This window comes from Gracilinanus agilis, chromosome 1 (genome assembly GCF_016433145.1).
Source record: "Gracilinanus agilis isolate LMUSP501 chromosome 1, AgileGrace, whole genome shotgun sequence".
NCBI classification, from domain to species: Eukaryota; Metazoa; Chordata; class Mammalia; order Didelphimorphia; family Didelphidae; genus Gracilinanus; species Gracilinanus agilis.
This window is the reverse complement of record NC_058130.1, coordinates 350,754,828-350,826,916: the sequence shown is the minus strand read 5'-3', so window position 1 is coordinate 350,826,916 and position 72,089 is coordinate 350,754,828. Positions and strand designations below refer to the sequence as shown.

At 36.1% G+C, this 72,089-nt stretch overlaps 2 protein-coding genes across 3 annotated transcripts in view; one reads left to right on the top strand and one right to left on the bottom strand.

The window, feature by feature from the left end:
* Nucleotides 1-20,674, top strand: part of PPWD1 (peptidylprolyl isomerase domain and WD repeat containing 1) — a 34,706-nt gene extending 14,032 nt beyond the window's left edge. The window contains exons 5-11 of the mRNA XM_044663555.1: nucleotides 2,926-3,373; nucleotides 7,354-7,544; nucleotides 8,430-8,619; nucleotides 11,459-11,640; nucleotides 16,574-16,655; nucleotides 18,860-19,042; nucleotides 20,372-20,674. Coding sequence (XP_044519490.1) covers nucleotides 2,926-3,373; nucleotides 7,354-7,544; nucleotides 8,430-8,619; nucleotides 11,459-11,640; nucleotides 16,574-16,655; nucleotides 18,860-19,042; nucleotides 20,372-20,515 — 1,420 coding nt within the window. The 3' untranslated portion in view covers nucleotides 20,516-20,674. The remainder of the gene's footprint in view (nucleotides 1-2,925; nucleotides 3,374-7,353; nucleotides 7,545-8,429; nucleotides 8,620-11,458; nucleotides 11,641-16,573; nucleotides 16,656-18,859; nucleotides 19,043-20,371) is intronic.
* Nucleotides 20,675-31,714: 11,040 nt separating this feature from the next.
* Nucleotides 31,715-71,804, bottom strand: TRIM23 (tripartite motif containing 23). Of its 2 annotated transcripts, XM_044663569.1 has the most exons (11): nucleotides 71,724-71,804; nucleotides 66,587-66,749; nucleotides 54,961-55,082; nucleotides 50,711-50,989; nucleotides 49,615-49,797; nucleotides 49,161-49,376; nucleotides 44,839-44,973; nucleotides 40,276-40,405; nucleotides 39,520-39,630; nucleotides 32,980-33,104; nucleotides 31,715-31,941 (listed from the first exon to the last, which is right to left on the bottom strand). In XM_044663569.1, exons 1-11 carry the CDS (start codon nucleotides 71,802-71,804, stop codon nucleotides 31,762-31,764), a joined length of 1,725 nt encoding a protein of 574 aa, XP_044519504.1. In that variant the 3' UTR covers nucleotides 31,715-31,761. The 2 variants fall into 2 exon arrangements, with proteins under 2 accessions (XP_044519504.1, XP_044519513.1); XM_044663578.1 differs by lacking the exon at nucleotides 49,615-49,797.
* Nucleotides 71,805-72,089: the final 285 nt, after the last annotated feature.

The window sequence follows — 72,089 nt, the reverse complement described above, 5'->3', positions numbered from 1 at the left end:
TTCCTCTGATTTATCGGATTTCACTGCAGTCCATATTGGAGGCCCATCTTCCAGAGGTCAGGAGTCCCATGGGACAAGAGGCAAGGACCATGTGGCAAGAGGCTTCCAGATGCCAGGAGTCACAAGGCTTCTGACAGCCTCTCAGAATGCACATGCTTCTCGCTTATACAGATAAGCCCCAAGCCTTGTTGATAATTCAGTCAAAGAGTGGGATTGAAGTACAACTTTAAAAGAACAGAGGTTCAGAATAGTGTTAAATTCTCCCAAAAATAAGACAGTTTCTGCTCTGGAGGAACTCACGTACTAATGAAGATAACACATATGGCAGGTTTCATCTTGTATTCAGATGGATAAATCTCATCATCCTTGGGGTGCAGAGATGAAGCAGATAGTAATGTCTCTCTTTTAATGTCATTTTCTCCTATAAAAATCCTATCAGTGCTGAAATATTTGCCAATGACAAGGACTTTAGTGGCATGAATTTCTTTACTGGGTCTTCAGAATCTGTGGCACATACAGGAGTAATTGCCAGGCTCTGTCTCCACAGGAATTGCTTTCCAGGATTATGTCTTAGGACAATTGGCTTAGATGCATTGCTATTCCCAAAGTTCTTAGATTCAGGACCGTTGGTTGTCCCTATCAGAATCTTTGAGGAGATTCTGTTCAGGATGGTGTTGGTGGTTTGACTTGCATGGTATATATTTCATTCTGTTCCTCATAGTGTCTATTTGCTAAATTGGCCTGCATATCTTATATGTGGCAGTTGGTGGGAATGGTTGTCTCCTTCACTAGAGTTGCTTCTCTGGAGGATAGCTGTGAGGTCTATACTGGAAGCATTACTGATAATTTGGAGGGGTAGGGAAGGGTGCTGCCACCAGGACTTTTGTGTCTACCTGGCATTTGGCCAGCATTTGTTTGGTGATGATAAAGGTGGTCTTCACACAAATGCACACAATGAATTCTCCCTTAAATGATGCCTACAAGGACTGGGATGGAAGTAGGTCTGGTGGTTTGGCTATTCCCAAGTCTCTGTTTGAATTTCCTTATCTTTATGTAATTAAATTAATGATTAATGTAAATATTAAATCATTTTTAAAGTTTATTAGAATTACTTGGATAAGTAAAGGCAGAGAGATAGAAAAGCCTATTCTAACTAGCCACATGGCTTCTACAGCAGACACACAAGGACAACGTAGGGGTAGAATTGAGTTCTTTCACAAGCTCTTAGATGAGACTGTGCTGGAGCATATAGGAATAGAAGATGAGGGAATGTTGAGTGACCACTTTATGGATTAAGGATTAGCCTATTGTTTTTTTAACCTCATTTGGGATTTTGGTGTCTTAGACTACGAGGAGACCTGAAATTGTTTTATCTCTAATTCCTAATTCTTATTTTTAAAAGGTGTGAAATGTTATTAAGAATCAGAAAAAAATGTCTAGTCTCCATCTTGCTGGTCACATGTCCCAAAACTCCATTATGTTCTGAAGTAGGGTTCCTTTCTTTTTCTATGTTATGGACCCATTGGCAGTTTGGTAAGTCCTATGGACCCCTCCTCAGAATAATGTTTTTAAATAATTGAAGAAAATACTGAATTTTATTTAGAAGTTAACAAAAACATATTTTTTTCCTTCATCCAAGTTTACAGACCCACTGAAATCTGTCTATAAATACCTTAGTCCCCTGACCCAGGATAAGAACCTTTATTCTAATGGAAATAACTCTGAGGTTTTGCTTCATAAGAAAATTGGAAAAATGAAAAAGAGTATTTCCAGGGTTGGAGAGTCTGTGGAAAGATAGGTTCACTAATATAGTGTTGATGGAACCTTGATTTGGTTCAACCATTCTGAAAAGCAATTTGGAATTTTGGCTCCAAAAAGTGACTAAATGGCCACTCTTTTTAACTCGGAGATCTTATTGATACACATATCTCCTTCCCCACCACCATGTACGTCCTAAGGAGACCATGACAAGAGGAAAGATTTCACATATATATGTATAAACAGCTCTTTTTATAATAGCAAAAAACTAAAAGCAATATTCTTATCAGCTGAAGAGTGACTAAACTAATTGTGGTAATGTTGAGGTGGTGGAATATTATTCCACCATAAGTATTACTCTCAGGAATTCAGAGAATCATGAGCAGATGTATACAAACTGATCCAGAAGGAAGTAATTTTCCATTTACTATCTCTCCCATTAAAATGTAGGCTCCTTCTGAGAGGTGCCTGTTTTGTTCTTTGTCTTTGCAACCACGATGCCTGGCACAGGGTAAGCCCTTAATAACTTGATTGACCAGATGACTTTATAGGTCATAGACTTTTCATTCAGCAACTATGAATCAGAGATTAGAGAACCGCAGGAGGGAATTTATTAGCCATAGGACAGAAGAACTACTGGTTGGCCAGTTGGTCAGCAAAATTGGTAGTAGTTGGCAGCCTAGGAAGGGCATGTGGAAGTATAAACTACCAACTTCAGGCTGTATGAAGTAGGTCATTAGAGTCTTTGAGGAGGTCCAGTGTTTGTCCTGGGAGGAATCTCTGGTAAAAATTTCTAGTCCCCCGACATGGTTTCTCCACACAACCATACCTCTGAGAAGCAGAGTCTAGTTTTTGGAGCCCCACTATCTATTGCTGTCAATTCATCTCCTTCTGATTAGGAAGAGAATAAATGTGAGGCATTTTTTAGCTCCTTTTCATTTCTGCTTATGAAATTACCAGCATTCCAGATTTGTGTTTTCACATATTCCAGATGACACAGTACCAGTATATTCCCCATTTTAGTACAGGATACTGAAACATCATTCTTGCTTTGTCTTCTGAGCCGAGACCAAAGTGGGTCAGTGGTTCATGGCAGTTGCTGAGATAGTAATTATTTTTGGTGTTCACTTATTCTATTTCCTGATTCCCAATTCTTTCCTTTTTCAGCTACTTTCCTGGACAGTGTGAATGGATTTATTGCCCAGGGGATGCCATATCCTCTGTTGCTGCTTCTGAGAAGAGCACAGGAAAAATATTCATCTATGATGGTCGAGGAGATAATAAACCACTTCACATTTTCGATAAACTCCATACATCACCCCTTACTCAAATACGGCTAAATCCAGTTTACAAAGCTGTAGTGTCTTCTGATAAGTCTGGAATGATTGAATATTGGACTGGACCTCCCCATGAATATAAATTCCCAAAAAATGTGAACTGGGAATATAAAACTGATACTGACTTATATGAGTTTGCAAAATGTAAGGCTTATCCTACTAGCATATGTTTCTCACCTGATGGAAAGAAGATAGCTACTATTGGTTCAGACAGAAAAGTTAGGATTTTCAGGTTTTTGACTGGGAAACTCATGAGAGTCTTTGATGAATCGCTAAGTGTAAGTCCATTTAATTTTTATTTTATTTTACAATTGCTAAGTGCAGCTGGCAATGATTCAATCACATTAAAAACCCACTCCTTCCTACTAGCATCTTTGTGATTACACTTCTTAGAAGTGTATTTTTTGTGAGAGGTTTTTAAAAATTTATTTCATTAGTAGATTGTTGTCGTCATTATGGAAACATATCTTTAATTTTCTAATGAAACTGAAAAAACAGAACTGGCTTAATAGAAATCAACACAGCCAGCTTTGATAAAACACATCTATTCCTTACCAATCTTCCACCTATGAGACAATACACCGAAGTACAAGCGTTAAAATAAAAAAAATAAAAATAAAAAAAAAACCACATCTATTCTATAAAGTAATGAATCTCTATTTTTACCTTTTACCTTTTTAGAATTATAAGATTAAGGGCTAAAAAGGTTCATATCAACCCCTCTTATACTAAGGCTAGTAAAAATTAAGTATAAATTGCATTTCTAATTAAACTTGAAGTTTTTCAAATGCAATCAGAACTTTGGGAGTTTAGAATGATCCTTAAAGTACCATTTAATCCAATGGCCTCTTGGTAAATAAGAAAATTAATCTACAGAGTAGATAAACAGCTGATTGACTCACCTGGGTTGTATAGCTACTTTTAGAAAGAACCAAGAATTGGGACCACAGTTCTTCTGCCTCTAAATCTAGATGCCCCTCCTAATATACTCTGTTAGCACTTACCTGACAAGCACTGCCATGTTTATAGATCCATTGCCTTATTGCAATTGCAGGACAAAGTGATTGCCCCAAATTGGGAGAGGTAGTATTATATGGTGAAGCACTGTTTTTCTAATAATATTTTATGATTTATACTGAACCCACCATCTACACTCTTGCCTAATCCCCTTTAGTAGCCATAGAGGTGAATTTGTTAAAAAGGAAATAGGGCTTAGTTGGAGAAGAAAAAGGTTTTTTCAGTTCAAAGTTTAAAAAACCTTTTCCTCCATGCTTTAAACTCTTTGGTCCTCAGAATGTTTGAGGATATTAAGAGTGAGTTTCTTATGGTATTTGTGTTTATAATATGACAATGTCTTCAATGCAGTTTGGGGGATAAATTATTTCCCATATCCCTAATGGGGTTCTTACCAAAAGATTCTCATTCGGGTCACAAATGGAGTATGTGGTTTCTGATATGTGTCTTGCCAAAGTCATCTGTAGATAAACGCTCAAATGAAATGTATAATCTTGGTTTTTTTTTCTCCCTAAAGTAACTTTCCACACTTCTCTTAAGGAAAAAAATGGCCTCTTCCTGCTATTTGTTTCTTTAACTGTCAAGGGCTAAGCAAGTCAGGTATTACTTGAAATCTAATAGTATCAATAATATACATATATATGTATATATATATATACGATTAACAGTTTACATAGAGCAATTTAAAAGTTTCTGAACAATCTGTCCATTATCACATCATCTTCACATTTATCTTGTAAGCTACATACTCTCAGTGTTGTTAGCCCCATTTCAAAGATGAGGAAACTGAGGCCCGGAGCAGTTAAGGAGCTTGCCTATGGTTCTAGGCTCTCCAGCTCTGATTCTGAGGTTACACAGCTTATGAGTCTGAAAGGGTGGGGTTTAAACCTAGGACTTACAGACCTCAGTATGCCAGCTACTTTCCTTCCTTATCTCTGATAACTCGCAAGATTTATAAATTCTCAGTAAGATATTATTCTCAAGGACTTTTATTTTTAATAGGAAAAAAACAATTAAAGTTGATTTTGTATGGTTGTAGTAGATAGAATAATGGACCTAGAGTCAGGAGAGTCTGGCTTTGAATGTTGCCTTCGTTGTATTCTAGCTGGCAAACTACTTGAACTCCTTGAGCCTTGCTGTAAAATGGGTATAATACCACCTGACTCTGAGGGTGAGTTGGAGGATTAAGTAGAATAATGTATGTAAAGCCTTTGTATACCATAAAGTGCTAAGAAAGAAAAAATTCATCTGTGCTGAAAAAATATAGAATAAGATGCCCTTGGTTTTTTTGGAGGGACGAGTTTAACAACTATGTTGGCTATTACAGAATTTGTAATACAGAAGTAAAAATATTACATTTACCGTGTAATGCTTGAAGCCTAGAAAAAGGCACCTAATCGTAGCTACATGCTTAGCTAATTTTGTGGAGCCAAACGTCTATCTCCATGCCTGGCAGCAAGAAACTAAGACTTCCACAACTCCCAAGTGTTCATTGTGTAACACAATTGTTTATATATATTAGCCCTAACCCAAGACTACAAATGAAGTAGGGACAGATTGTTCCTAATCACCCTGACAAACTTAAGTGATAAAAAACATGTACTAAGGTTTCAAGTGCCATTTCTTCTGCCTCCAGGTCACAGACACTAGCCATACAGTTGGGCTGGTTAGCTCTATTTTATAAGCTACCTTAGTCCTCCCTCATACTCCTAGCCCTATGCACATATCCCATTTCAGCTTTGGGAAATTCCCTTTTTTTGCTTCCTACTTCTATTAAAGTGTGAGGAGCAGCTGCCAGAATGGGGTGGGATAAAGAGATGAGGAAAGAACTTTTAAGATTCATATCTGGTTTAAAGTATTCATGTATCAATGAAAAAGACTAACGTCATCAGCTGGTCTGCACCAAGGAAACTAAACCAGTGATGGCGAACCTTTTCGAGACCTTAGAGACCAAGTGTTCAAACTGCAATCCTCAAGCCCCATGTGAGCCCCCAGCCTTTCCCCAGACAGGGGAGGAAGGAAGCATTCCCATTGGGCTTCTGGACAGAGGGGTAGGTCATGTGAGAAATGTCCTCAGGCTCATGTGGAAAGGGACAGGGGAGCAGCTTCTTCTGGCAGGCTCCAGCATGCATACCATAGGTTTGCCCAAACAGTTCTATACCCTCTGCCTTATTTTTCCAGTTGCAATTAAAAACTATTCTTGAAATTAACTCTTGGCAGTGGACTGTCCAGTGATGCACTGATTGGTCAGATAAAAAAAAGTGAGTTGGAGATCGTAGTGTCCTTTGGGAAACTGGTAAAGGGTAGTGTCAGGATATCCATCTTTAACTGCCAAACCAAAATAAAGGACTTTAGGAGCAGTGGTTTAGATGTAACAATTACTTTTGAAACCTAAGGAAAATAAGAACATAACTTAACCAAATTCATAAGAAATAGTTTAGCTTATATTTTAATGAATAGAGTAGTGGACTGGGTTCTGAAATTGATAATTCAAGTTCTACTACTTCTGTCATAGTACCTAATTTTAATATAGCCCATTAAGGCTTAATGGAATACTTTGTCTTTGAGAGGATATATCAGTGGATTAACAATGATCTTATGAAGAGGGTAATCAAGCAATTCATCTATCCATATTGCTGATGAGTTAACAGGGTAGAGAAGTTAAGTAACTTTCTCAGTCATACAGGTAGGGTCAGAAGCAGAATCTAAACTGTTCTTTCTGGACTTCCAAGTCCAGAATTGCTCTTGTCATGCCAAACTGAGTGGCTTTGACATATCTTGTCTGTTCTGAATCAAAAGATCATTTGAGCCAGCTATGCGTCATGATGTTCATATTTTAAACCAAGAGGATTGTACCTGAAAATCTCAAAAGTCCCTTTCAGTCCTGAGTGTATGGTTCTGTGACTATGTATTCCTCTTGCTGAGATAGCATTGGACCTTAAGATCTTTTGTTATTTTAGGGAGGAGAGCAAGTTTTATATTTCATTATGTGAAAATTCAGAAATGGCAATAAATGGGTAAAAAAGTAGATTATTTTCCAAAGTTTTCAAAAAATGAGCATAGTATGATAACTGGTCAATTACATTTACTTTTTATATTGAACCTACCACAGCATATGTTTGCCCTAAAGCTTAGGTTATACTTTATAAGACTCCTAAAAAGGAAACTTCCAGGCTCTGCTACAAGCAGTAAAGACTTCTTTGTTCATTGTTATCCCATCGGAAATGGTGGTTTTGTTTCCTAGATGTTTACTGAGCTACAGCAGATGAGGCAGCAACTACCAGACATGGAATTTGGACGGCGGATGGCTGTGGAACGTGAATTGGAGAAGGTGGATGCTGTAAGGCTAATTAACATAATTTTTGATGAAACTGGACACTTTGTGCTCTATGGAACCATGCTGGGAATTAAAGTCATAAATGTAGAAACAAACCGGTAAGTCTTAATATAAATGTTTCCTTATTAGGTATTTAAAGTAGTTTGACATGAAGAGGGGGCCCGTTCATGCTATCCTTACTCAGGGAAAACAATAGGAGTTTTGCTTGCACAAAGACCAAGTGGATTGGGCCCAAATGCCTAAACTTAACCAAATGTTATGACTTCCTTTTCTGGTATTTCTGTTGTGTATAATCACATGTAAAAATTTTCCATCCACATGTGTAAAAAAGCAATGGTAAGAGGATATGCTTAATATTTTAGACTTTGGCTTTTTAATTTTTTGTTTTTCTTTTTAAAACAAGTTTCAGTCTGTTTTTGGCTTATTGACTTAAATTAAGCTGTAAATAAACTTTTCATGCAATACATTGCCAAAAATCCTAACCACAGAATTCAGTATTATGGCTTGCTAGAAATAAAGTCAGAACTTAAAATGCTTGAAACCATAAGAAGCCTTTTGTGCAAATAGTCAACTTCTTCCTAGTACAGACTAGCCACAATCAGATACAGTCAAATGAATGAAAAGTATGTCTTATGAAAAAAAAATTCCTGCTCTATACATTCCTGCATATAAACTAGTTTATACTGCAATTCTTGGCAACACAAAAACCCTAGAGGGCTACAGGGCGGTTAGAATGGAGGAGAGTAAAAACTACCCACCTGAAAGTCATAATTTTTTGTAAAACGGGAAGAGACAGCTCCTAGGACTTTGAACAAGGATAAAATTTAGTGATTTAGGAGAGTATGAGAGACAAAGAAAAAGAGTTGTTTTACCTTTCATCAGTCATTTTCTATTGCTTGTATATTTCTGCCTCTGTAAGTTCTTATATCACTTAAGAGCACTTTTACTTAAATTTTTTAATAATGTATTTTTATATCTTACAGATGTGTGCGTATTCTTGGCAAACAAGAAAACATTAGAGTCATGCAATTGGCTTTGTTCCAAGGGGTAGCTAAGAAGCATCTCTCTGCAACAACCATAGAGATGAAAGCATCTGAAAACCCTGTTCTTCAGAATATCCAAGCTGACCCAACAATAATTTGTACATCTTTCAAAAAGAATAGGTTTTATATGGTATGCAGTGAGAGATAGACTCAAATCTTGTTTTGTTTTGTTACACACAGTCAAGCAATCTCAAAGCTGGAAGGGACCTAAGAGGTGTAGTCCTAGCCTTACCTGTATAAAAATCTTCACTCCAAGTGGTTCCCCAGCCTACCTTTGAAGACATACAGAGAGAGGGAGATTCCCCATGCCTCCCAAGGCATCCTATTCCTCTTTGGTTCACTCTTGTTGGGAAAATTTTCCTTAGATCAAAGAAATTGATTGATGCAACTTGAAATGTGCATTCTGCAACTTGTACCTTCTGCTACCAGTTCTGGCACTTAGTGACAGCAAAACAAGTCTAATTCCTGTTTTATATCACAGCTTCTTGTCCAAACCAAACATTCCTAGCTCCTTCAACTGATCCTCATGTGGCATGATTGAGATTTTTTTATTGTTCTGATTGCCATCTTTTGGATATTGCCCATTTTACCAATATTCTTCCTAAAATGTGGTGCCCCAGAACTATCCAAGTACTTTAGATATGATTGATTCTAGAGCAAGGTACATTGGGATTATCACTTCTTTTGTTCTGTACTCTGATTGCCACATCAATCACTATTGACTCTTTGAGCTCATCCATTAAAGCCTCCAAGTTATAATTCAGATGAATGGTTGTCTAGGCATTATGCCTTCTCCATCTTTATACCTGTAATACTGACTTTTTAAATTTAAGTGTAAAACTTTTTATCCTTCTTAGATTTCCTCTGGCCAAGCATTGTATTTAGTATTATATTCTTTTAGAATCCTGACTCTCATTGAATACCTTAGCTATTCTTTCCAGCTTGGTGTCATGAAAATTAGATAAGCATGTCATTTACTTTTTTAAATAAACTAATAAAATGTAAATAGCACAGGGCTAAACCTTTGGTGCATTTTGCTAGGCAACTCCTTTCAAGTTTACTCTTGAGGAGCAGTGCAGTAGCACAGTGGATAAAAGTACTAGATCTGGGTTAGGGAGGATGTAGGTTCAGATTTGACCTCAAATGCTTCCTAATGGCATGGCCCCAGGCAAGTCACTTAACCCCATTTGCCTAGCCCTTCTTGTGTCTCAGAGTTGTTACTAAGAAAGTAAAAGTTAAAGAGTTTCCTCTGAACCATTAATTTAATGACTTCTTTGAATCCAGGTATTCAACTGGATCTGAATTATTTAACCGTTCCAACATCATGCCCATTTTTCTCCATCTTTTCAATGAGAGGATAACATGAGCAACTTTGTCAAATACTTAGGCTAAAATCTAGATACACTTTTGACATTATTCCCCCAATCTCTAGCTTAGATTGTAATCTTTGCTATTTCATGACCATATCATCTGTTAGGTTTCATTTATTAACATCTCAAGGTGAACTGGTGCTCTGCTTTTTATTGTTTTGTGTTCTGTGATGGATTCCAAATGAATTCGTATTCTGTATTGGTGACGTCCTTGACTACTGTGTCTGCTTTGTAGTACTTTGTATTTGGTACCAAAATTGGGTTTCTGGGCTCTTTAGTCCTTGTTAAAATATTTCAGTGAAGTTATCTCATTGATATGAATACCTGAGGGAGCAACTTTTCCATGTTCTGTCACCCTTTTTTAGGTCTACCTAGTGAATCACAAGCTTTTCTTAGGTATCAGTTGGCACCCTTGTAGACCATCTGGAATTATTTAGGGTAGAAATATGGAATATGAAAAAATCTTTGTTCAAATAGCTTAAAAATAGCTGTAGAAATCTGTTGTATTCAACATATGCTCAGTTTATATGCTGTCAGAAAATTGGCTAATACTGTTAATGAACCTTTACCACTTCACCCTAAATACTTGGCCATACAGATAAAAGATGATAAAAAGAGCAAAGGATATAGGACAAGCAGAATTCACTTCCCATTCTCCTGGTTCTCTGGTTACCTGCTGTGGGATGAGACAGTTCCATGAAGTTCCTTAATAGTCATTTAATTTTGACCATTTGCCCCCTGGGAATCCACAGAGGAAAAGAAATAAATGGGACTAGGAAACCACCCAAATTCGCACCCTACTTGGCTGCCTCTTGCTTCATCCAGACCAGGTAGGGCTCTACAAGAGAAGTGTCAAATATGAGGTCTGCATGCAGCTGACAACACTTCCTGGGCAGCTTGAAAAAGTAAAATGTAACTGGAAAATATTTTAACAAAATAAGTGAAAAATATAATAAAACATGTTAGTTTTGCTAAGTCAACATGTTGCCCACAGGGATCCTGTATCAGTGATGGGCAAACTTTTTAAAGGGGGCCAAAGGAAAGGAAATGCTCATCTGTCAGTCTGTTTCTGAGGCAACTCTTTTGAAGTTTCATTGTATTGTATCCTACTCATTGTATTTGTCAGATTAGGAATAACGTCCAGAACATTTCAGGGGGCCGCATCTAGCCCGTGGGCCATAGTTTGTGTATCACACTGTTCCATATGGTTTATGGGTCCCTATTTCTTCCTGAGTTTGTCACTACTGTTTTACAGCATGAACTCTAGTGGCAGTAATGGCCATTATGAAGCTAGTGAATAGAAAATTTCTCTCCTTGGAATAGAACCCAGTTAGAACTTTTCCCTTATGTTATGGGAATGTTCTCAGCATAAGAAATGGATGAAGAAGGTCCTTGGATTTAAAGGTTTTTTTGGGTGCTTTCCTAGAATTGCATATTTTGATTAATACAAAGAAGGCAGATATGCATGTTTAATATGAATTGTTTTGTCTGTACTCATAAAATTGGAAGTCTTTGTTCTTAACCATTGGGCAGGTGAAACTAAACTCCCATTGGCATGAAAATATAAAGCTAACAGAAAAAAAAAATATTTTTCTTTAGTTCACCAAACGAGAACCAGAAGATACAAAAAGTGCAGATTCTGATCGAGATGTGTTTAATGAGAAACCATCTAAAGAAGAGGTGATGGCCGCTACACAAGCTGAAGGACCCAAACGAGTTTCTGATAGTGCCATTATCCATACAAGCATGGGAGACATTCACATCAAGCTTTTCCCTGTTGAGTACGTACTAATATGTTTTTTACCAGATAAACTTTTGGGACATTAGTTAATTTGAATTACTCAGATTTTGCTAGGTGGCATTGCTAAGATTATTTGACATAAATGTGCTGTCATCCAGAGCTTAGGAATGTTACTTTACAAAAAAGTTCAGCCCATTGGTATTTGAAAAGATGACTCAGATCAGATTGCTATTTCTGAATTACTGATGTGATCATGTAATGAAATTCACAAGTTCTGTTATCTCAAAACAACTAAGGTTTTGATATGAAGAACTGATAATGCTGGGTTCATTTCATGAAAATTATAATAGTGATTTAAGGAAGAGAAGAGTAAAGCACACAGAATGATTGTATTCATTCAGTGCCTATCTTTTGCAGAACACAGAGCTAGGTGCTACTGGGAAATTCAAAAATGGATAAGGCCCCATCCCAGGCTTTCTGGAGAGATAAAAAACAAAAAAACAAAAAATACAAGATATAGTTCAGTTAGTAACATTTAAAAAATAATGGAATCAAAGGTTATAGAAGTTGAGATAAGGAACAGAAATTACTTTGGCTTTCAGGGCTTGAAAAGAGGAGTCATGGAGAAGGTGGCATTTCAGCGAGTTTTGGGACAAGCAGAAGTTAACAAGAAAGGAAGCAGAAAGCATTCCAAGTATCAGCAGTTGGCTGAAACATGAAGTGCATGCGGTAAAAATAGTGGGGAGGGGACAATTAGAAAAACGGACCCATGAAACATTAGACCTGGAAAGGATCTTAAACATTACTTACCTCAATACCCTGTCATCTAGATGAGGTTTCTAAGTGAAGCTTCAAGTGACCTAGGTCCTGTCTGACCCAGGAGTAGGGCACAAGTCTCTTTATGTGCTTTGTGCCAGTGCTCTTTCCACTATAGTGGGTAGGCTGTATCAGCAGCAGAGCACAAGAGGAGAAAAAATGGCAAAGTGAATATGATCTAGAGGTTGCAGAGTGGTTGGCATCTGGGAACTTCTAGGATGCTAGTGATATTATCATTGGAAACATGGCATTGAACCTATAGACAGAAGACTCATGATTGGACCAGGACCAAGGAATTGAAGTGAGGGTGAGAATGAGGCTCTAACAGTGATGGGATGAGAAATATGAAAAAAAAGGAAAAAGCTCTCACAGTACATTCTGAGTTTGAGATCTTGGAGTCAGAACTGTTTTTATTGAGGATGATGTTCAAGCTGTAGCTGGGGTCATTGGCTAGCATAAGTAGAGTAATGAATCAAGAAGGTCCTTAAACTTGAGAGAATTTCAAGGAAGTTCAAGTTGTTGGAAGGTTCCTTATTCTAGATTTCATTGTTTTCTTTCCAGAATCCAAGAGGACAAAAAATTGAACAAGAGAATCATTTGAGAGGCAGGGTGGCTTAGTGGATAGTGTAGGACTTAAATGGTGGATGATCTGGGTTCAAATCCTATCTCACATACTAACTAGCTATGTGATTCTAGACAAATCTTCACTTTTCACAACTCGATTTCTCCATCTGTAAAATGGGGATAATAATATTATATTATTCTGCCTCTTTGTGAGAAAAGCATTTTGCAAAACTTAAAGCATGATAATGTCATAATGTTTCTGACTTATCTCTGTTTAGATTCCTTCCTTGCACCAAAAAAGTATGCTTTTATTTGAGATGATTTGCACATATAAACTTATGAAGGGAATGAATGGGGAGGAGAGACAGACAACAAAATCCTAGAATACTAGAACTTATAGCTTCAGAGAAGCAATGTAAGATTGAAGGCAGGCTACTTTAAATGACAAGTAGAAGAAAACCGATAGTTTTATCTAAACATTTTGACCCTATTAGAAACCTATTTCTTGGTGAACAGAGTGAATCAAGTCAATAAGTGTTAATTCCATGTTTACTGCACACCTGGCCCTTTGCTAATTAAGGGCTGGATATACCACTGCTCTTATATTTTGGAAGCTAGAGCTATTGTTTGAGGGTGAGCTAAATATTTGAGGAAGTAGTCAAGATGACAGAATAAACTAAGAGATTTTTTAAACGAGATCAAGAGCTATTTATGTATTTACAAATAAAAATGATAATTTTTGCAAAATGCTTGAAGGTTTGAATTAAGATGTAATATGATAAAAACTTTGTTAGATTATATTCTTTTTATTGCAACACCCAAGACAAGATGCAAAACTTTTTGCAAATTTTTTTTGTTTGGACTGAGCTAGAAATATAAAATTTAATCACCGAGGCCACAAAACAGGTAAAACAAAGTATTCGGAGGCAGAAGATCTGGGTTTATCATGACTTTGAGCACATCACCAAGTCATATCTTCACTATAAAATGAGAGTGGAGGGGCAGATTAGACTACTTATCTCTAAAGGTCCTGTATCTATATCTGGGATCTAGATATTTTGATTCAATTTATTTGGATATTAACATTTTCAGAAACTTCAATCAACAATGCCGAAAGCAGTTTTTAAGTCCTGAGATATTGGTATATACCAGTGACAATGAACCTATGGCAAGGATGCCAAAGATGGCACATAGAGCACTCTTTGGGCACTCGGCTGCCATCTCCACTCCCACCCCACCACCCCCAGAGTTCGTTACTAGAAAGACAGAGGGACTCGGGCAGAGCTGCTCCCCTCCCCCTCTCCACCCACCTGACATTATTTTTTCACATCTTCCTCCCTCCCTGCCTAGCAGCCCAATGGAAGTGCACAGGGGGGTGAGGTGGGCAGCTCATAGGCAGCAGAACTGGAGGGAAGCAAAGTGCTCAGGACACTCTCCTCCCCTTCTCTAAACACTCACTGAGGACATTCCTCACCTCACCTGCCCCTCCTCCCAGCAGTCTAAAGGGAGTGCTTTCTCCCTCCCATGTGGTTGATAAGGGGGAGGGAGGGCACAACACTGGGTCTCTGAAGGGGGGGCATGCCCAGCACTCTGTCTCTAAAAGGTTTGCCATAACTGGTATATACCACTTGAACCAGGTAACCATCATCCCATCCCCTCCCTCCCCTTCTCCCTCTCCCTCTCTCTCTATATATAATGTATATGTATACATATGTGTGTGTATACATACATACATACATACATACATACATATATATATTTGGAGGGCCTATGGAATGGGATAAGAATGGAAGAAATCAGGGAATGTTTCCTGAAGGTGTTGCCCCTGAGTAAGCCTTGAAAGAGTCTCAGTCATAGAGTTGAAGCATGGGGATGGCTTAATTGAAGGCACAAATAATGACTAAATCAGGGCACACTAAGCTCTTAAAAGGCCTATGTTTAACTAGAACAAGTAGTATCTGAAGGGAATATTATGAAATAAAGATTGCAAAGGTAGACTGCATAAGTGACAGCTAGGTGACACAGTGGATGAAGAATGAGGCCTGGAGTAGGGAGGACCTGGGTTCAGTTGTGGCCTCAGATACTTCCTAGCTTTATGGCCCAGGGCAAGTCAGTTAATCCTACTTGCCTAGCCCTTGTTATAAGAACAGAAAGTAAGAGTTTTTAAAACACAGAATTTTTTAAAGGTAGAATGCATATAGATTATGTAGAGCATTAAATAAACTATGGATGCTATTGGTAAGGAATTCTATATTAAAACCTAGTGGCAAAAGGAACCATTACATTTTTTTTGAGTGATAGTCAAAACTTGCCTTGGAAAAAAATCTATTTTGGCAGCTGTAGGGATGAACTTAAGTGTACCTGGAAGACAAAAGCAAGGTTCATAAAGGCCTGACCTAGGGTGATGGCAATATGTATAGAGAAACACAAGGGCAAGGACATAAGAACTAATATAGAAGATTCAATAGGATTTGGCAGCTGATTGAATAAGAGGTGAGGGAAGGTCAGAGTTCTTAACCTGAGATCTGTGTATTTCTGTTCCAATATACCTGATTTCCTTTATAATTTCATGTATTTTATTTTATGCATTTAGAATCATTATTTTTGGCAGAGGTCTTATAGGCTTCACCAGATAATCAAAAGGGTCAGTGGTCCAAAAGAGGTGAATATCCTCCAGCCTCTGGTAGCCTCTGAGCCCTGACCTCAAGAATATTTTAATTGTAAAGGTTGAAAAAGACAGAACATTTCATGCCTTTTAAGAGGCAGTTACGCTTTGCACACTGGGTTACAAACATCTGCTCATGCATGCATTTGGTAACACAGTTCTGATAAGAGAAAGAGGACAGTAAAAATTAGCCCTGGATCACTTTCTCAAAAGTTGTCAAGTGATTAAATATCCCCAGATATCTTTCTTCAAATGTGCTTATCAGTTTTTACGAAGTTGAAATTCATAAACCATTTCCCTTTATCTTCAGGTATGTTGTTGTAAAAAGGGGGAAATTGTGAAATGAGATGGTATATTAAGTAATATGATGCTTCTATATTAATCTATAAAATCAATTTACATACACATTAGAAAGCTTTGTAACATTACCTAGTATGCAAATATATCATTTGAGAAATTAGAATTAAGTTGGTTTGTGGTGGTTTTAATTTTTTAAAAAAGGTCAGAAGTTGATTTTGACTTACAGTGCATCTCACAGGAACAATGCCACTGTGAAATAAGAATATATAGTTGGATGGGTATTTTTAAAGGGATTATTCAAACTGGCCTCACCTACTTGATTTTTTAAACATATTCTGAACATGACTTTAGCATCTATAAATGTTAGGAAAATGCATTTCTGGGGATGTTTTAGTCTTTTGTCAGTGTAATAGGAAGCAATTCCTCAACTAGGTTAGGCATAAAGCCTATCTTAAAGGAAAAATATTTTACTTTCCACTCTCCGGGCCTGAGCTTCTTCTAAAATCATTTGTGAAGAGAAAAAAAGTTATGATTTACAGATTTTTGGATGTCAATGAGTTGAAATGTATTTAGGAATAATTCTTTGCATTATTTTAGTATTATTTACATTATACCCATATCTTTTTAGGTGTCCGAAAACAGTGGAAAATTTCTGTGTTCACAGCAGAAATGGTTATTACAATGGGCATACGTTTCACCGTATCATCAAGGTAAAATACATACTTCTCTCAAGATTTGAGGTAAAGGGAATCATTTGCCATTCTTAAGGAGCTTCCAGTTGAATTGAACAAATAATTTGTGGGAAAACCAATAAGGGAAACATTGTCTCAAATAGATAAAAATCTGAGACTCCTCTTTTGACCCCTTTTATGATTCACACCTTTCCTTATTGGAAAACTTTAAGCTCTTAGCAAACCAGAAGTCAAGAGGTTAACATTCTTCCCCTTTGGTCAGAAATGCAGCCAAGGCCAAAACCTTAGTTTAGCAGGGGCATTTGCCCCTGAGAAAAGTATTCTCAGACTTAGCTTGCTGATAATCACACAGCTGAAGGTCCAGCCTGGTTCTTATCTTCACCTTGAAGTTTCTGAGTTTCTGTGTGTTGTTTAAACTCATTGCAATGCCTACAGAGCTGTAAAACTCTCTGTGTGCTTGTGGGTGAAAGGGAGATTGAATTTTCATATATAATAAACTTGTGACTCAATGGCACTTCGGAAAAGCAGCTATGAGTTAACATTCAAGATCGTCTCCCTTGTCCCGTTTCTTATCAACTAAGCTGTCCTTATCAGAAATGATAAATAGATTTTGACAATAATTGACATGTAACTGTTCATCAGCTAGATGATAATTAGACTGCAACACATATAGACTTGTGGTGATTGGTCCAATACATGCTTTTGCCAAAATGCTGGGACAAATATGAGGACACATTAGTTGGGTGCAGTGAGACACTGGAGTACAGAGTTAGACTGTTCCAAAGACAGCCTTCAAGGCTGGTGAGGAACAGCATAACAAAGGCAAAGTCAGGAACAAACAGAACAATCATGTTGAAATGATGGTTCTAGGTAGAGAGGGGCGGGCCATGTGAAAGAGAAGAAACCTCATCTACTAGCACACTTATTCAATTCTTTTCCCTTCCCCCATTTACTTTCTTAAAGCTTATTCACTCCATTTAGACTAATATAGCTCACCAGAAAGAACAGTGGCTTTTGGCATCAGATGACTGGAGATTTAAACTGAAAGAAAAATTCTTTCAGTTTTGCTTCATACTACATGGATGACCTCTGATAAGTCATTGAACCTCAGCTCCTTATCTATAAAATGAGGAACTAGTAAATGTAGACTAGATGGCCCGTAAGATTTCTTTAAAATCTAAATCTACAAACCTATAATGAGGGCATATTTCTGCTTAGTGGAAAATAATTTTATTACTTCCTAAGACATAAATATTTAAAATTGATTATCTAGATGTTTTTAGAAAAGGATTTTCTTGTCTCTGTGTACCTCTTTGGAGCTTATAGTCTCTTGCTCACTTATTTGTATGGATTACAAACTGAGGAGGAAGTGAATTTATAGGTTAACCAGAAACTCAGTCATAGAGGACTATATAGCTATAAAGAACTTGAAGAGATCTAGTCCCCCTTATTGAAGCTTGATAATTTATCATGTTTACAGAAAGCTGAGCTAATTCTAAGTCATTTGACTCTCTCATTTTAGGAAGTCCAATTTTTTTTCACCACACTATGTTGCCAATTGATGTGTTTTATGATATTGTTCATTTTGGTTGGTTTCAGTGTTTGGGAAAAGAAAAATTCTTTCAGATGTCTCAAGGGACAAAGATGTCATGCTATCATGCATCCATCTCCTAAGAAGCTTACAAAACAGAAGAAGTTTCCATTTTTACCTAAAATTAACAACCTTTTGTTTCAACTGCAAGTATGATACTTTGTAGAGAGGCTACAGTGCAGTAGAAAGAACATGGGACTTAGCCCACTGAAGACATTGCTCTAGATCTTGGCTCTAACACATGACTTTGCCAAGCCCAAGTTTCATTATCTGTAAAATAGAGATAACATTTATACTACTAATTCTGAGTTGTTAGGATTGATATAAAATATGTAAATGTACTTTTTAAACCTTAAAATACTTTACTTAAATGTAGATATAGGTTTACCAAGAGACTCCTGGAATTGAATTAGTAGGAAAAAAGGAATATCACCCATAAACTGAGGCATTATTTGACTTCTTTATTAGTCTGTCAAGTGTCTTAATGTATAAAAAAGTGTTAAGAAATTACTTCCGACAGGTGTTGCCATAGAAGGAAAAATTGGGGGAAAAAAAAACTACACAGCTAATTTTATAATGTGCTTATGTGAAATTGGACCTAATAACATACTCCTCTATTTTCCTAATCTAGGGTTTCATGATTCAGACTGGTGATCCAACAGGTACAGGTATGGGAGGTGAAAGCATATGGGGAGGAGAATTTGAAGATGAATTTCATTCAACATTAAGGCATGACAGACCATATACACTTAGTATGGCTAATGCAGGTGCCAATACTAATGGATCCCAATTTTTCATAACAGTAGTGCCAACAGTAAGTATAGTGGCATTAAATGCTGTGTGTGTGTGTTTAGACATGTTTTTTTTTTATTAAGCCAAATAATAAACTAAGAAATAGTTAAGTTGTTTCTATACTATATAGCTACCAAGACAGAAATTGAAGGAATCATAAAGACAAAAAAATATTAAGTGAAATGCAAAGCACTTTAAATATCACATAGGAAGTCCAACAGGGTATAACAAATTTTCAAATAAACAATTTTTAGGTGGCTTTTTAGAATTAATCACTTAAAAGTTGAAAACTTATTTTGACCTATGATGGAACTGGAGTATAGTGTGTTGAATGGAGCATTTTCACTTTGGATATAACACAGTCTTATATATAGCTCCATCCATTTACTTCCCTGCTGGCTGTTTAATCTTATTCCAATTTTTGTATCTTTAAGAGGAGGCAAGAGATACATTTGTCCTAGGGGATGATCTGACAGCTACATAGTAGTGCTTAATTTCTTTTCCAAGATCTTGTGACCTAAGGTAGAAATTAAGTGTTCTTATTTACTAAAGACAAGATGGAAACTGCCATATACAGGTTTTACATAGATTCATATTTTCTAGACCAGTGATGGTGAACCTATGGAATGGGTGTCAGAGATGGCATGCAGAGCACTCTGTGGCACATGGCCATCTTCTCTCCCCTGAGTTCATTACTAGAAAGGCAGAATGACTAAGTGGAGCTGCCCTCTCCCCCTCTCCAGCATGCCTGACAACATTTTTTCACATCCCCAGCACCTCTGCCTAGCAGCCCAATGGGAGTGCTTTCTCCCTCCCCTGTTTGTGTGTGTGTGTTGGGGGAGGGAGGAGCCCCAAGGGCATATCCAGCATGTGGGGGAAGGGGCACAGCACAAGTTCTGGAGTAGGGGGCATAGTACTTGGTCTGGGGGTGGGCAGGGCCCAGCACTCCATCTCTTAAAAGGTTCACCATCACTGTTTTAGACTGTTCTAGCAGCATAAAACTCAAGCTATTTTGAAGTCATCTGCCACTGTCTGCCTTAGAATATTACACAATACCGATTATTTAAAAAAAATTTCCCTCTTTAAAAAACAAATCTAAGAACTATGCATTGACTTTGTCAGATTTTATGTTTAAATTGGGAAACATATGTTTCTCTTAAATAAGTAAACAACTTTTTCCTATTTGATGAGGACTGTGGTAAAGAGAAATGAATTTTATGTTCTTTTTGCCAGATTTAAAAGATGCTTTATTGAGGGGCCTAATGTTACACATATGAAAATCTAGATTACCCTATTTTAAAATGTATGTTTTCTCTATCCTTGCTCCTTCCTCTCTTTCCCTCTGATACAGCCTTGGCTTGACAACAAGCACACAGTATTTGGACGAGTAACAAAAGGAATGGAAGTTGTCCAGAGAATTTCCAATGTCAAAGTCAACCCCAAAACAGATAAACCCTATGAAGATATCAGCATCATTAATATTACTGTCAAGTAAAAAAACAGATTTTCAAGTTCATTTTGAGAATATATGTACATTCAAGGCAGTGAAAGATAAAAATTTTAAAAACTTTAAGACTGAACTATTTTCCAAACTAATCATGTAACTTACGTGTCCAAAAATATTTTTATATTTTATTAAAAGTGATTTAAGATATTGTGCCTTCATTTGTATAGTTTCTATCTAAAATATATAGACAGAGCTTGTCTTTAAATGATACTGAATGATACTAATTAGTACTAGTCATTCTTTTTTCCTTTAAAAATTTTTTCCCCACCCTTCTTCCTACACAGTAGTACATTTTCAATTCTTTCAACTAGAGCTGTTGCACCATGTCCCCCTTTATTTAAACTTATCAAAAGGGGTTTGAGTGAATTTGGTTATAGTGTAAGGGCCTGGCCTTGCAGAATGAAAACAAGGCCCTCAGTTAGCAGAGTGGTCAATAGTCAAAAGGCCATAAGTTTAAAAAAAAAAAAAAACAGGAAATTCCTTATTAAAAGGAGTATAAATTATAGTCCCCTCTTCAGTTTCTTTAGAACATGCTTTGACCAATGATACTGGGCCAACACCAAAATTTGTTTGTAAAGGCAAGAGGTCCTAGGTTCAAATCAGAGAGAGAGAGAGAGTGAGAGGGAGGGAGAGAGAGAGAGAGAGAGAGAGAGACAGAGAGAGACAGAGAGACAGAGAGAGACAGAGAGAGACAGAGAGAGACAGAGACAGAGACAGAGAGAGAGAGAGAGAGAGAGAGAGAGGGAGAGAGATGGAGAGAGGGAGGGAGAACACAAGAGCCACAGGTCTTTAGTTTATATGTAGCCTACGAGGGACACCTTGATTATATCAAACATACCACAATTCTCTAAGAAGCCAGGAAGCAACAGCAATGCTTCTCTTCCTCAGCCCTTTCACCAGCCATCCTTGTGGCAATTGGACCTGGAATCTGCCCCTTGTGGTGACCTCTAGCAGCTCCACCTATTGAAGAGTTCTTGAGGTTCTGAAATGGTTCAGCATCAGAAATGGATATGCATTACCTTCTGGCTTGCTGTCTCCTCTGATTGTTATTATTTTTTCTCTAAATTGAATGCTACCTTTTATACTTCCACCTACACAACTTTTAACAGTTAGGAACTCTCTGACAATCTTATCAATAGAACCCACCTCCAAGATAGCCCAAAGGACCAAATTAAAAGCCCATGTAAAAGTTACCTAACATCTTGTATTAAGGAAAACTAACAGAGACACACACACACACACACACAAACATGAAAAAGTTCATTTGTTAAACGGGCTGAGAATGTTTAAAAGAAACAAAGGGGAATCTGAATCTTCTGTTCATGTGTCTGACTTCATTACCCTATTTGAGGTTTTTCTGGGAAAAGACAGTCTGGTTTGCCATTTCTTGTCCAGCTCATTTTATAGATGAATAAACTGAGGCAAAGAGGGGTAAGTGATTTGCCCTAGTCATGTAGCTAGTGTCTGAGGCCAGATTTGAACTCAGGAGGAAGAGTCACCAATTTCAGGCCTAGCACTCTATCTACTATGCCACCTAACTGCCCCAATTTAAATCTAGACCAAGTCAATTTCTCATAGAAACCTAGGAAGATTTGTATGAACTGGTGAAGATTTGAAGTAACCAGAACTAGGCAATCAATTTATTCAACAACACTGTAAAGACAATGTTGAAAGACAAAAATTCTGATAAATACAATAAATGACCAATCATAAGTCCAGAGGAACTTTTGATAAAACACATGCTACTCACCCTACTCACCTCCAAAGAGATGGGATCAAGATGCAGAATGAGACACATTTTTGGATATGGCCAATACAAGTTATTTGTTTTATTCCACAATGCATATTTGTTCTAAAAGGTTTTTTCTTTTTCAACTGAGGATGGCTTGGGTAGGGGGAAAAAATAAATACTTGGTCATTTTAAAATAAATGAAAAATTCTCCCCAAAGGAGATTAGGTAGAACCAGGAGAAAAATATATATGATAATATCATAAGATTTCTAAAAACGGAAGCTATTTTATCTAAATCTCCAACAAACACTGCCTCCTCTGTCATCCTCACTCTGACTCATCTTGAATGTCTCACTGTCTACTGGTTCCTTCCATGTATATAACCATATCCATTGTCTTCCCCCATTCTCAAAGGAACCCTTATTTGATCCTTCCAACCCTACCATCAAACTTGTATTTCTTGGGTCTTTTGTAGCTAAACTTGAAGAGGCCACTGCCTTCACTTTCTCTTCTCACCTTTGTAAGGCGTTCCATACAATTCAACTTCCAACATTATCATTGAAATTGCTCTCAAGAGTTACTAATGATGTCTTAATTGCCAAATCCTACAACCTTTTCTGGACTGTCCCTTCTCCCTGCCTTCTTTTGCAATTTTGGCACTGCTGATCACTCTCTTCTTTTTTAAAAAAAAACATTTTTAAACCCTTAACTTCTGTGTATTAGCTCCTAGGTGGAAGAGTGGTTAGGGTGGACAATGGGGGTCAAATGACTTGCCCAGGGGCACACAGCTGGGAAGTGTCTGAGGCTGGATTTGAACCTAGGACCTCCCGTCTCTAGGCCTGACTCAATCCGCTGAGCTACCCAGCTGTCCCCGATCACTCTCTTCTTGAAAGATTCTCTCTATATTTTTGGGACACTACTCTCCTGAAAGTTTTCCTATCACATTGCTTCTCTTCAGTCTCCTTTATTGGCTCCTCATCCAGATCAAGCCTTCTAACTGAGGGGATCTCACAGGGTTCTGCCTTCAGCTACCTTCTGTATACTACTTCACTTGATCTCACCAGCTCCCATAGATGTTAACTGCTATCTCTAGGCTGATGAAATGCTAGGTGGCACAGTTGGAAAGTGTCAGGCCTAGAATCAAATTTGTGAGTTAAAATCTAGTCTTAAGACACTAGATGTGTAACCTTGGGAAAATTACTTAGCTTCTTGCCTCAGTCTCATCTGTAAAATGAGCTGGAGAAAGAAATGGCAAACCACTCTAGTATCTGTCAAGAAAACCCCAACTGAGGTCACAAAGTCAGATACAACTGAAATGAATGAACAACATGCTAATGATTCTTGAATTTCCCTCTCTGCCCTATCCTCTCTACTAGCATCCATCCAGTCTCTTATCTGCAATTGCTTTTCAGACATCTTGAACTAGAAGTCCCTCAGATATCTTAAATTTAATATGTCCAAAATGGTACTCCTAACCCCTTAACAATGTTGAGACCAAAAGTCCCTTGGGCTCACAACTTAGGTGTCATCCTCAAATCATTTTCTCCACCCCCCCCCCAACTCCCCACTATCATATCCAATCCTGTGGCTTTATAAGCCCCTTTCTCCTCTGACACTGCCACCAACTCTAGTGCAGTCTTCTTTACTTCATGCCTGGACCACTACAATAGACTGCTGGTGGGTCTGCCTGCCTCAAGTTTCTACTCCACCCCTATCCATCCTCCAGTCACCAGTGGATTTCCTAAAATGAATATCCAACCTTGTCACCTCATTCCCCTATTCAATAAACAATAAAGTCCGGTAACTCCCTATCACCTCCAGAATCAAACACAAAATGCTATCTGTATTCAAAGCCTTTCATAACTTATCCTCTGCCTAACTTTCAATCTTCTTTTATCTTCCTTCCCACCACACACTCTTCAACCTAGTGACATAGGCCTCCTAGCTAATGCACTACTACTAAACAAGCTACTCTCATCTCTTGGCATCAGGCATTTTCTTTTTATATTCTATCCCAGACCTATAATGGTCTCCCCTTTTCTGTTCTGACTATTGACCTCCCTCTTGGCTTCCTTTAAGTCCCAGCTAAGCCCCATCTTCTCCAGGAAGCCTTTGTCAAATCTTAATCTCAAACCTTAATTCTAATGCTTTCCTTCTGATAAGTATTTTGAATTTATACTGCATGTAGCCTATTTATTCATGTATGTTTGCTCTCTCTCTCATTGAATTGTGAGTTCCTTGAGGGCAGATTTGCCTTTTGCCTTTGTTTTCCCAGCTTTTATAGTAGGTGCTTAATGTATCAACTAACTGTATTTGCATTAGTCCTCAAAAAACAGATAACAAAGCTCATTTCCCTTCTCTTTAAAAAAAAGTGAAGGACTATTGGGATGATGTAATGCATACACAGCTGGGCATATTCAATTGTTTTTGTCTGTGGGGAAGAGTTCAATTTCAGGAAGAAAGATATATGTATGTGTGTATGTATAAATTTAAATGATGATTAGAACAAAGGCACCAATAAAATTTGTTTACAGAAATTCAAGCTTCAAGCAATTTTTTCTAATCTATAGGCTACATTTTATAAATTAAACAAGTTCACTTTTTCTACCCTATTCCTACCAAATTATTTCAAAAGTATTATCTTTTAAGAAATGTATTTGAGTTTGAAAATCTTTAGACAAAACCAAATAAGACTAGCACTTCACATTTTTTATTCTGGGTCGGTATTAATATCCTGCCTTGACAGGTCAAAAGTAATGTGTATATTATAGTGAACAAGCTTTATATAGTTACATAAAATTTGGTTTATTGCTCAATGACTATTATCAAGGGCAATAACAGTATAATTCATAATATAAAGCATGGATTTGAAATAAGACTTAAAGAACCACCATTACTAAACATTCAAATAAGTCATTCCCCAAATAACCTTAAAACCTGTTCTTTGACTTCTCCCTCAATCCCTTCAGAGTCCCAGTCCTGTCAACTGTACTTTCATTATGTCTCCCATTCTGCCACCCCAGAATGTGAAATCATGAACTCTTACCTGTGAGACTATTACTATGTAACAGTCTCTTTCCTGGTTTCTCTGCCTTTGCTTTCTCTCCCCTTTTCCAGTCTATCCTTCACAAATACCTGTGCATAGTTAAGCAAAACAAATTCTTCCATCAGCTATGCACATCGTAAAAGGTGTTTCCTCTGCTGTGCACGGGTCTAACCAGTGTTCTGCTCCAAAAAATTTAAGTGGTTATTTATCAACTATGAGTTGGAACTTCCCATACTTGGCATTTAAGGCCCTTGAACATCTGGTTCCAGCCAAACTAGATAATTAGCTGTTTCCCTTCTCATCCTGCTTCCTCTCTCCTTTAGTTCATGAAGGCTGTTCCTCACCCCTCTTCATTGCAGTCTGCAGAAATCCTTCACTTACTTTAAAGCTGAGCTCAGGAACTTCCTCCACAATGAAACATTCCTTCATTCCATGAGCACTCTTCTCATTTTCCTTTAACACTTTGGAGCTCTGCTTTGTGTTTACTTCTTGTATGTGTACATGTCAGATTCACATTATCTAGCATAAGATTTTAAAGAAGATATTTAAACAGTATTTGTTTTGAGGGGCACTACACTTATTCCACCAGTATAGCCTGTGGTTACTCTGCCAGTGATCACAGCAAAATCATTAAACTCTTTAGTCTTATGCCCAAGTGTAACCCACCCCTCCCCTATCCCAACCAATAGTGTACTCTTAATAAATGATCTCTTAAATTTGTTTCCAAATCTATGATTTTATTCATTTCTCAGACTACTGTGATACAGTGGAAAACACACCAGCTATAAAGGTATAAAATCTGGGTCCAAATCTTACCCATCTCTATTATTTCTGTGACCTTGGGAAAGTCGTTGGGCTTCAATTTCCTTATGGGTAAAATGGGGTGGTTATGTTCTCTGACCCCCTCAGGCCTCCCAGCTCTTTATCTTTGTGACTAAAGTGAGTTAGAATTTTGAAAGTGCTATCAGAGTGCCCTCATGCAAAATAAGCCTTTTTATGTATTAACTGAATTTTTCATTTCATGAAAATATAACTATTCAAACACAAATGAGCATAAATAAGATACTATTAATTAGCAAAATAATCCAATTTTGTATCATTCTGACTTAAGACTTCCCACAGTCTTTCCTTATAACTTAAAAGAAAAACTTTTATTCTTTTCACCTTGCTTTTAAAAATGAGAAGGGTAACCACCCTTGGATTCCTTTCTATTTCTCTTCTGTCCTTCCATAGAACAGTTACAAAAGAGAAAAGCAAGTATGCATAGGCCACCTTCTCCTATTGTTATTATCACATCCAACTCATTCTTAATTTTACACACATTAGTATTTTTCTTAGCAAAGCCCATGTTACTAGTTCACAATTTACTTAAAAGTCTGGTAATTGTTTTCTGAAAGAATTTGGACCCTTAATGGAACAAGAATGTTTTAAATGAGAATTTTGAACAAATTTTAAAGCCTGGTTTGACAGTCTTTTATGCTTTTCCTTAAGTTTGTTTTATGTTTGTTCTATATTTGTTCCACATAGAATTTTGTTTTCTTATTGCAAAGCTCCCAAGTGTACACTAAACATTCAAAATTCATTCATTCTAATTTTTTGGTCACACCATAAAGCACTTATATCAATATCCTCCTTTAATACTAGTAAGTTAAATAAGTGACAACACAAACCACTACATTTCTAAACAGTTGTTAGCTATAGTATTCAACAGGCTAAATCACAAAGTTTACATAATAAACTTTAAATTTTCCATGACAATGATCTTAAATATATCCTAGCTAACCTATACTTATGTTGAGACCAATTGAGTATTATTGCCAGGATTTTAAGTTGTTCTGGTATTACATTCCCATTTCCTAAATACAGCTACTGAGTTAAAAACCAAACATCGAAAAGGGGAGTAATGGCTTCCACCTGACAACTAAGAAGAAACACTCCACTGTAGTATCAAACATACTATATAGAGTGTAAATCTTGATGCTGAGTGTTTGGTCAAGTTCTTATTTGTACAAGTTATGGCCAAATTTCAATATCTATATTATAATGGTGTTATCTGTCACGTCTCAATTTATTAGTTTTATAACAAATTCCAATAAAAAAGAAAACATCAACTATTTAAGTTAGGATTAGAGACCTATCAAGAACTTAGCAGGGGGTTTGGAAGCTGTCTAGTCCAACCCCTTCATGTTGGAGATTAAAAAACAGGCCCCAAGAGATTTAATGACTTGGTCACAGGTATAAATTGATAGAGCTGGAATCTGAATAAAGATCCTCTTGACTTTAAATCTAGGTCTCTTTTCATTGGACCATAAGGAGTACTAGTCACTAATACAGTAAAATGCACACAAGGATAAGTATTACTCAGAAAGAATGATTTAAAATAAGCTTATAACCATATATATTAAACAGCTAATGTGTAATAGTTTTTACTAACAGCATTAAAAACATAAACTCATTTTTAGTATCTTATAATGCTTCATATAAATACAGTAAAATCTATTGCAGATGTATATATGTATGTACACATTCATAAGTTAGCTTGATGGTATTAAAAGTACATACAACTACCCTGTATTCAAACTGGTCTTCTAGAGCAGAGGTGTCAAACGACCTGCAAAACTCTCTCAAGTGCTGCCTGAAACAGATTAAAATGTAAATGGGAAACATTTAATAAAACATATAAAAATACAGTATAACACAGATAACGTTAATTTATGGTTTTCTAAGTGAATATGTGGCCAGCAGTTTGACACCGCTGTTCTAGAAGAACAAAAATCCTTACACTTACAAAAACTATAATTATTTAATATACACATGATATTTTGAAGGACAGATAGCAAGGTTAGACCTATGACTTCATCTATACGGAGGGAACATTAAGAGATCAATGATTTACTTTAAACTTTGTGTTAACCTCTTAGTGCTCCAAGTCACAAGTCATAAAATGACTGGTGCATATAACACAACTCATTATGTTTCACAGGCCAGCCCTAAACTCAAGATCTTCTGGTCTCTGAGACTAGCCTATATCTATTATGCTTTTCACAATAAAGATCTGAAATATGATTAATTTTCCTACTATGATGGCTGAACTGGAAAGAAAAGGTCTCCTAACTCCTAGTGTACTTGACAGCAATTTTCACATATATGAAGGATCATATCATATACATATAGGAACATATAATTACTTAGAATCATAGATTGTTAGAGCTGTAAGGCAACACAGACATCCTCTAGTGAAACCCCGTATTTTACATATGAGGAGACTTGAGCCCCAGAGAAATCACATCATTTGCTTAAACTTAAAACAGCAAATTAATGGGAAGCTCAGGATTGAAACTCAAGCCTCCAAAAGTTCTAGGTTTGCATATGTAGATCAGCAACCTACCTATACTATTGCCTATTATTTCTCCCAATATTCTTGTTCAATAAACAATTACATTAAATGACTTGTAAACTGCCAAGTAATTTACATGCTTGTACTAAAATGTTTTGTCAGAAAACTCAGTGTAAAATAATATCCACAGGAGAAAAAAAAAATCAGTCATATTTAAGTTTTTCTCTTCTTGTTCTTGGTGAACTATCATTTTTATGAATTTGGAGTCTAGATATGGGGCATCTGTGAAATTTCAGTTTGTACCACTCCAAAATATAGAATATGTTAATAATTGCCGACTTTTAACAAAATTTCACGGAACACAATTACTTATTAATGCTGTTTCAGGAAATAAATGGGAATTAGTTGCTTTCAAACTGAATAGATATTAAAAAGTTTAAGTATTGATGAGAAACTGTGTGTCCTATAAAGAGTACTGTACTTGTGTTCAAAGGACTGTATAACTAAGGCAAGTCACTGAACCCAGAGTTTCCTCATCTGGAAAACAAGGGAATCGGGATAGACATCCTCTAGGGTTCTTTCCAGCTGTCAATCTAATGATATTATGACCAAAAAAAAAAAAGGGTAGGAGAAGAGAGAGAGAGAGAGAGAGGGACACTCTGTGTGTGTGTGTGTGTGTGTGTGTGTGTGTGTGTGTGTGTGTGTGTGTGTGTAAAGTGTGACTACAAGTGAGGAGACCTGAGTTTTACTCACAGCTCTACAAACATGATCTTCAGCAAGTAATGTAACTTCCCTGGGTTTTAGTTTTATCTGTAAAATATGAGGTTTGGAGTAAATGATTTTTAGACATGGGAATTTTCTGAATCTATGGTCTCAGGCCCTAACCAATACTAAACACAAAATTTCAACTTTTCTGACTCTTAAATATTGCACTTAACTTACTTCCCAAACTACAATAGCTTATTTACCTCATAACTGACAACACAAGGGTGATTTTTAAAAACCACAACATTTAGTGGCAGAATCTTGTCAGGCAATGAAAAACAGCTAAACTATGTTTGTCAAAAGATAATTATGATAAATGAAGTTTAAAATATATCTTTAAAATACAAAAAAACCCACACGCCCAAAAACAGACTAGAATATGTTTTAAGCTTAGAGAAGCACATTCCAAACCAGAAATTATATTCAATAAGATGCTAAGACTCTGAATTACTAAGTTAAAATTGGTTAAACACAATATACAAGTAAAACAATTCATAGAGAATAATAACTTATACAAAGAAAGCTAATAAGAGTATCTAGTAGAGAAAACAGTTCAAAAGCTCACAGGCGAATGCAATATTTTCACAGTTACTGGAATCAGTCAAATATTAAATAATTTACATTTCATAATAATAATACCTTTATACACACCCGCGCGCACACACACGCATACTACAATTATTGCAGAGCATTTACTTTAGGTTGACAAAGTAAAAGGTGAAATACGATTAAATATTATTTACACATTTCCAGAAGTCATTAAAGGCTTCTTCTGAATGATTTTTTAAATAATTAAAACTTTGTTTTTAAGCAAATAAAAATACATTTTACATCAATAAAGAAAAAAACAAATTGCTACTTAAAGTTCACAATTTTATCCTTAAGCCATTCACTTGCAATTCCTATTCATGAGAATTGCACTGAACATATTGGATGGAATAACAATTAAACTTCATCCTAAAGAAACCAGGTAGGGCTCTGAATGTTAAAAAATTGACACAATGACATATCTTTTACATAATAAATCATGCTTACACAATAAGATAATAACTAAAATATGAAAAACTGGAACCAAAAGAAAAATCCACAAACATTTTTAACCTTTTACTCAAAACACTGCATGGTCAAATTGGATGTAAACATTTTAATTTTGTAATTTTCTTTTCTTTTCTCTTTCTACATGCAACATCCCCGATGTTAAATTTTCAAGACCTTTATTGTTAAAACAAGAGAGTTGACCTTATTATACAATGTTATGAGAAATGTACTTATACTGAGAAAATATTTGCTTAAACAAGACATATTTTATAATTTGAACAATTTCCCATACCATAATGGGCTTTTTCCTATTTGAATTTCTAAGTATCTTTTCATCAAAGCCCACACTCTGGTTTCATCTCTAAGTTTCAGTAAGTTTGCTACATTTTTAAATATAGATGTGATAAGAAGCAGCTACATTGAAAGGTGGTACATCAAAGATGCAAATTAGTATTTTGGGTCTAAGGTATATTGAAAGCAGAAAGGACCACCAACACGGGGCACTGGCCTAAAAAGTAGCAAACAAGTTACTGTTTACAGGGTCAGGCCTGGCAATGGAGCTTTCCTAATCACAGATGAAATAGATCATCTGACCTTCACAGCTTATTATATGTACACAAAGTAACCCAAACAAGTGCTCATTTTGCCTGTTTCAGTAAAGCCAGTCCTGGTCTACAGACTATGCAGATAAAATTTTATTAAGTCTCATTGTATTATAAAGTATTATACTGTAGCTTAGGTTTCTGACAAAGAAATAAGTATAAAATACTTTTTATAATTTTAGAGTTTAGTTTTAAGAGTTAGAGATTTTTGCTTCACTGCTGAGCATGAAAAAGTTAGGTTGAAGAGTCTTACATCAGTGAGAAGTGCAGATTGCTTTTGGTCTAATCAAGTCACTCTTCTCTTCAAAAGTGAAACAGTATGAAAATTAACCCAAAAAGTAATTTTAGAGGAATAGTTGTACTTTCCCAATTGCATCACTAAGGTTCAATGTAGGAACTGGACAACATAATGTGTAACTTAACCTTTCTTCCTTTTTGCCAACATACTAGTAGCAAATACACTGAAAACTCCAATGTCTAAATTCACTTAAAAAGATGAGAATTCAAGGTACCCTTATAACCAATTTAACCTACTAAGGAAAACATTTTAGTTAACTCTCAAGGATATAAAAAAAAAGTGAATTCCCAATGGAAGATACAAACATTTTGTTCTGTAAACACAATCCTAGATTAACTGCCATCTTTGAGATGTAGAATTTCTTACAATCTGACATGTGCAAAATAACAGTTAATCACAAACTAAACTGATGTGAATTTAAGCTACATCCAGTACACCTGCAGCCACAAGTTGCCTTGAAAGCCAGTCCAGTCCTTCATAGAGTCCCATCCCGCTTCGTGCATCACAGCCCTGAATATACCAGCTACGACCACAGCAGAGTTTATGGAGACTAAGAAGTTCTGTTATTTCTTCTACCGAAAGTGCTCCTGCAACATCCTGTAAGAAATTTATAAGTGTTCTCATGTTAAATCCATTCATTCAAATAAAATTTTCAAATTATTTTTGATGCAATGCATTACTCATTCCAAATTCTAAATCCAGATTTTGTGAATTGAAAATGAAATAGATTCACCATGGCCCACTATTACAATCAAATGCATTACAAAACAGGAAAAAAATAAACTTTTTTGTCAAAAGTGAGCCAAAAAATATTTATATGAAAAATTTGAAATATAAAACAGTTGAGAATTGAATTCTTAAAGTCATATTCACTAAGCTGGCTGAAATTATAATTGTGATTTACAAATTTATTACAAAGAAATCTAAGTAGATTTTAAAATAATTCAATTTGTAATGGAAATTAATAGCATTTAAATTAAGAAGTTGCTAAATAAAATGATTTATCTCATTAAGTTTCTCTCTCTTTTTTTTAATTCTTACCTTCTGTCTTAGAACCAATAATAATTATTGGTTCTCAGGCAGAAGACTGGTAAGAACTAGACAACTGGGGTTAAACGACTTGACCAGGGTCACACAAGCTAGAAGGTATCTGAGATCAGATTTGAATCAAGGACCTCCCTTTTCCAGGGCGGGCTCTCCATCCATTGAGCCACCTAATTGACTCACCTCATTTGAGTTCTAATTTAAAGGTACACAGTTTCAAAAGGGAGAGAAGAGCCCTTCCAATGCCAAGCATACATGATTTTCACAAGATGCTATGACTGGAAAAAAAAAAAAAAAAGAGTTCTATGGTAACCAACCTACTCATTGGTAAGCTAATCTACTTCCTATGGATGACTGGCAGAGTTTATCAGAATTTGCATTGAGGTGACCAGGCCTTTGAGGGTCCAGAGTCACATGAAAACCAACATAGATACCAGAAGATATTAGAATAAGCAGTTCTTTCTTTGTCCATTGAAAAAATAATTATTTTTAACCCTTCCCAATTACCTTAAGTCACTGAATCCTTAAAGTCAAAGGAAAATGCTAAAAGATGGCAAGAAAAAAGTTTCTAATACCACCTATTCTCCATACCTGTTTATTCGCAAATATCAGGAGCAAAGCATCTCTCAGTTCTTTTTCAGTCAACAACTTTGCAAGTTCACTGTGTGCTTCGTTTATTCTGTCCCTGTGACTGCTATCAATAACAAATACAACAGCTAACAAAAGAAACACAAGAACATTCACTAAATAAATTTAAATATTATTATAAAAAATAACTTTAAATAACAAGTCACATACTTTAGAAGCATATAACTTTATACCTGGGGTCTGAATACCACCCACATTTGCCAGATAAAACATATTTCAGAATGTAGGGAAGCTAAAGATATTATAATTGATAAAACTTTGTGAAAGGCTACACAAGAAATATTTTGTACAATTTATGTAAGCACTTCACTTCAAAAACATTTCAAATTGTTTTAAAATATAAAAAATAAGTCATAATAGTGAATAATATAACCTAGGTTTTGGTACTTGCACTAATCTGTTATTGTAACCTTGGGCAAACTACTTATCCTGGCTTCCTCACACCTCCAAAAATAAATTTGAAAGAGATACTGTTTGCCCTTTGAAAACAAAAGTCTATTTATTCTATTTTAAAATTAATATCTAAACCAATAACAGAACAAAAATTAATTTCTGCCATTCTCTAAGTATGTGTAGTAATAGAATGCCAGCTTCAAAGGCAAGAAAAACTCAGCTCAAACCCTATTCTGACACATCTTGGTTGGGTGAGCCTGAACAAGTTATTTTACTTTATCTTTTTTAAAAATCTTTACTTTCAGTCCTATTAACAATTCTAAGACAGAAGAGCAAGGGCTAGGCAATTGGGGCTGAGTGATTTACCCAAGGACACAACTAGCAAATATGTCTGAAACCATATTTGAACCCAGGTGCTCCCAACTCCAGGCATGCTGTTCAATCCACAGTGCTACCTAGCTGCCCCTAGAGCAAGTCATTTTGACTTCTTTTGTTACTCTAGGAAACTCAGTAAGACGCTAAAGTTGCAGAGAAGTTGATGACTTGAAATGCTGGAGGGAGTTTCTTCACCAAGAAGCTCCAGGATCAATGAAATCACAAGATTTCTCCCTATCCCTCAGATGAAGATCAACAAGAAAAAGTCCTTTATTTATGACACAACTTCTCTCCATTTTCAATACTTTTTCAGAAGTGTGATACGTTTGACTTAGCTTGTGAACACTCAAAATCAGGAAAAAAGTGAATAATAGTAACAGACATAAGTTTTCTAAGAACAAGTTATGGGGCAGCTAGGTAGCTCAGTGGATTGAGAGCCAGGCCTAGAGCTGAAAGGTCCTAGGTTCAAATCTGGCCTCAGACACTTTCTAGCTGTGTGACCCTGGGCAAGTCACTTAACCCCCATTGCCTAGCCTTTACTGCTCTTCTGCCTTGGAACCAATACACAGTATTGATTCTAAGACAGAGGTAAGGGTTTCAAAAGGAAAAAAAACAACTTAAAAAAATAAAAAAAAACAAGTCACATCAAATTAGCCTTCTTTTCCTTTATAAAATTACTAGAGTGGTTCGTTCTCAGAAAACCATAGAACTGAAAAGAACTCTGGAAACCACCCTTAACTTAACAAGAATCTCCACAGAGTACAACATAACCAGTAAAGGGGTCATGGAGCCCTTCATTAGATGCCTCCAGAGAGAGGGAACCCATTATCCTCCCAAGATAGCCCTTTTGGGATTAATGATATCTAACCTACTAAAAGAGAACAAAAATTAGTTTCTATAATTCTCGAAGTTTCCACTTTAGGATCAACTGTACTTTTAAGACAATTTTCCCTTGAAACATATTTCTCTTATTTGCCTCTTTGTACTTACTAACCACTGCTCACTCTTGGTTCTTCACTCTGGGATCAAGTAAAACAAGTGTTATCCCTCTTCCACATAACTTCTCTTCAAACACTTGGACAAAGCTATCAAGAACCTCTAAAACCTCTATTTTCTAAGAAAAGATTCTGAGTTCTTTCTGTCCCTCCTTCTGTCTTCTGTCAATGACTTGCACTCAAAAGAATTCACAATCCCTGTTGCCCTTTCCTGGGCATTCTAAATCTTTTATTGATGTCCTTAGTAAAATATTGTATGTACAACTAGCTTGCAATGGTTAGGATGAGACTAAATCAAGGCAGAATACAGTGGTACTAGACTATGTACTAGTCCCAGAAGCTCTCAATTAGCTCTCAATAATTTAAAGATCAATATTAGTATTTGTTGCTTCCATATTAACCTTTTAATCTACTAAAACTCTTTTTCAGACAAACTAACCATCTCCTCATATCTCATGAAATTTACTGTTCTGAAATCAACTATGTAAGATTTTACATTTCTCATTATGTCAGCTTATCAGTCCAATCCAGTAATCTGTCACATCCTTTTAGGATTCTGATTGTTATCCAATATTGTCAGCTACTTCTCACAGCTGTGTTACTTGTACATTTGAAAAGTCACCATTTAAATTTTTATCCAAATCATTGACAAAATAACTAAATAAATTAAAATTTTAAAAGGGCAAAGTCGAGCACAGATTCCTCAAAGCACTGGATTGAAAAGTTCTCTGACATCTTTGAGTCCAGACACTGAATCTAATCTACTGCAATAGGGGAACATTAGAAAGCTTATTTTGACAGTGAGGGAAGAAATGAAAATAAAGAAAGGATGGGAGACCATATAGGAGGCTATTATAATAATTTAAAAGGGGAGTAAGAAAAGGCTTGAACTAGGATAGTAGCAATAAAAGTGTGAAAAGAGAGATGACCACAACAACAAATAATGAAACATACTTGTTTCCTCTCTCAGCAGAATGATAGGAATATATGGAACCAGAATAATACATATAATGTCAAAACACAGAATCATAGATTGTAAGGGCCCTTAGAGACAAAACAAATCTATCCCCCTCATTGAAAAGTTGAGGAAAATGAGGCTCAGAAAGATTAAGTATCAAACAACTATTAAGTGTCTGGTTGTTTTGGTTTAACCAATTTTCTTTTTTACAGTGGAATTCAATTCTAGGTATATGCTTAAAAATGACTAGAATATAAAAAGAAAAATCATTAATAAATTTTAGTGTTAAAAAAGGTAGATGTAGAAGCCATAGCACATGGCAAAAGAGGAGGAAGGGGATGGAATAGTTAAGAAAGGCTGAGCCAGAGAAATATGAGATATAGGAAAAGTCTTCAATGAAAGGTCAGTTTGGCTTTGGACATGTAAGATTTTACACTTAGCAGAAGATGATATCCAAAACTACTCTTTTGGATGGTTTTTACTTAACTATTTCCTGGGAGTATACTATATACTATAGGCTGCTAGAAAGGAGAGGGTTGTTTGTGTTTAGAGGATTTGCATATGCATTATCAAAACAAAAAAGTATAATATTTGTAGGGAAAAAAGAAGCTATATTATCTACTAAAATTGAAATTTAAAAGGGATAAATGTAAAGTCTTTATACTTATGTTAAAAAAAATTTAACTTCACATTCATGGCCAGATGACAGTCCATCTAAAAAAGATTTGGGTATTTTAGTGAATTAAAAGCTCAATTAATGGGAGATGAAAAGTATGAAAAGACTGCTAAGAATGTTAATGTAATCTTATGATAATACATTAAGAGAGAAAGTGTATTAAAAAAAAAAAGGAGACTGTGATTCCATTGTGCCCAAGTTAAGACATCCTGGAATATTTTGTTCAAGTCTAGACATGATATTTTAGGAAGGATAGAGGAAGAGTAAGTTAGAAAGTATTCGGAGAAAGGCAATCAGAATAGTAAAGAGACTTAAGATGATGACACATGAAGGAATTATAGATGTTTGGCCTCAGGAACAGAAAATCTGAAGAGACACGATGGCTTTCAAGTATTTGAAAAGTCACGAAACAGAAAAGGGATTAAATTTATACTGTTTGGTCCCGGGAGTAATTGGGAGTAGAACAGGAGGAAATACAGAGAGACCAGTTTAGGCTTGATATGAGGAACTGCCTTATATTTAATACATTAATACAAAATACAATACATCATACACGATATTTTCTCACATTTAAAGACAGCCAAAAGTGAGATGGGCCACCTTAGGAACTATTGAGCATCCTATCTTCTAATAAGCAGTCTTCAAGCAAAGCTTAGAGGGGGACTCTCTCTCAATAGAGGTTAGCCTGTTTACTGCCTTTTTCAATGTTAAAGGTACCATGATTTGGAGTGAATGGATCTTTTGTTCGAATGTTACCACTGCTAATTATTACTTTTGTTAGAGATTCATAAGCTTTTTTTGAGTCAGGGATCCCTGTCTAGTTCACAGACCTCAGATTAAGAATCTGTATGAACCTGGATAGGTCTTTTGACCTTTACTGGCTTCATTTTCCTTATCTACAAAATGCCTAGTATTAAAATGATGGATAAAAATAGAGAAATTAAGCAAATCCCTATTCTCAAGAAGCTCACAGTTTAATTAAGGGATACAAGGGATAAGGCAGATGGAAAAGTCCTAAGGGAAGAGTTGTTGGGTGGATGGCAAAGCCCAGGGATCTTCATGTTGTATCATTATGTCAGACAATTGTGCTCAGTCATGGGGAGATAAGGCAGGGCATATGGTAAAAACCTAGAAGACATTAAGATCAGTGGCAGGGCAAACAGTAAATTCTAATGGTCCTCCAACTCAGTTAAAGAAAGGACCAGAAACTTCAATTTTTTTTCAGGACATATAAGTCAGGCAGCCTGGAAATCTTAAGTCCCAGACTACAAGAGGGCAAGCAGGGGGTAAGAGAACCAAGGTGGCAGGTTCTTCTTGGTGCCTAAATGGTCCAGATGGGTACTGGGTGGCCTATAGCAAAAGGAAAGGGTAATTTAAGGAAAAGACTTTCCTATGAGAATCAGCCCACCCAGACCAGATCTAGGTAGCCTAAGCTTTGAGACAAAGAAGAAGGTTGGTAAAGAGAAGGAAAAAAAGGGAGAATACAACATGTAGACAGATATATAAATATGTGTGTAAATGGAATTAGCTCTAGCCCATTCATAGTCAAAACTCTACTTACCGGAGATGATATCATCCCCACCTCCCTTAGTGGGGAGGGGAGATGAATTACCCACACATGACAATAAGTAACAAATCAAGAACAAGGGACTGCCCTTTGGGCAGTCCAAATCAGTGTAGAGGCTGCCATTTGTCCACTTGAATTAGAGGTGGACCCACAGGAAGTGACGAGAGACACTATCTCTTCAAGTATGTTGGTTACTTCCTGTTGGGGCAGTTCCCGATTTGAACTTGGTGCTGAAGGTTCTCAGCTGAGACCTCAGGCTGCTTCCACTCTAAATTGTCACGTGGGTAAGTTAGGCTACCTTGGCGTTTTTCCAAACTCTACCTTAAGTAAGCTCTTGCCTCTCTGATTACTAGGCTTTGTGGCGTGTATTTAGTTTAATTAGCCTTTTAACCTTCTCTCTCCGTCCAGGCCTCTGCAGGCCTGGACTAGCCTATCCCTCTTTTTTATTTCCTTACCTTCTACCGTCCTAATTGTAAATAAACTACCTTAAACCCGATCCTGACTTGGGTTTATTTTAATTATGGAATCAATCTGAATTATTGATTCCTGGCGGCCACACTTTAAATATATATCTTATAAAATACCTAAAATCTCCCTCTTACATATGAAATAGATTTCCTGATCCCCCAGTTGTTAGTTGTGCACACTCCCAACTCCACAGAAGTGATTCTGTATCTAGTTGGTATACAAAACACATAGAAAATAAATACAAAGTAATTTCACAGAGGTGGGATAGAATAGATTAATTATAGAGGAATCAAGAGAGGCCTTTTGTAGGAGATGGCACTTGAAAGGGAGATAATTTTATGCAAAGGTTTTCAGGGGGTAGAGTGAATTCTGTGCATGAGGAAGATCAAGATGAATAGTTTGCCTGGAAGGTAGGGCCTAAAAAATAAGCTGGAATGAGATTATGTAGGGTTTTAAATGCAAAGTAGAGGAGCTTGGGTGTGATCCTAGAGGCAACTGAGGAAAATTTCCTAAATGGGAGAACTAACATGGTTACATCTGTGCTTTTATTCACAAATACAAAATCCTAATTAGTGAACATGTTTATAACTGTTCTATGTTCTTCATATAATTTATAAATTTGTATTTTCAATAAACACACACACACACACACACACACACACACATATACACACCCCAAAATGACATGAAATAAGTGCCCAGGCAAAAAGATCTTGACTTGGTGCTTAAAAAAGAAATCAATAAAAGCACTCTTCACTAAAATTAAAAATATTAGTTTTTTAAAAATGAACAAATCCTAGGTAACATTATGAGTTCAAATATCTATTAATCACTATTTCATACAATATTTCAAATACATGAAGGTGACCATTAAAGTATTTTGTGAATTCACTATTTTTTCATTTAAAATTAAGAGCATTTTCAAAATTTACGTAGCAATCTGAACATGGACTGGAGCATTTTCAAAAAGAGCTAATTTCTACATACAGTCATCTAAAAGAAATCCCAAAACATAGGTGAAATAATGAAGATTGTGGTTATTCCTACCTACCTTGTGTATTGAGATAATAATGCTTCCATAATGGTCTTAGCTTGTGTTTACCTCCTACATCCCAAATAGTAAATTTTAGGTTTTTATATTCTACAGTTTCCACATTAAAACCTGTTGAAAGAAAAACTTTTATTTGTATGTAATACTCATACTACTAATGAACAAAGAAAAGAAACAACACAAGCAACATATGAAAGGCAGGATTCATTTCACTTCAAAATGGATTTCCTTTGAAGACATCTATCTAGTGGCAGGAGCTGCTGTCATGGAATGTGCACTGCTATAGGTTCGACCAGTCTCCATTCTGAGACCACCATTTCAACCTTCAGTCCTCCCCCGTCTCCATTAACAGATCCCTAACCCCTCTCTTCTATCAGCCATCACTTCCAAGGTACTCAAGGATGGAATCTAAAGATAAGAGAACTTCTATTCAGATTAACAGGAGAAACTTGAATCAGTGTGCTTATCCCTCCCTAGAAGCTGAAATGTGTCTATGTAAGTAGTGGTTACTTTTAATGTGCTTTGCCACAGAAAAAATATTAAGCCTTTGAAGTCAGGTTCTAGAGAACTAATATTTCAAACTACATTATGGACTTATATGGTCTGGCCTAGAAACCTTATAAACAATGTGTTCATGTGAAAATGCATTCTGAAGGCCAAACAGTCCATTAAAATACAAATTTTTGAAACATAAGCAATTCCTTCTGTAAATCTAATTATAAAATGTCTACTGGATTAGAAAATACTCATACTTACCAATTGTTGGAATGGGCTGCATGAATTCATCTTGTTTTAACTTAAATAAAATGGTAGTTTTTCCAGCACCGTCTAATCCTAGAGTAACAACTCGAATTTCCATTTTAGGCCCAATGTGGACTCTGTTATCCTATGATTTAAGAGAAAATTTTTTTTTAATTTTTGAAATGATGGCCTAAAATTAATATTTGTATTATAAGGAAATTAATTATCATTAATTTTGAAATCTATTCAGTCATTTGAATATTATTACTCATATCACTCACATGGAAATGACACAAGAAATTAAATGACACCTTAAAATGTCAGCTCTAAAACTATGGGACTATATAAAAATTGCAATTCATTTTAACCTTAATTGTAAAACTTACCTCAATTAGAAAAAGATTGGTCAGAAACAAGTAAAATACATTAAAGCATGAGCTCCTAAATTTGCCTAGAAATTTTTGCTCTATTAATTTTCCATACCATTTGAAAAAATCAAATTCTTGTAGTTAAGGAGTATAAAATTTGTCAAAAGCCACTTGGAGCCTCATTTATGTTTTGTTTTTCATAAAATGGCACAAGTCTTAAATGAAGGAGAAAGGCATAAAGACTTAGATAATGCTACATTCAAACTCCAAATTACTAAAAATTAACATTTTAATGAAGCATTTAAAAATTTAACAAAGCAGAATGCCATACAAAACAACTGGTAGGAAGTCAGGAGGATTTAAGAGCCCTTTGAAAACAGAGAAATCAATGTTTAAAGAGAAGATGCCAAATAATTTGAAAGCACACAAAGTATTTTTATGCAAAACGGACACAAACTACACACAGGACATTAAAAACCACAAAAATAATTGTGAAAACATGCCTGTTCTCTTATTTTCAGCATCTTTAAATGTGCATATAGGTTTTTTTAGACATAAGAAAGCAATTTCTGATGAAATGAGACAGGTAGTTTTCAATGTTCTAAATGAAACTTATTAGAGAACTTTGTACTTAATATATGTACTTCTTGTCTCTCCTCCCCCCATTGGAATATAAACTCCTTGAGAGTAGGGATTCTTTCACTCTCTGTATTTGTATCCCAACATCAAGCACATGGTTTGAAGAAAGGAAAGGTAGGAGAATAGTTAAGACAGTATTGCAATAATCTACAGAAGTAATAGTAACCCAAACTATAGTGAAATTCCAAGGAGGAAATGAAAATATTACATTTCTTTTCTTTTCCTTTTTAAAAAACCCTTACCCCTGGGGGCAGCTGGGTAGTTCAGTGGATTGAGAGCCAGGGCTAGAGATGGGAGGTCCTAGGTTCAAATCTAGCCTCAGACACTTCCTAATTGTGTAACTCTGGGCCTCATTTCCTAGCCCATATCACTCTTCTGCCTTGGAACCAATACACAGTATTGATTCTAAGACAGAAAGTAAGGGTTTTTTTTTGTTTTGTTTTGTTTTTAAACCCTTACCTTCCATCCTGAAGTAAATACTGTATATTGGCTCCAAGGCAGAAGAGTGGTAAGGGGGCTAGGCAATAGGGGTTAAGTGAGAACCAGGCCTAGAGAAGGGAGGTCCTAGGTTCAAATCTGGTCTCAGACACGTCCTAGATGTGTGACCCTGGGCAAGTCACTTAAACCCCACTGCCTAGTGCCCTTACCACTCTTCTGCCTTAGAACCAATAGTATTGATTCTAAGGTAGAAAGTAAGGGTTTAAAAAAAAAAATTATTGGTGGACCTATAAAGTGGTAAGACCATTTTAGAATTATGCAAATAAAGTAACTAAAATGTTGTGATAATTAAATTAAGTCTACACTAAGGTGAGAGCACCTTTCAATTCTGGGAGGTCCTAACCCACGTGTGCTAGAGTGAGTAACCAATCATAATTGAGGCACCGACCCCTACGCTTTCTATGAGAAAGCATTTATTGTGATTGGACACGCAGGCTAAGGGAAGGCACTGGAAGTGACATATATGTGGCCCCTTCCAAAGAGGTGGGGGAGGGAGGCTGCGACTGGTGCAATGAAGGAGACCTGAGGGAGCTTTGCCGGTTCATGACCTAGACTGTTCACGTGGATAAGTTAGGCTGACTCTCCTCTTCCCTTGGCGTTTCTGGAGGTTCTACTCTCAGGGAGGCCTCTCTTGCCTCTTTAGTTGAAAAAGGCCTTGGGGCTAGAAGCCTTGTTTAATTAACCTTTGTGCCCCAACTGCTGGGCCTCTAAATCCTTACCTGGTCCAGACCTGGGCAGAGTTTCTCTCTCTTAATTTCCCTACCTTCAACCTTCCTAATTGTAAATAAATCCACATAAAAGTCAATTTTGACTTAAGATTATTCCTTAATTGGGGAAATTTCCCCTGGTGACCACCTTTTAATATATTGAACCCACAAAACCCCTTTTCCCCTCTTACAATGTCTACAGCACCTTTTAACCAGAGAATCTATTACCACAAGGAAACAATCAATCAGAAGAAAGTCCCCATTTTACTTTGAAATTTTTAAAGCAGCACTTTTTGTGACAGCTAAGAATTGCAAACAAAGTGAATATCCATTTATTGTGAAATGGCTAAACAAATTGCAGTTCCAAGAATGTACTTGAGTATTATTATGCTGACTAGGTATGAAATGAACAGAGAAGTATGTAAAGATCAATAGGAACTGACACAGAGTAAAGTAAACAGAGCCAAAAAAACCAATATACACTGTAACTATAACAATGGAAACTGAAGTTATTACACACCAAAAATCAAAAGTAAATGCAACAAAATTTAAAGATTGTAAGAACAAATTTAATTAAGAAGCTTTTTATCACCTATAATCCTTATTCCTCTACAACAGTTTGATAAGTTGTAACCATGTGACTTAAATAAGATGGAATAGGAATAGTATTAAAAGCTTCACAAAAATGAAAGTGTCTATACACATGTTTACTTTGTCATACACTCCAGAGGTTGAGACATGAGGAAAATGGGCCTCCTAGTTTTGCAGAGTCATAACCAAGTCACCCAAGAAGGGAAATGTAAAAGGGGAGGAAGAGTGGGGAGATGCTTCATTATTGGAATCTATTCTTAAAATCTATTTCATCAACTTGTTCAGGAACCCTGCTCAGAATATACATTCAGAAGCTATGTTCTGAATACCAGACTCTGTTCATAGTGTGATAATGATATTAAATCCACCCTGCCCTTGTTTAGATTTAATCACCAAAGGTGAGAACACCTCCAATTTTGGGAGGTCTGTAACCCAGGTGTGCTAGAGTAGGTGACAAATCAGAATCGAATGACTGCCCCCTAGACAAATTAAGGAGTAGGCACAGGAAGTAACCCATAAATGAATCCTTTAAAAAAAGAAAGTTGAGTGAGTCAGAGGTCTGCTGGAGAAGGTCTTCTGCTGGAGAAGGGCTTCTGGTTCGTGAACAGGATGTGGAGGAGCTCTGGACCTGGGACCCCGAGACCTTGGTGAGACTGCTCTTAATCTCTCTCTTAGAACTATGTGGGTGGTGAGTGAAGAAGGCTAATTCCTTTAACCTCCCAGGAGGTACTAGCCTCCAGGGGGCTCCCTTGATTGGGAGAAGCCCTTGTGGCTAAACCCCTGGTTAACTGACTTTTAGGCTTTGGCTGGGCCTCTGGAGCCCTGCCAGAGTAAAAGCCCAGACTTGAATACAATCTCTTACTCTACCCTCTTCTTATCTCCCTACCTCCACTCTACTATACATTTGTAAATAAACTTCCATAAAAGTCATTTTGACTTGAGGTTATTCCTTAATTGGGGATTTTCCCCTGGTGACCAAAATTTTAATATTCAACCCAAAACCCCCTCCCCCCCCTTACATTAGCCTCTGTGGAATTACTGTCCCTGTACATAAAATCTATGTAATCTGGAAACTGGATATCTCAGATCACACAGAGAGGGCATGAGTGTAGGACTCTGATGTGTACTTTGTGCCCACAAAATAAAAGTCAGATCATGGCATGGGATTTTGGCTCAGTTCTTTTTATTTCTTTCAAGATAAAGCATAACTTGAAGGAATGTGAGAACACTCTTAACTCACTCTTTTCTGGAGGCAAGAGGTCCACAGGTATATAAATTGCACATTTTTGGAACTTTCCACAATACTGACCAATTGTGTTGATTTTTTCTTTTTTGGATCTCTAAAAATACTATTATGAGATAGCTTATATATTCTGGGAGGAAGAAAGAGAAGAGTACTTGAGATAGTTGTGTTAATGTAATGTTAATGTAAGAAATAGAAGTTATTAACAAAAATAATTTAAAAATAAATTATATTGGGAGCAGCTGGGTAGCTCAGTGGATTGAGAACCAGTCCTATAGATGGGAGGTCCTAGGTTCAAATCTGGCCTCAAACACTTCCCAGCTGTGTGACCCTGGGCAATCACTTGACCTCCATTGCCTACCCTTACCACTCTTCTGCCTTGGAACCAATACATAGTATTGATTCCAAGATGGAAGGTAAGGGTTTAAAAAATAAAATAAAATAAATTATATTGATAAAAAGAAACCAGTTTTATCCAAATGTGATCATAAGTAGAGATGCCTAAATATGAGATACACATTGAAAAACCTACCTTGGTAAAAGTGACAGGAATACTAGCATCCAGTTGGATGTGGTCTGCAACTTCAGAAAATTGTTGCTGCTGTTTTTGTAAAGTTTCAAGTAATCTGGTAATTTCTTGTTTTGCCAAGACCACTCTGCAGTCATCCTAAATAGAAAAAGAGGGAAATCACATTTCATAAAGTATTCTTATAAAGGGTGATTTAGTTTGAAAGATGAGATTAAACTGACAGGCAATTATTTTTAAAAAATTTAAATCAATGCCTTTTGCTTTTAAGGCATAATCCTTACTAGAAATATTTATTATAATGGTTCTGGATGACAACTAAAAGGAGACAGCATATTAAAAAAGAGCTGAGTTCAAATAATGGCTCTAATCTTTTCTAATAATACTATCATAATCAAGTCATTTACATCTCTGAGCTTACCTCCTCCCTTCTGTAAAAAAGGGCCAAAAATATTTGCTCTACCCACTTAACAGGGTTGTTATGAAGAAAGAGCTCTATTAACTTTAAAATACTACAAAAGTATAATTACTATTTATATAAATGTTATTTATATACAAAGATAACAAGATGAACTTTCCCCTCCGCCCTTAACAGTAGGGCATTGTTTCAGTTTGCATTTCTAGTCAGATTTGTGTTGATCCAACAAAGGAGTAACACAGAGCTCCAAGTTGGGTTTAACAAAGTTGAGACTCCTAAAGTGATCAGGAACTCAGTGCTGGGCCAAAGCCAACAGTGAGGAAGTCTCCCAGAGAGGCCAGGAACCTGGAATCAGAACTCTGAGAAAAGGCTTGTAGTACAGGGATACAGAAAAATTTATTTCATACCCTTCCAGCCTAAGAATTAGGGCCTAGAGCAGGGGTTGGCAACATATGGCTCTTTATGCAGGAGCCATAAAGTCAATTTTTTTTAGGCACTGTTACAGGAGTGCGCACTATTATAGGAGCCCACACTGTGAGCACTGTACGGCTCTCACAAAATTACATTTTAAAAAATGTGGCGTTGATGGCTTTCACAGCCAAAAAGGTTGTGGCCTAGAGCATGAAACCAGACCAAGCATAGCTTGCCCACAAGACCAGTTAAGAGTCTCAGAAGAAATTATAAGTTATTTTAAAATGTTTAATTACGGATGAAATGAAAAATAGAGAAAAGAATTAGAAAACAAATGAGAGCTATGGAGGAGAAACTTGGAAAGAGAAGAGCTTGTCACAAAACCTTATCCAAGTAACACTGCCTGAAAATTTGAATGGACCAGATACAAGTTAATGATTCCATGAGATCAAACAATTAACCTGAGAAACAAATGTACAAAATGTAAATAAGGATAATTACAAAGGAAAGACTATAAGTAAAATAAAGTACTCTGTTGGCAGTATTTTTTTTAGAGAAAGAAAAAGAGTAACCTGCAACTGTTTCAGACAAACTAAGAAGACTTGTATGAAAACAATATAGTGCAAAGTAAAGTGAGAAACTGCACAATTTATAAACTAATGACAATGTAAAGAAAAAAATAATCTTTGACAGACTTAAGAATTGTTCAATGCAATGACCACCCATGAAACCAGAAAATCTGTGGTGAATCACTCTACACATCTCCTAACAGGAGGCAATGAATTTAAAGTGCAAAACAAGATGTTTATCTTCAAAAATGGCTTCTGAGTGAGGATTTGTTTTGCTTGGTTATGCATATCTAATAAAAGAATCCCCCACCCCCCCACCCCTAAATGAGGAGGTGGGAAGAGGCAAGCAATGGAGTTTCCAAAACAGAGAAAAAATAAAAGTTCCATGTTAAGTTCAGTATATAATGAAAAGCAAAGTTACACAAAATGGAAATTCAGTTTCATATGCAATCTTTTTTTTTTTTTGCCTACGTTTACATTAAGGCTTCATTAATAACCTTGGTTATCTGGAAGCCTGCAGTACACCTATGGTTGCATTCCTCCCTCCTTGATCCAGTAGTCTCTTAAGACTTCCACTTTTTGGGGCAGCTGGGTAGCTCAGTGGATTGAGAGCCAGGCCTAGAGATGGGAGTCCTAGGTTCAAATCTGGCCTCAGACACTTCCCAGCTGTGTGGCCCTGGGCAAGTCACTTGATCCCCATTGCCTACCCATACCACTCTTCTGCCTTGGAGCCAATACACAGTACTGACTCCAAGACCGAAGGTAAGGGTTTTAAAAAAAAAAAAAAAGACTTCCACTTTTTTCTAGGATTTTGGGTTTTTTTTTTGGGGGGGGGAGGAATGGGGGGAGAAGGGGGATGAACCAAGGGGCTAGAGAAAGAGCATACATATATATATGGTTCAGCAGATCTTCACTTACACCTGCAGTTTCAGTAAGTCTTAGTATGTCTTTCCCACACAAATATGGGGGTTCTATTGCATATGGAAATGTTTGTGTTTTAAGATTTTTTTGTAAATAAAAGGTAATCTTTAGGGTATTTTTAACAAGTAGGATCATGAAGCAATAAAAAGGCACAAAAAGGGGTCATAATTATTAACAGAACATAAAGGAAGAGAACTGAAGCTTAGCACCATGGATGTTTTATAAACCTCAAAAGTAAAAAATTTGTCGACGTAGTTTGTGGGACAAAACTATAGAATAGAAAGATGTATAAATGGAGAGATGGTAGATAAAGGAATAAAAGAGAATTGGAGATACCATCAATATGCCCATGGATGAACATTGAAATAATGATGAATCCTATGGGAAAGATGCAGAAAAAAGTGAAATTGGGTCAATGCAAGGTAGAGAAGAGGGAGAATGGAAGAGGACAATCAGAAGCACTACATGGTAAAAAGAGCGTACCTGCAATGGAAGACCTCATGATGGGTTTAATTTGGGGGTGAGGGTGGGGGAGAATCAACACATTGGGATTAATCTTCTCTAGAGTGTTGTGCCTCCATGGAAAACTTTGTGTTCCAAGAAAAGAGATATGTGAGCTCCTAGGGACACCTGTCATTGAGAAGGGGAGAAGGGAATGACAGTGATGAAGACTCAGAGAGGAGCTGTGATGGCCAATGGAAAGCAAATAATTATTGTGGGGAAGGGAAAGAGTGTGGGCACAATTTTGGACATAAGGTGATTTCTGCCATAGGCACTGCTTTCACTTTCAGTTACTTCTCTCACAAATGAACACTTCTAAGAATGAAGCACAACAACAAAAAAAGAAAGATAATATGGCCAAATCTAGGAAGATCAATAACAGTAAATGGTTAAAAGAGCAGGAACTTATATCTGTGACTTCAGATGTGTCAACAACATGGGGAACACAAAAAGATTAAATAATTAAGAACAGGAAAATTCAGAATAGCTAACATATATAGCATGGTACAGTTATTATCTCATTTGATCCTTATAGTCCTGGTAGATAAGTACTATTACTATCTCCATTTTGCTGATGAGGAAACAAGCAAACAGAGGCTAACTGACTTGACCAAAGAGCCATAATTAGTGAGCATCTGGGGCTGGATTTGAACGCGGGTCTTCCTGACTCCAAGTCTGACACTTTTATCCACTATGCTACCTAGCAACCTTAATAAACAGAAAGGTAAAGGAATTAATAAAGAACAAAAAAAGATATCTTTCTTCAGAAAATGGCACCAAAAATGGAAACTAAGAAGCAAAAAAAGTTGGAAATGAAATGAGGAGGGGGATTCTGAATTAACCCCTTAATTGAGGGGGGAAAAAAGAAAAGAAGAAATCGATAACTACAAAAATGTAAGAAAAAATTAAATTAAACCTCAAAATAAAGGGAAAGATTTTTATTTTTGCCACTGTATAAATTTTAAGGTAGTTTCCTCAAAGTAGAGTCAACAATTAGGGAATATCTAAACAAGTAGTGGTACATGATCATTACCAGGACATAGGAAATGACAAAAATAATGAATACAGAGAAGCAAATCTCAAGAGATATGAATTAATTTTAGCAAAGTGAAGTAAGCAGAACCAGGGAAAAAATATACAGAATGACTACAACCGTGAAAACAAAAAGATTAACTTTAAGACAACTGAAATTGAATGCTGAGAAATTAAAACCCTTAAGACTAGCCTTAAAGAAGAGTTATGAGAAGACACCTTTCCCAGCTTCTATGAAGCTAAGGTGACGGAGCTGAGGTGATAAAGGGTGTGAAACATCTGCATCAGACAATTTTGATATATTTTTTATATAATGGTTTTGCTAAACATTTCCCTTCTTTTTTCTATTCTCATAACAAGGGATGATTGGAAAAAGGTGGAGGGAGAAATTGTGAGAAGTGCATGTGATGTAAAAATAAGTTAACAAAATAAGAATTTTTTTAAAGATTACAGACTGACTATATTTAACTACATACCTGTTGCAAAGTCTTTTCACAGTGGAGACAGGCTGTTGAAACCTGCGACAACAAGATGGTCATGTCCTCTTGCTGCTGTCTCAGCCAAATCAGTTTCTCTCGAACATGTGCATCAACAACACTCAGTGCCATTTCTTCTTGACGACACAGAGTTTCGTGTAAATCAGAAAAATAGGCTCGAACACAGGATCGTGCACTCTCTGCAGTACCAGGTACCTAGATGGGAAATTGGATTTTATGCTGTTGAATTTTTTTTAAATAATTTTTCCTTTGAGAAATTTTTAAAGGTGAAAATTTATAACATAGCATCTTATTTTTAGATGGCCTCAATTTATATTAGTCTGATGAATATGACTGTAAATTACATCATATTTTCCTTCTCTGTGATGGTAATTTTCGTAATCCAAAGATACCATTTATCTCCTTCTCTAAGGTAAGAGGGAAAAAATCTTACATGTTCTGTGTGGGCCATTCCAATTCCATCTTCCACAATTTGCTCTCCTCCTTCTATGTGTTGAACAATTGCAACTAATTTTCTGGAATAATCTGAGATTTCTTCAGTAAAAGTTCGAATGCAGTGAGCCATGTCTAAAATCGATGCCCTAATTTGGTCTGCTTCTGGCTCCAATACTGAATGCTATAAAATGCAAAATTAAAAAAAATTTTTTTGAGCTAAAAAGACTCAAAGTATGATTTGTTGCATTAAAAATCCTAATACAAAAAACCCTAATTTTAATAATGAAAATGATCAAAAAGAACAAAGATACAGCTAATGGTCAGAGATTTATAGAATCTAAAAGCTGAAAGGAACTTCAGTTATCAAGTCTAAATCTTCCCTCCCTGAATAAGAATTTCCCAACAAATGGTCATCAATTCTTTGACTGAATAGCTCCCAAAAGATTTCTGTACTTCTACTACTGTCCAAATAATTTTCCTTACACCCAACCAGTATTTCCCTCTGTACAATCTTTCCTAGATTTTCCTCTCTGGACAGCAACAGAATCAATTTGATAATTGTTTCCTATAACAATCTTTTCAAAATTTGAAGATATAATCCATCCCTCTTGCTCCCAATTTTTTCCTATAAATTAGAAACACGAAACTACAGATGTGGTCTGACCAAACCAAAGTATGATGTTACTTTATTGTTAATGTCATCTAATCCTTAAGATTATACATTATGCCTCTTTTAATACAAAGTAAAATTACACTAACTTCATCTAAATAACCAAACCCAGATTCTTGATGGACCTGTCTGAGAAGATGACTATTTTTTGAACCAGGCCATTTACCTAGCTTTAAATGCACAAAGCTCCTCATTTTTGCTAGAAAAATAAAGGTATTTATCAATTTCTCTAATCAAAGTCCAGGAATTAAACTTAGTAATTTGATCTTTCCATTTGCTTTACAAAAGAATGTTATTACTATCAACCAGTTTACCATTTCAATCTTTCTCCTCCCTATTCCCCTCAGGTGCTGATGTATAGACTGGTCAGCTGAACTCACTAATTTACAAAGCCAGAGGAATAATTCTGAAGAAAAATAAATACCTTATGACCTTGGTGTTTTCCATATTCCTTACAGACACAGCACATAAGAGGGCTAGACTGACAAGCTTCTTCTAAGCAAACAAACTCTATAGCATGCACCTGGTGCTGGGAGCACATGGTCTTCTCATGAGGCTTATCTGCCAGAGGTACACGCCTGTGCTTTGCAAGGGTCTTAGTAGAATGGGTATGCTGGGAACACTCGGCACACAAGTGAGTACCACAAACTGTGCAATACATTGATGCAACATGTGTTTCATCTTCATCACAGCGTACAATGCTCTGAAAACCAAAATTATGGCATTAAAACATTAAAATTGGATTCTAGTGATTAAAAACAATATAAAGCAGCACAAAATACAAGTGGTTTTTTAAAACTGTTATTTATAGTGGTTTGGCTCAGTCTATAAACTAAATAACATTCTTCTTTTCTCTATTGACTTGATATTATAAAAATAGTTGCATTTATATAGAGCTGTAAAGTTCTCTACATGAATTATCTCATTTGATCTCTATGACAAAACTTTGAGGCAGGGGTTATTACTCTCTCCATTTCAGAGATGAGGAATCTGAAGACAGAGAGCTGAAGTGTCTTGTCCAGGACTACACAACTAGGAAATGCCTGAACCAAGATTAGAAATCAGGTCTTGCTGCCTTCCCAGTCCACTGACTAAACAACTAAATGACCTAAACTTTCCTAACACAAAATTTCCATAAATAATTGATGTTTTTTTCCAAGATAGAATTGAATAGTATAAGCTAGGTAAAAAAATCATAAAGAATTTAACATATAACAGACTCACCCATATTTTGTCATAGAGATAGGTTGCCAATGTAGAAAAAACTCAAAGTCAATATTGTAACAAAGCAAAAATAAACTTAAAACAATCTGAAATTATGCAATAAAAATCACTAAATTATTCATACCCTTTGCTTATATGGTCTCAATAACAGGCATATACATTCCAAAATTCGAAAAGAGAAAGGCTCCATATATACCAAAATATTTACAGCTATGCTTTTCGTGTTAGGAAGAAACTTACAGAAAAATAAAGGGAGCCCACAGACTGACAAAAAGCTATACAAGTTATGGAACACAATGTAATATTATTATAAGAAACTATAACTATGAGGAATTCTGACATACAAGATCCGAATTAACACAACGTGAAAAAAGCTCAGAAAAAATATGCAATGATTATAATAATGTAAACTAAAACTTAATTCACATAAAATGCGATAACTAATTTTAACTATAAAGAACACAAAATAAAACACCTTCACTTTTCTCTACAAAGAAATAGTGGACTGATTGATGCATTTGAACAATAAGTTCAATCATTTTCAGTCTCATCCTACCCTACATGACTCAATTTGGGGTTTTCTTTGCAAAGATATAGGAATGGTTTGCCATTTCCTTTTCCGGCTCATTTTATACGAGGAAACTGAGGCAAACAAGGTTAAGTGACTTCCTCATAATCAAAACTGGAAAGTATCTGAAACGACATTTGAACTCAGATGAGTCTTTCTGACTCCAGGACCAACACTGTATCCAATGTCCCACCTAGCTGCCCTGAAATGATGTATATATACTCAAAAAAGCAATCTATATCCAATCAATTTCTCTTGTTTGTCTTTATTACCCAGACTCATAGGGTGGGAGTTATAACAGGGAGTGACTAATGTGAAAAACATTAAGACAACAATAAAGTTGACTCTTGACTTCCCAAAAAAAATCCCACCTTCTAAAAGAAGTCTTCCCCAACCTCTCTTAACTCTAGTGCCTTCCCTATGCTAATAATTTCCTCTTTACACCCCATCTAAAAGCTTGTTTTGTATGTTGACTCCCCCATTATAAGGGAGACTTCCTTTGAATTCCCAGAACTTACATGCATCCTAGGATCATAGATTTAGAGCTGGAAGGGATCTGAAGTCACAGATTTTAACCCCCTCATTTTATCATTGAGGAACTGAGGCCCAAAAAGATTAATTAAACTGGCCAAGGTCATAGTTGTCACAAATGGCAAAGCCAAGACATTTACCTAAGTCCTCTGGCACTAGTCTAGGAGGATCCTTAGGCTATCCTACTGTTGTCTCTGACCTTCCCAGCACTGCAGGGTCCTCAGTAGCCACAATGGGTCATTTGTGTGCCTCCTTTCTTATGTCTATCTACCCGTGTCATTGAGTCAACTTGTGGACCACTCTTCCACCCTAACTTGTTCTCTGCACAGTGTCAATCAAGATCTTGCTCTTTAAAAAAGAAAGTTTCTCTCAAAAATGAAAGGTCCCAAAATGCAAGTGAAACAGGTTCTTCCAAACTGGCAAGACTCAGGGGATGTGGATTCAAAGAAATGAGTTGGAATCCTGCCCCAGACACTTATTAGATATGTCACCCTAGGCAAGTCACTGAACTCCTCTCATCTATAAAATAGAAATAACAATGGCCATCTACCTGATAGAAGTGGTATAAGATTCAAAAGAGATAATATAAATGAGTATTTGCAAACCTTAAAGCACTGTGTTAGCTATCGTTATTATAATCACAGCATCTCCTATGTAATAAAACTAGCCATAAGTATAAGCTGGTCACTAAAACACTGTCTTATTCTTTGGCTATGGTACTCTATTAAATACAAAAATACAAAATCAACCCATGTTGGGTAAGAGGCAGAGTTCCAAGATTTATGAAGTTTTTATTTAAAACATTCATTTTAACTGATAGTACAACAAAGTAAGAACACAGTCCAGTGACAAATGGGCTAATATACTACTGAGGTACTGAATCATGCCAATATTTGTCTTCTTGCTATAAAGTGATTAAGTATAAATTAAAGGATAACTCATAGGCTTCCCTTTAAGAAGTATAAAAAGGACTTGATGGCAATTCTTTTTAAATAATTTCTTTTCTTCAGTGAATTGTTATATCCCCCTTTTCCATTTGGTCAATCTTTATTTTATTTTTTATTTTATATCTTTACCTTCCACCTTAGAACCAATACTGTGTATTTGTTTTACCCAAGGTCACACTGCTAGGAAGTGTCTGAGGTCTATTTTGAACCCAGGACCTCAGGTCTCTGGGCATGGCTCTTAATCCACTGAGCCACCCAGCTGGCCCCTAAATTCTATATTTCTTTAAAGAATTCTTTATAATTGACTTCTATACAAGTCCTTTGATTGTCTTGCTAGATTGATCCCTAGATATTTTGTGTATTTTTTAGTTATTGTCTCATTTAATATCTTCACTGATTGCCTAGGTTTTTCCAAGTAATCCTTCATTATCACTGACATAGTGATGGTTTTATCTTCTTTTTACTCATTTTTATGTCTTTAATTTCTTGCTCTTGTCTTACTTCTTCTGTAAGTTGTTTCACCAGTATTATCAAATAATAGTGGGATGAGTGAGCATTCTAGCTTCATAGATATTTATTGGAAAAGGTTCTAGGTTAACCCTCAATGCATATGATTTTTGCATTTGGTTTTAGATAGCTGCTTTTTATGCTATTGTAAAAAGTCCCTCTCTGCTTATACTTTGTAGAGTTTTTAGCATAAAACTTTGTCAATAGCTTTTTATGCATCTACTAAGATGATGGGGCAGCTGAGTGGCTCAGTGGATTGAGAGCCAGGTATAGAGACGGGAGGTCCTAGGTTCAAGTCCGGCCTCGGACACTTCCAGCTGTGTGACCTTGGGCAAGTCACTTGACCCCTACTGCCCACCCTTACCACTCCTGGGCCAAGGACGGTCCCTAGCCCGGATGAAAAAAGGAGGAGGGTTGGGTGTGGGGCTAGCAACCCCACCCTGTAAAAACTACATCTGCTAAAGAAACTGCAACCTAAAGTAGGGGCAGCTGGGCTAGCTCAGTGGATTGAGAGCCAGGCCTAGAGACGAAAGGTCCTAGGTTCAAGTTCGGGCTCGGACACTTCCCAGCTGGGTGATCCTGAGCGACTGTGTGTCCCATTGCCTACTGGTTGTGGCCCTATGCTCCTTGAATGGAGTCCCAGGATAAAAAAAAAAAGATGTGGTTTTAGATGTTTGGATTTTTAATGCGATTAATCATTATCATAGTAACTATGATTCACTCCTCTTTCACAAAATAGTGTCACCAGATGATTTTATGCTTAACTTCAGCTTTTCAGCTGTCCTCTGCAAAGTCAATTTTACAGTTCTGATTCCTGGGAAAATATATCAAGTTTCTAAATAAAAACATATTTTCATGTTTCCCCTACCAAAAAAAAAGTTAAACTTAACATAATACCTCTCCAGCTAATCCAACTGCTTCTTCTGTTGTTCCATATTGACCAATAGGGCCATTCTGAAGTCGTTCCAAAAGCTCCAACAATGCAAAATTCTTTTTTAATCCCCAAACACCTGAATCTCCTAGTTGAAAAACAAAATAAAGATGAGTTTTAACAAAATGACACTATAGCTGTAATTTTTCAATACAGCTGTATTTTTTTAAATATTTAATTTTCTCCCATTGTACATATAAAAGCAAATTTTAACTTTTTTTTTTTTTAATTAAAACCCTTACCTTCGGTCTTAGAATCAATACTGTGTATTGGTTCCAAGGCGGAAGAATGGTAAGGGGTAGGCAATGGGTCAAGTGACTTGCCCAGGGTCACATAGCTAGGAAGTATCTGGAGCAAGATTTGAACCCTGGACCTCCCATCTCTGGGGCCTGGCTCTCAATCCACTGAGCCACTCAGCTGCCCCCTTAACACTCATTTTTTAAAAATTTGAATTCTAAATTCTCTCTTCCCATTTCCCTCCTAGAGATGGTAAGCAATTTAACATAGGTTATACATGTAAGATCACTTAAAACATTTTCATTATAGTAATTTTGTGAAAGAAAATTCAAATATAAAAAGAAAGTGAAAAGTAGTATGCTTTGGTCTACATTTAGACTCCATCAATTATTTCTCTGGAGGTGAATGGTATTTTTCATCATGAGTCCTTGGGAATTGTCTTAAATCACTATATTGCTGAGAATAGCTAAGTCATTCACAGTTGACTGTCTTACAATATTGCTGTTACTATATACAGTATTCTCCTTGTGCTACTCACTTTACTTTGCATCAGTTCATGTAAATCTTTCCAGATTTTCTGAAATCCTCCTACTCATCATTTCTTATAGCACAATAGTATACCATCACAATCATAAACAACTTGTTCAACCATTCCCCAATGGATAAATATTCCCTCAATTTCTAATTTTTGCCACCACAAAAAGAGCTTCCATAAACACTTTTGTAGAAATAGGTCCTTTCCCTCTTCCCCTTTTAAAAAACTCTTACCTTCTGTCTATACTATATATCAGTTCCAAGGCAGAAGAGTTGTAAGGGCTAGGCAACTGGGGTTAAGTGACTTGACTAGAGATTCACACAGGAAGGAAGTGACTGATCTGGTTTTGAACCCAAAACCTCCCATCATTAGATCTAGCTCTCTATCCACTAAGCCAACTAGTTTTGCCCCTCCCTTTAAAAAAAAATCTTTTAGGGATATAGATCTAGTAGTGGTATTTTTAAATCACAATCTAATTTTTAATATAATTTTCATATTTCTAAAATTTTAAAGTTGTCATATTTAATTTACTGTGCTTGAAGGTTGTGCTCTTTTTTGAAACTGGAGGAAAAAATCTGGCTAGAGTTGCCTCTAAAAACAAAGAGGAATGAAAAGGTAATTGAAATATTTCTAAAGAACAAAAAAAAAAACACAAGGAAAGCTTTGAAAGCTGTGTATATTATATAGTTAAAAGGAAAAGCAAGATCTATGATATGGATATTCCTATTTTCACGTGCAATAATCTTTTTCTAGTCTACTTTGCATATTTATCTATCTGTTCAAGATTTAAGATTAAAAAATTTTAATATAACAGAATTCTTCAACAAGTTACAAAATTAATTTATTTTAAAAAATGTTTTATGTTATTCTTGCTTTTGATAATACTGGCATCACTAAATAAAGTTCAGCATATTCATATTTTTTAAAAAACTAATTTCCCAATGACTTCCACTATATATAGAGACAAGTTTCTCTCTCAAAAATTTAAAACTCTAAAATAGAAACTAGCACTAAGATCACTATGATTAGTCCTCTCCCATCCTGGCTGTGTATTTTTAATCTTGTGGTTGTACATTCCAACTTCTTCAACATGGAGACACAAGGCAGACAACAGTCTCTATTAATTAGGTTCCTATGATACTGCAGACCCATGTTCCTTCCTAAGGATGTTCATGTGGAGTCCTACACAATCAAAAGAATAACAAATATATATTTAAATGAGTTAAGGCTCCTTTAATCAAATAATTCATTTTAACCTCCAGTTAGGCATTTATTCTAGAAAACAAAGACAAGTAAATGATCAACCAACCATTACTCAGTATTACATGTTACTTAGCACCCAAGATGTACAATTTCTATAAATTAAAGCTGTAAGGAGGGAAAATGTTTTCCTCTTTGTAGATATTAGTTTTAGAAATTTTGGGAAAATAGAAATATGTGAGCTCCTTGGCTTGGGTTTCTAACAGCTTTCTGTGGATCCTATCTAGGTTTATCCCTATAATAACATTAAGGGGTATGGCATGAGGATGTGGGATAGCAAGAGACCCTATCTTCACATTAATTAGGATTACAAAGGAGCTTTCTCAATCATTAAAGAAGATTAATTTGTTTTTCTTCTTTTTTTAAACTGCCACTTTTGTTTTTGCATTTCCAATATTTAGCATGGCTTCTATATGATAGTGTTTTAAATTCAATTTTAATGAAATGAAGCATGACATTTTTGAAATGTTTTTTTATAAAGCCACAACTACTTATTAATTTAAAAAATATAAATGTGGACCCCCAAAGAAGAGATATGAGAATGTCCCTTATACTCTTCCCTGCAGATATGAGACTATGAATGAGGAACACTGTATAAGGTTGGACTTGATTGATATGTTGGTTAGTTTTCTTTAACTGTTTTTCTCTCTTTTTTAATCTTTGTTAAAAGAAATGGCTCTGTAGGAGGCACTTAGAGATTGAGGGTTCAATTGAGAAATGTAGATAATATCAAAACAAAACAAACCAATAAAATTTTTTTAGAACAGAGACATTTACGATGCAACTTAATTTTCTCAAAAAGTTTCATACTAAACTTTAAGAGCATAGTGTATATCAATATATTAATAGATATGGTCATTTAATTTGTTCTTCAATGTTTTAGGATTCTTGTTTTATATATAGCTAAAGAATACTGAACATTAGGAAATATATGGCACATTTACAAATTTTTGTTATGTTTCCAAAAAAGCAAAATCCAAGAACAGAAACAATCATAACTATAAGTCAGCAAAAGAAGTTACCATATTTCCTTAATTTAGAAGTCTCCCTAATGTTAGGCAGACAGAAAATACTAATTTTCAGAAAAGGAACTAATAAAAAATAGGAAGAGGAAAAAACACAACTCAGTGAATTCAATTTTTCATATAAATACCTCTATTTAATCATTTCATTTTCTGAGCTGGCACTATTTAGCATTTACTTTCCTTATTCAATTTTGTCATCTTTGAAAACATCTAAGAACTAAAAATTTTGCCTAGACAAAGGATTATCTTCTCTACTCTTACATCAAAACAAGAAAAAAATCATGCAACTTTCCAAACCCAGGTCAATTTCTTTCACATCCTGAAGAAGATTTAATGATAACCTATATTTAAAAGGTCAAGGACTTCTTAAAGAGAAGATTGTTGGTGGAATCTTAACCTTCATTCTTGAGACAAACACTGAAAATGTTCCTGTTCTAAAACATTTAAAAATACCTTCCCAACATCAAGTACTGAATGTGTGGCTTGTCAAATGCAAAATTACCAACACATGTTTCTGTCTACTATTAAGTCTCAAATCAACAAGATGTGTTGGTATGAATCCCTCAATTTTCAAGCATAGTAATGATCTGATTTTATAGATAGCTTTCCAAATATACTTTTCAAAATGCCTTGGGGTGACTAAAAACCTATGAAGCAATATACAAACATCTTCAAAGTTCTAGTCAATTGTCTAAGAATAATGGAATCTTAAAATTTGTCTGGTCTAAAACCCCCCTTTAGGCCTCACTGGGGAGGGATTTGACAATAGTAACAAAAGTAAAGTAGAAAAGCTGAAATTTGAAAAGGTCTGATGACTTCAAAAGCAATATTCATCCATTACACCACACTGCTTCTCATGGTATTCAAATTTCTATTCCCTACTCTGCAAGATTCTTTGTATCACCTAATATAAGCTCACTAATATGTATTACCTCAAAGAGGGTGAATAATCTGACATACTCAGAGTCACAGTGCTATATGCCTATAAAGGAAGGCAAATGGCCTATCATAAAATTAAGGTAAGTATGCAGAACCTTGGTTATGCAATGAGTCTAGATTTCTTTATGGTCCAGATTCTCTGTACAAAGAACAGAAGAAACCTAACCAATGTTAGTTCCCTCTGCTTCCTTATATATTCTTCTCAGTTAAAAGCACATTTGACTTCCTCTATTCATCAATTCTCTTGCCCCAATAATACAAAATATCTTGCTCCATATTCTGAAATACTGAACAGAATCACCAAGAAAGAGGACTGAAGAAAGGAAAACACTGACTTTGCTTATTTACTCCTTTAAAAATAAGTATTTCCCTTGAAAAAATTGGTAGCTATTCAGCTTGGCTAACAGGTGAAATTTTCAACTTAAATATAAGAAAAAAACCTCAGCTATGCTGAAATTCTACATTTATGTAGAATCTCAAAACATGTAACAGTAGCCAGTATGAAATAGCTTTAACAAACAGCCTGAAATTTTATTTCCACTATAAAGTTTTTTTCTTTCTGTTGTTTTGGAACAATTAAGTTTGCATAAAAGATCATGAAAATTCATTCTTGTCTAGCTCAAGCACTGCCAACAGACCAATTAAAACCTGGCACTCCAGACCAATGCTTAGATACTTCTCTATCCTGAACTTCTGATTTATCCAGAACTTATAAAGGGTTAGGAAAGCTAAGAAAAGTGTATTGCTGGGTATGCTTGGCATGATAGCAACAAGGCTTTGATTCTGGACCAAAACACAGCAGTTATTATATTCTCACTTTAAGGGATATGATTGTATACCTTTCTAAGCTACAAACTTAACAAAAACAGAAATCTCTGAAACCCAAAAGCAATACCTGAAGTTAGAAATGAATGCAGAAGCAGCTACAGTATCCCTTACACTAAGTTAAAAAAAAAAAGACTTCCCTTACATGTCTAAATTCCTACTCTTTCCAAAATTATGCAATTAAACAAATGACATATGCCAAAAAATAAATTACAGACTCATGAAAATAAAAGCTGACCCCTATAAGAGAATAACTATAAGAGCAAACTGTAAGCAACTCAAAGATGAAGACCATAATAAATCTATAGTACATAGCATAACACAGGACCAATGATCCCATTTTTCTCCTTCAGAACAAGGTTTTTCGTTTTTGTCTCTGTATTTATAATGTCTAGCACAGTGCATTACATATAGCAATTTATGCTGGCTTTTGTGAAGGGGAACAATTTATATGGAAAAGAGATCTGTGATTGCTAGCAACATCAACCCCAAGATGCCACAGAGAGGCAGTTAAATCAAGCAACAGAAATAGCAGTGTCCCCTGAAGCAATCATGAAGGGGCAATAACTGAAAACATCTGACCTGCTCTAAAGTTACTTAACTGCTACTTCCTCAGCAGCCATTCCTACTTAAAATCAAGAAAAGAAAGTTATCATCACCCAAAGTACTTTGCACTGTCAAATGCCTCAACATCAGAAATAGAATAATCTTTGTCAATGGAAACAAAAGTATAGCTACATTCACATCTACTTTGTTGCTACATGCTAAGGACTACCAAAGCCTTTCCATCTCAGGTGCACTTGACATTTCCTGTATTTGTTGTGTAATCTCCTTTGAGAACAGGGAAACTCTTATCTGCCCATTTGAATTCCTAGCATTTAGTACAGTTCTTTGCACATAGGGTTTACTAAATGCTTTTTTCTTTCTTTCAAATAAAAAAGCATTTATTAATTGCTAACTAATACACACTAGGTACTGTGCTAAGGGGATGGCACAAATATTCCCTGTCTCCAAGAAGTCTACATTCTAATGAGGTAGATACCATGCTTCAAGAACTATGATATATACGAAAATAGACGAAAAGTAAATTGGATATAATCTCAAATGGAAGCCACTAGTATTGATGAGGACCAGAAAAGAATTCTTAGAGAAGATGGGATGTTGGCTGAGATTTGAAGGGAACCAGGAGGGCAGTAGAAGTAAGGGGAGAGATAAATTACAGGCATGGAGGAGAGTCAATGAAAAGACAGTGAGAAGATGGAGTCTTGTACAAGGAAGAGCAAGAAAGTATAAGAAGGAAGTAAGTATTGAAGGGCTTTAAAAACCAAAAAGAGGACTTAATATTTGATTCAGGAGGTTATTATGGAGCCAATGGGTTACTAAGCAGAGGAGTAATATGGCCAGACCTATGCTTTAGAAAGATCAGTTTGATAGCTGAATGGAAGCTGAAGTAGACTGGGGAGAGATCTGAGTTGAAAGAAGACTACAGTAATAATCCAGGTGTGAGGTAATAAGGGCTAAACCAGAGAAGCTATTATGTCAGAAGAGAGAAGGGGACTTATATGGGAACTGTGAAGAAAGAATCACAGCATGACTTGGCAAGAAGCTGGATATGGGAACAAGACAGTGAAAAGTCAAGGATGATGAGTCTGGATGACTAGGAAGATGTTGGTTACTCAAGAGTAACAAAAGAAACTGAAAAGGGGGAGGATTTGGGAAAAGATATTAAGATCCATTTGGCCAAGCTAAGAAGATAAGAGACTGTCATCCAGTTGAGAAGTCTAATACAATAAAGATGAAATGCAAGACTAGAGATTTCAGGAGATAGGTTAAGGATAGAAAAATAGATCTTGCTATCATTTCCAAAGAGAAGATATCTGAATACAAAAGAAGTGATGAGATCATTAAGCAATATAATATAAAGGGAGAACAGAAGGCCTAGAACAGAACAATGAGGCATACTAACAGTGAGTAGGCAGGGGTTAGATAAAGATTCAGGAAAGCAAACTGAAAAGGAGTCAAAGGTCAGAGAAAAAGAGAAACTGGAGATAAAAGTCACAAAAACACAGAGAAGAGAATATCCAGAAGAATGTATGTGTGCGTGTTTTTTTTAAACCCTTACCTTCCATCTTGGAGTCAATACTGTGTATTGGCTCCAAGGCAGAAGAGTGGTTAAGTGTAGGCAATGGGGGTCAAGTGACTTGCCCAGGGTCACGGCAGAATTTTTTTTTTTAAACAATACCAAGAAGTCCATTAGATTTGACTATTAGAGATCACTGGTAACCAGAGTGCAGTCTCAGTGGATAAAACTGGAAGGCACATTGTAGCCTGAAAGAAAGGAAATGGAGGCAGATCATAGATGGTATTCTCAAGGAATTTTGCTATGAAAGGAAAATATGAAAAGAAGTAGAACAGTAATAATTAGTAGATATGGACAGATCAAGTAAGGGTTTTTGACAATGAGAAAGACATGAAAATGTCTGCAGGTAGAAAGGAAGCAGTCAACAGTTTGCATAAAATTAAAAAATAGTAAAAGGAGGCAATCTGCTAGGGAAGGCAGTAGGGAACAGGATAAAGCGTATATATAGAGAGGAGGTTTATTGATGGATGAAAAGATTTGGAAAACAGCTATGGTGAGTAGAATATCAAGCAGGTATGGGGAAAATATAAAAGAATTTCTAACTGCATTGAGAATCCAAATGAGATTATGTAATAACTAAGCTGTAGTAGATCCAGGCAACTCAGTTTCTCAATTTATTCCAGCTCCAGTCAGCAGTATGTTAGTAAGAGCAAAGGCAGCAGATGGTCAGAGGGATCCCAAGGTTGGAACTATAATCAAATGTGATATGAGACAGGAGAAGAGAGCAAGGGACACAAGTGCAGTAGAACTGAGATGTTTCACTAAAGGGTTAGGTCGGGAAGAGAGGGAAATGTAGCCAGAGAAAGGGTGATGGTCTAGGAAAGAAATAAGGAATGAGAGGATTAGATGCTATATTCAGAATAAAGAACTTGGGTTAGAAGTTGTAAGGCAAAGTGAAAAATGGAATAAGATAATGTTAAAGGAATTTCAGGATTTATGACTGCAGAAGCAAAACACTTTTGAGAGACAGCAAGAAAAAAGTGCAAATATCTCTATATGCAGCTTAGATGGAGTGCAAAAGCAGGTTTTGAGAATGAATAAAGTGAAAAACTAGAAAGTTAGAGTATAGAAGGAATATCAAATTCCCTAACAAGAAAGCAGGAGTTGGGGAGAAAAGAAAGACAAAAGTCAAGCACTAAAATTCATTGTATAAGGAAGAAAATTGTCCTAGAGGTCATTAAATAACAACTACCAAAATGATGAGTGACACAAATATGGATTGAATGCACCTCAAAGGAGAGATACCTGACTGATGATGATTGCAATGGGAAGAAGTATTCCAATTCCAATATCATGAGAATAAATAAGACTAAGAGTGAAAATACAATCAATACTAAAATGGAAGTCAAGGAAGCTGTCACCAAAAGAGAACTTGGCTATCAGTGAAATGCCAGAAGATGAAAGGAAAAGGTTTAAAAGGAAATCAAGTTTGTTAACTTTGGAGCATGCATATACCTGGAGGAAGATATACAAAAGGAAAGCAAAGTTTAGGGGGGGTGGGATTAATGGAGCAGGCAATGGGATACAGAGAACAGGGTTAACACAAGGAATCAAGATTCAGAATCACTGGGATTGGGAAGGCAGAATGGGGTCAGATTGGGGAAGCTGACAGGGGTAGGGAGAAAGATCTGAATCACAAAATGTCAGATATCAATTACTAAAACTTGTTTCTGCATGTAATTGGGAAAAAAAGTCTTTAAAAAGAACAAGGCAAAGACAATTCAAGGTAGATTATTAGCTCTTGAGAAGAAGTACACTGGGGGAGGAGGTGATTAGGCTGTCCAGGGTTCTCTCTCAATGTCCAACATTGTGGCAGATGCTGATGTTGAATCCCATGGGTCAAGGAACCCTAACTCCAAGTAGGAAGAAACAGAAGCAAAAACTTACACATGAGGCAGAAGTTGACAGTTGGAGAAGGGCTTGATCTAGGAACAACCTCCATGGTACTAGATATATCTTAGGGCAAAGATAGAGGCCAGAGACCTGGATCCAGGGCTCACAAAGGGTACCCTCAGAAGACTAAGGGTAAAAAAGGCCATAGGCTTAATGTGGCAACACAGTACATTCCATGAAACCTCCTAGGGACAAAAATACAAGTCACAGGCAAGCTAGCTGGGTCTGTAAAGAAGAAGCATGTTCAGTGATTGTTACATTTAACTGAATTTAAACAAGGTTTGGAGGCATATTTACTGTCAAGATCATAACAACCCTGTTACCTACTTCCATCATTAACTCCTAAATATTTATTTCTTGGCCTTCTAAAGTTTGTGATTCCTATTTATGATAAAGTAAGGCCTGCTAACATGGTTTGAAGAAAGTTTCACTATGAGGTAACTGGGTGGCTCAGTGGATTGAAAATCAGGCCTAAAGACAGAAGGTCCTAAGGTTTAAATCTGGCTTCAGATACTTCTTAGCTGTGTGACCCTGGACAAGTCACTTAACTCTTACCACTTAACATTTAAGTCCTTACCACTCTTCTGCCTTGGAACCAATACGCAGTATTAATTCTAAGATGGAAAGGGAAGAAAAGAAGGAAGGAAGGAAGGAAGGAAGGAAGGAAGGAAGGAAGGAAGGAAGGAAAAGAGGAGTTTCACTTTAAATGGTTTTCTGATAGGCCTTAACTCATTTTAAAAAAAAAACATAAAATAACATTTGGCTATAAATACTTCAGAAAATTCAAATGAAAATTTAAAGTTAAGTTTTATAAGATCTCACAACTCACAAACCCTTCTAACTAATAGCATTGAAAGACAAAGGGTAGCTAATGACCATCGTGACATTGTATAAAATAAATGTAAAGATCCAAGCTTTGGGGAGATTTCACCATTTGACAAAAATCTGGGAAAACTGGAAAATAGTATGGCAGAAACTAAGCATAGACCAACATCTAACATCATATAAAGTTAAAATGAACACTTGATCTAGAATAAAGGGTGATAACAAATTATAGGAACATGAAAAAGTTTACCTGTCATTTATGGAGAAGAATGTATGTCCTTACAAGACAGAGAACATCATTATAAAAATGAACTAGATCATTTTGATTACATTAAATTTTAAAGTTTCTGTACAAACAAAAGCAATGCAACCGAGATTAGAAGGGAAAAAAAAACAAATTGGTGGGGAAAAAAATTAATAGTTACTGTCTGACAAAAGTCTCATTTCTCAAATACGTAGAATTCAAATTTACAAGAATGGCTAAGGATATGAACAGGCAGCTCTCAAATGAAGAAATTAAAACTCTCTATAATTATATGAAGATACACTCCAACTCATTGTTGATTAGAGAAATGTAAACTAAAATAACTCTGAGATATCACCTCATACCTATCAGATTGGCTAATATGACCAAAAAGGAAAATGACAAATGTTGGAGATATGGGAAAATTGGGATACTAATGCACTGTTGGTGGAACTGTGAATTGAGACAACCAATCTGGAGAGCAATATGGAACCATGACCAAAGAGCCATAAACTATATATACCCTTTGTGATCCAGCAAATACCATTGCGGCTATATTCCAAAAAAGATCAGAGATAGGGGAAAAGGATATTTTAGTACAAAAAAAAATTTGGCAGCTTTTTTTGTGACAAAGAATTGGAAATTGAGGGGATGACCATCAATTGGGGAATAGCTATGGTATATGGTTGTGACGGACTATTATTGCACCATAATAAATGGCATTAAGGATGGGTTCAGTAAAATCTGAAAAAAATTATATGAACTATGCACAATGAAGAGAATAGAGCCAGGCGAATAGTGTATATATTAAAAGAAATATGGTAAGTGAAAGACTAAAGTATTATCAGCAAAGTAAGGTTCCAACATAAAATTCCAAGGGGCTCATGATGAAAAATGCTATTCAAAGACAAAGAAGGAACTGTTAAGAGTCTGAATGCAGATCAAAGCATGCCATATTTCACTTTATTTCCTTTAAGAGGTTTTTTTTTATTGCATGTGTGATATGCCTTTGGTCATTGCATGAGGAATATTGAAATATGTATTGCATGACAGCACTGGTTCAACCTATATTAGACTACTTACTGTCTTGAGTAAGCTGGTGGGGTGGGGAGAAAAAGATCTGAATTACAAAATGTCAGATACCAATTGTCAAAATTTGTTTCTGCATGTAATTGGAAAAAAAAAGTCTTAAAAAAAGACAATGGGAAATTATCATATATACACAAATTCTTCACCTCTCAGGAGCAATATTTTGCTCACAACCTATATTTAAAAGAAAAAATGTCAAGACCCAAATGACTTCACAAACTTTCATTATTAACTAAATGCATTAAATTATACATTGGTGTTTAACTGGATTCAAATCATATCACTTACACTTTATCTGCATTTACCGCATGAATTAAGTCATTATTCCTTTAAATAAAATAAGTATATTTTCCTAAATTGTCTATAATAGCTATTATACAAAGAGCAATTAAATATTTCAGATGAGATAATTCTTATACCCAATTAATATCAAAGGCTAACATTAAAAAAAAAATACTAACTTTCTGTAACCTATTTTTATATATGCTGTTGATCATTTCAAATAATGTGAAGAAATACTTTTTTGATTGACAGTGACATAACAGAAAGGATAAAAATTTTAAATAAGACATTTCTCTACCTAGATCAGTTACTTGGCGATCAAATGGGCATCGAATTGCTCTTCCATGGAGGGGGAGGCGTGTAAGGCAGTCATGACAAACAGTGTGGCCACACAAAAGTAGACGTGGAACTTTGTCTCCTTGCAAAGAAAACACATCTTCGCAAACTCCACATTCTAAAACCTAAAATTTAAAAAGGAAACAGATTGACTTTTCATTAATTTCCTGGGTTCAAATCTGGACTCCAACACTTACTAGATGGGTGACATTGAACAAGTCATTTAACTTCTGTCTGCCTGTATCCCCATCTGTATAACAGGGATGATTATAATATCTACCTTCAGGGTTGTTAAGAGGATTCGACTGAGATCATATTTGTAAATTACATACTGCTTGGCATATAAGAAGTGCTATATAAATCATGTAAATGCTAGTTTTTATAAAATTTTAAATATACATATTTTAGCTTAACTTAGGTGTATAATAATTTTATCCTACCTGAGTAAAGCTCCCTTTTCTAGATAATTCTCCAAGTTGTGAAGTTTTTAATTTCCTTTAAATTTAAATTTGTCCATTGTAAGAGGGAGATTTTAGGTATTTTATTTACACACCATTTGACAAATACTACTTCAAGAATGTCACAATGGAACCTATTTTAAAATGAGGTAAGGGTGGCTAATAGGCCAATCACATATCTAGTCTAATTACTTTACAAGTTTTGTTATGATATTGAAACTTTTGGTAATTATGACCCACAAGTACATATCTGGATGAGTATGATAAATGCACTTTTTTCCTATATTTCTTTTTAAAATTGATTCCTGTGGTAACACAATAGTAAAATAACATTAGCTTGGTATTCAGAATTTAGTATTTGTTCCAGGATGAAATTTTATCTTTCTATCCATGAAAAGATGTTCCAAAAGTACCTTTTTTTGGTTTGATCTTGGTTCATTCTTTTTGGTTCTGCTCTGGAACCAAAAAAAAAGCTGGAGGGTTTAGGTAAAAATTTTCACCTTTATTTAGTAGTTTTATTGATAAGTTACTACATATATAAAATAAAAATAAGTAAAAGAAAGCTACACTGCTCTGACATTTCTAAATTCCTAAATCAAAGTACTTAACAGTGTAAGTAAGATTGGAAAACAAATGTTAAGATTAGTAGATATCCTTAATCCAACCACTGGACCCTGTAATGAAATTGAAATGGAAAACAAAAATATGGCCAAAATGAATTAATATTCCAAGGCCATAATCGAATTGGAATCTCAATATTTTAAAATATTACTATAAAATCATTTATTAGCTCATATTTTAAACAATTTGATGTATCTGTTACTAGAAATAAACATACAAAAATAACTTTACATCATAGTTGATTAAAAGATTTACATCTGATTTGAAAATCTTTCACAGTAAACGATTTAATTTTAAAACAAAAAGTTTTTAGCAGTGGTTTAAAGCTGTTAAAAATATATATAAAATTCTACTAAATCTGCTTCTAATACTATTCGGTATCTAAGTATTGATCATCTTTCACAGGCAAAGCCAACAAAATTCAAATTGCCTTAACATAATTCAACTACTTTTCATGGTATTGGATAGCAATATAGAGAACAGAAAAAAAAATTTCTATCACAAGTCTATTTTTAAAAACTTTATTATGTATCACATCCTAGTTTTCAGTTACATTAGAAAAAATGTCATCTCAAGGATTGAATTTAAGATCATATGTTTGGCATTTAAAGCCTCCATAATCTGTCCCTTTCCTATCTTTCTGGGTCTTCTTAAATTGTATTCCCCTCTAAATACAGTACAATACAGCAATACTGGCTTTCTTGTTCCCTATACAGGACATTTAATTGGCTCATGCCCCTGCCTGGAATGCTATTCCTCCTCACTTCCACTTGGTAACTACCCTAACCTCCTTCAAGACAGCCTGAATCTCACTTTCCAAGTCCCCTATTAGTGAGGATGTCACTGATGCTTTCTCTCTGACATTCTTTCTGAATGTACACAGTTGTTTGCATATTATTTTCCAAATACCAGAATCAGAGTAACCCGAGGGCAGGAAATGCATTTTTGCCTTTCTCTGTATCCCGAACACCTTGCACAGTGTCTGGCACATAAGGTTTAATAAAAGCTTGCTGAATGACTGACTGGTTCATATGTGCCAGGTTCCCGAGAAAGGGAATATATTCTATTATTTGTAATAAGAATTTCCTTGATCACATGGTTTGATGGGATATGATTGAAGATGTAGATTCTAAATGAGTACTCCATTGCAAATATTAATAATATGGAAATAGGTCTTGATCAATGATACATGTAAAAAACCAGTTGAATTGCTCATTGGCTATGGGATAAGTGAGGGAGGAGGGGAAGGAAAGAATACAAATCATGGAACCATGGAAAGATATTCTAAATTAAATAAATTTTTAAATAGAGATTATAGTTCAAATCTAGAATATCACTAAGAAAAATTTTCAACTAGCAGAGTAGAAAAAAAACTTGCAAATTTTTAGCTGAAACAACAAAAGGAAACTGCAATAAATTTTTGTTACGTGAAATATACAACTTTTTGTAATCTCCTAATTATACATTCCTTAACAACTAGGTCTTGTTCATCCTTGTAGTTCTCTGTAGCACCTTGCATGGGCCTTACATATAACAACAGGCTTTGAACAAAGCTATTAATGTGCGCTGAACAAAAATGATCATCTCCCTCTTCTTACATTTAGATTTTTGTACCTGTTTTTCTTAAGAAAAGAAGTGCTGAATAACAGTACTTTACATGTATTTGGCATACTACAATTACAAAATACTTTACATTCCTAGGATCATGGATTCAAGAACTGAAAAAGGACTTTGATGTCATCTAGTATAACTCCTTCCTACATTTTTTAATGAGGAAATTGAGACCCAGATATTTTATGTGGTTAAAGTAATAGTGGTAATGGGAGCAGAAGTGGAATTTGAACCCACTCAAGTCCTCTTAGTCCAAATTGCCCAGTGCAAGTCAATGTTCTCTGGAGTACCAAACACAGAATATTCCTTTTAGGGAACTCAGTCTTCGAAAATACATTAGACTATTTTCAAAAAGAGGTTACCCAGATGTTAAAGAGCCCATTATTCCACATGATCCACATAATGACTTTATAAAGTTGTTGTTTTTTTAAAGCAAGTAGTATTCTAATTTTGCAGATGAGGAAACTGAGGAGGCAGTCTTAAATGAGTCGGGATTCAAAACCAAGTCTTGTTGAATCTCGGTCCAGAACCAAATAATGATTATTTAATTTTTTAAGATTGCACAAAAACATCAAACTATTAATAAGTCTAACAGGATTCGTTCCAAATACAGAATTTCTAAAGGTGTATCTTTTTTTAATCATTAAAAATATTATTAACACAGAGATGAGTGATAGTAACAATGTATTCCTTGAAATTATGACTTAGGATCCAACTAAAATTCTATCTTTTGGAGTACATGCCACAGATGAACTGAACAGGGATTATAATTCCTATCATTTATGAGCTTTGGGGTAGTTACATACCTCCATAGACAAAAGCAAACAGATATTACACTAAATTCTGCACTGTATGAGTTATGTGTAAAATATATTTAGGCTCCAGAGTACTTCTGCAATGACAGTGGCATCATCCAATTTTTAAAATTAAATGAACTAAAAAGGTAAACTGAACAGTTCATAACTATCAGTTTATTTTGCTGTATTCTGCTGTAGCTGTTAGAAACTGGTATATTATTTCAAGATAAACTACTAGAGACCACAAAAGTTTTATTTTTTAAATGTAGCATTTGATTTCCCACAACCCAAAAGTCAATGAAATACAGAATGTCCCAAAAAGCTTGGTGCTTTTTTCCCCCCCAAAGCTTTGACAGCTTGTGTTCTTTTTTTGCTCTAAAGGTTCCTTTCAAGCTTTGGCATGCAATAAAACTTTTGGGAAAAAACGTAGATCGTGAATGAGTATGCTATCTACTAAGATACTTTACCAGCAAGGGCACTAACAAACAATAAAGATGTGAGGAATGAGATCTAAGCACTTCATTTCACATTTTTTTATGAGTTGAACTCAAATCTTCCTTGAAAAACTTGAGGGAGTTGCATAAGGCTATTAGAGCAACCACAAAAGACTTATATGCTCTTGAGGTGGATATTCTATTTGAGTTTTCAAAATGTTAACTAACCTTCCCAACATCCTGAAGAGAATACTTCGTTTTGTGGGCAAAAGATGCATTTATTTCAAAGCCATCTCTAATACTTAATATTTATATTGCTTAGGCAATTCTTTTAATCAGCTATACCAGCCTCAGTTTCTACATGTTAAAACCGAATCAAGGATGCTACTTGAGGTCCTGAACTTTTAAAAATTAAACTGTGATTATCTTTCAATATGCCTGGCTTCTTATGTAACCTTATGCATTTTATTTTATGCATTTAAAGATATTCTTAGAAATAGCTCCCCCAGACTAACAAAGGGGCCCAAGACACAGAAAAAGCTAGAACCCCCTGAACTAGAGGATCTCCAAGATCCCTAGCAGCTCTAGGATGCCTTATCCGTAGGGAGGGCACATTGTTCCCCTGGAGAATACTTGAAGTGCTTTTTATGAAATGAAATGTAAGAAAATTGACCAACGCAGGCTCCCCCTTTAAGAGGGGATAATGGGGAAAGCTTCTCACGGTCCAGTGAAGTGCGAGGATACAGAGATGGGAAAGGGATGAGGGGGCGGGGGGAGAGGAGGAACGGAAGAGGGGGAGGGGAAGCTATTCATCGTCCAGTGCAGCCCAAGGATGCAGGGGGAGGGAAGAAGGATGAAGAGGAGGAGCAAGAGGAGAAATGGGAGAGGAGAAGCTACTCACGGTCCAGGGATGCAAAAGAGGGAAGAATGGGAGAAGGTGGAGGATTGGAGAAAGGGAGACGAAAACCCAGGCCGATGAAGGGAGATGCAAGACTCCCCAAAGTACCGCAGGCCCCAGAGGCTGCGGGAAGGGGCGATAAGTGTAGGCCTTCTGCGCAGTAGCAACCCCCGAGCCCACGCCCGGGAGACCCCGGAGCGGCCCTCCGCCGCCTAAAGGGAGCTTGGCAAGGAGACGACGGCAGGAGAGGCAGAAATGATGGGGGCCGAAGGCGCCTCACCTTAACAGCGACGGGGCCCCGGGCGCCGAGCTTGCTGTTCTCGAAGCCGGGTACGGCCTTGTTTACAACGAGGGCCGCCATCGCAGCAACCGCACAGCTGCCGCAGCCAACGGAGGAGCGGGAAAAGACCCGCCTCCACTTACGCGTCCGGCGGCACAGGCGCAAAGAGGTAGCCACGCGCAGCTCCGCCCAGCCCTCCGAGAGGGGGGCGGGAAGGAACGACACACTGGGGCGTTGTGTCGGCGTGGCTTTGCGCATGCGCAAGTTTGGTGCTAAGGGACTAGTGCAGGAGACCCTAAGGGGTCCGTCCTTTAAAGTTGATCCAGCGTTTCCCGTTCCAACTACGTTGCAGTTGGGTGCCGAATA

What these genes read in the sequence shown, in the direction of transcription:
- TRIM23 (XM_044663569.1), bottom strand. Translation starts at nt 71,804, where the DNA reads ATGGCGGCCCTCGTTGTAAACAAGGCCGTACCCGGCTTCGAGAACAGC. An exon ending in GTGAAAAGACTTTGCAACAG is followed by an intron (nt 44,974 to 49,160) that starts GTATGTAGTTAA and finishes TTTTCTATTTAG; the next exon opens with GATGACTGCAGAGTGGTCTT. An exon ending in GCAGCCCATTCCAACAATTG is followed by an intron (nt 39,631 to 40,275) that starts GTAAGTATGAGT and finishes TTCTTTCAACAG; the next exon opens with GTTTTAATGTGGAAACTGTA.